At 41.2% G+C, this 72,089-nt stretch overlaps 1 protein-coding gene and 1 pseudogene across 1 annotated transcript; one reads left to right on the forward strand and one right to left on the reverse strand.

Moving 5' to 3' along the window:
• The first annotated feature begins 29,342 nt into the window (after nucleotides 1-29,342).
• On the forward strand, nucleotides 29,343-31,900 carry LOC147425193 (pentatricopeptide repeat-containing protein At1g11290, chloroplastic-like). The gene has a single exon (XM_086500148.1). It carries the CDS (start codon nucleotides 29,607-29,609, stop codon nucleotides 31,452-31,454), a length of 1,848 nt encoding a protein of 615 aa, XP_086356274.1. The 5' UTR covers nucleotides 29,343-29,606; the 3' UTR covers nucleotides 31,455-31,900.
• Nucleotides 31,901-32,076: 176 nt separating this feature from the next.
• LOC147425194 (uncharacterized) lies at nucleotides 32,077-33,458 on the reverse strand (annotated as a pseudogene).
• Nucleotides 33,459-72,089: the final 38,631 nt, after the last annotated feature.

Below are 72,089 nucleotides of genomic sequence, written 5' to 3' on the forward strand. Positions count from 1 at the left end.
GGACCAAAGTTACATGTGATGTAGTATGTGTATGGCTGATGAGTGACTCTCGATGCTCCAAAATTGTAGTGATGAGAGTCGCAATGGAGAGCCCACACTTTGGCTGGGAGAGGAAAGTGTGTAGGTCTAAGTTATGGCTGAAAATGTGAGAGAAGCAAGTTCGGATGTGATCAAAAGCTGAGCACTCTAGTAGTGTGTGGTACTCAGACTCTCGAACTTGCAGTGAGCATAATGTGCACAATCGATTTGACTCTTCTCCATTGCCCCAACGCCCTATCTCGCATCGAAGGAAATGGGAGCTAAGCCGAATTGCTGCGATAGTGCGTATCGCGGACAAGGGAATAGGCTCAAGCATGTAAGTGTGAGTACGGTTTCCTCTCTCAGCGAAGAACATGGTTTTGTAGTTGGGGGCAATATAGGTGGTGTAATGTATGAAGTGTGACCCACCGGATTTCTCCCAAGCCGTAATACATTGGCGTTGTAGAAAAGCTTCATTCACTTGAGAGTCAATTGAAGCATCATGTAGCAAGTGTAATGCATCCCATCTCCCAAACCACTTCTTTATGTCTTGCATCCATCCCGTGCTCAAGATCTTGCTTTTATGCGTCTTTTGAACTTTTTTGCTTGCTTCCCATGCAATTGTAGGAAGTCGATGTGAGGGGTTTTGACGCATCTTTATCATGTACTCCACAACCCTTTCCATGCCCATAACCTCAATTGGAAGAGATCCCGACTCAAGAAGTAAGAGCATATATGGTGTTTGTGTCTTAACTTGGAGAAAGTTTGTAAGAAAACGCTTTTGGACATTCTCAAACTCTTTCCAAGTAGACTTTGAGATGCTCCCGCCCCACACTTCAACTCCATAAAGAAGAACCGGTGTCACCAATGCATCAAAAAGATACTTCTTGAGAACCCAACACTTGATGTTTCCTGCATTACACATGTTCTCAAATGCATAATATGCTCTCTTTCCCGCTTCCAAACGACGCATAGCACATTCATGCCACTTGTGATTGGATGGAACCTCAAGGCCAAGGTACTTAAAGCTCTCAACAACTTCAAGTGTCTCGCTGTTGTACACAATGCATGGCTTCTCCTTATGGTTGGTTTTCACAAGCATAACCTTTGTTTTGGATTCATTTACAATCAGCCCACTATGCAAGCAAAAGTTCTCAAGGACAACCATAAGCTTTTGTGCATCTTCTAAAGTGTGTGCTAGAAGCACTACATCATCCACATACAACAAAAGCATGATTACCGCATTGCAAATAGTGACCTCTTCAATGCCTTCTTCTTGCATAAAGTCAAGTACCATTTGTTCCAATTGATCGATGCATAGACCAAAGAGAGTTGGTGACAATGGACATCCTTGTTTAACCCCAATAGTGCTTACAAAAATTTCTGAAATTTCTCTTCCCATGCGCAATTGACAAATCACCTTATCATAGATTCGAGAAACCGCAAGCATAAACTCACTTGGCACTTGGAGTTCTTCCATCCTTCTCCACAAATTGTTACGTGGAATCATATCAAAGGCTTTCTTAAAGTCCACAAAACAACAATACAATCGCTTGCCTTTCAACCGACTTTCCTCCATGAGAACACGAAGAGTGACAAGATGATCAATGGTGCTATGGCATCGACGAAAACCCGCTTGTCCCTTTGCACGCTTGTCATTCTCTTCAGCCCAATCACTCAATTTCATTTCCATTATGCACCCAAACAACTTTGCCATAAGAGACCCAATCATTATAGTCCGGTAGTTGCTTACATTCTTTACATCCCCTCCTTTATGCAAAGGCTTAACCCAATTAGTACTCCAATCATAAGGCATACCATGTTGAAGTGCAAGGTTGAACATATCACACATCCACTCATGGGTAAAATTTCCCGTCCATTTGATCATCTCCGGCTTGATACCTTGAAGATCTCCCGCTTTGCGAGTGGCCAACTTTTCAAGCCCACCGCATACATCCTCAATAGTAAAAAAAGACGGCATACATGGGAGTGAACCATAAAATGGCATTTTTTCAGTATTTTCTTGCTCATATAATTGCCTACAATGTGTGTACATATCCACTAGACTCAAGTTACCAAAATTCTCAATCCGCTTGCCTCTCAAGTTTCTCCAAAATCTTCCACATGCATGTGCCTTTTCTTGGACTTGAAATTCTTGTTGCTTTACTTCCCATCTTCTTCTCTTCTTTTGAATCAATGCCTTGTATGTATGCAAATGACTTTGATAGTTGTCTTTGTCCATAGTTGCATCAAGCTTTATCAAGGACTTTCGAGCATCTTGACATTCTTTATCAAACCACCTTTTGCGTGATCTATCTTTGTTGATACCATGGAGATGCTTTATGGCAAAGCATTCTTCCGCACAAGAACAAATAGCTTTTTTGAAAGCTTCCCATTTAGTTTCCAATGGTGCATCACATTGAAGCTTTGTCATCCATAATTTTTGCTCAACCATTTCAATGTACATTGGTGCCCGTTTGAAATCCATACATAGTGATAACTTCTCTTTCCTTTGGCTGAGATTATCATGCTTAGTTGCTTCTCCACATGAAAGGTCAATACATAAGGTGCGATGGTCGGATTCCGGGGTCCATTGACCAAACATAAAACTCTTTATGCGATACATGATGGCTTCAGAGAGTAGCATATAGTCAATCACACTATCCCCATTATGTCTTCTACATGTAAATCCATTGGTTCCACTCCACAAAGATACACCATTGGCAATGAGCATACCCGTGCTATTACACATGTGTAAAAGTAACTTTCCATAGTGATCCGGCTCTTTCTCATCCATTGAAGTACGATCATACAAGTGAACTTCCTCCAACTCCCTTGAAATGTATGGCATATCAAATTGTTAAGTATCATGTTGCAATGTTTTTGTGCGAGCATTCATATCCCCAAATACAATAACATCACCTTCACCTTTGAAATAAGCAATGTCCTCTTCCAAATCAGAAAATGGTTGATCTCTATCCATGCAAGCATAAAAGGGAGAATCATGATGAGGAATGTAGCAACCGGCTATAAAAATGGGTACTCTTTTTGGTGTCATAATTTTCAGCCATACATAACGTTTGTACTTGTCATCTTTCACAATTGATACAAAATCTTCCAATCCTTTCTTAACCATACATACTAACCCTCCTTGTCCTCTTCGTTGCTTGAGATTCTTTGACCACATCAATGAATGTACATTGTAATCCTCCAAGCCGTCAATCCTTTGTGTATCATGCTCCCAAGTTTCAACAAGAAGTACAACATCGGCTTTGCTTGTTAGTTCATCAATGCCAACCCCCGCATTCCATGGGTATCCATTACAATTCCAAAAGCATATTTTCAATTGTAACTCGGTCTCATAGGTCACGCATCTCTATTTGCTTGAGAGACTTGCCTCCTCCTTGGGCACATTTTCTTCATGAGAGATCTCCTTGTTTTTATTATTCTTTTCCTCATATGCCTTGCGACGCATATTTTGTTGCTTAATAGTGCGATCTTCACATACAAAACATTTTGTATCCCTCAAATAGATCCAACTATTATCAAGGATAATCTTTCGCTTGGTCTCATCCGGCATGGTGCATACAATTGGCCGTTCTCCCGAGCGAGGAGCTCCTTGCTTCCCCACTCTATGTGCTCCATAGACCATAACTCCGGACATGCCAAAGTGGGTTTTGAAGAAATCTTCAATAACAATGGCAAGAGAAGGAGGTGTCTCTGACTTCTCTTCGCGAATTCCACGAATAACAATGTTCTTGGAACGTCGCTCCCGTTCTTTCAACTCCTCCACATCCACATTCTCAACATTCTTTGTTTGAACCATAGCTTGCATGAGTGAGGAATTAGAAACCACATTGCTACCACATACATCAGCCCAAGACTTGTTTGTGCATACATTTTTCATGTCGCATACATCCCGGCTCATAGTGTCAAATTTCTCCTCTTTCAATACATGGTCATGCTCTACTTTGCTCATCCGCTCCTTCAAAGCATTCAAGTCCACAAGAGAGCGTTTACATTCCTTGACTTCCTCTTCAAGTTGCATCAAACGTGTTGTTTGCATCTCAAGTGTCCTCTTGAGATTTTCATTCTCAACCACAAGTACCCTTAGTGTGCCATTCTCCATTGCAAGTGCTCGTAAGTCTTCGCCTTGTTTGTTTACGGTCTCTTGCAATGATACCAAGTACGCCATGATCATGGTTTCCGATGTCGTTGGTTGGGGGGTTGTGTTGCTATCTCCACACTTAGGAGATTTTGGATCACTTTCCACAATGCTTGTGGATCTTGTTTAAGAAGAAGAACCCTTGCGAGTGCCGGAAGACATTGTATGTAAAATAGGAGATGAGAATCAATTTTGTTGAACCTGTTCACTTCGGAAATGCTGCTACAGAAACGCCTTCCATAACTCTGAAAATTTCTGTCTTTACATCAATGCGTAGAGGACTTCGTGCTCTTCGATTGAGGCTATAGATCACCCAAATCGGAGTTCGGATGAAGAAGTTATGATCAAAAGAGTGGACTGCTGTCTACTAGAGAGAGAGAGAGAGAGAGAGAGAGAGAGAGAGAGAGAGAGAGAGAGAGAGAAATTAATGTAGAGGGATATAGAGAGAGGAGAGAGACAATTGGGAAAGAAGAGATTGTCTATAAATATAGGCTTGGGTGTCAGCTGAAATATACCTGGATAGCTTGTGAGCTCTAAAAGATACTCCCAGCGATGGCTTCAGTCTCGTCAGGCAAGGTGAGTTTGTTCTTGGATACTATTAGAAGTGAACCTTTCTTACTTGATTGCCCTACAAGATTTTCCATGGTCAATCCTAGAGATTATAGGGGTCATAGTAACTACGAGATGTTTGCCATCATTTCTACTCTGGATGGCGACATTCAAACTTAGGTGAAAGATGGTGTGAAATTAGGTGATCATTTTCAATTTGTATTGGATTCAACCTTGTCCACAAAGTTTATGTTGGTCACAAATATGGGTAGATATCACAGAGCTGACAGAAAAACTTGATCGTCGAGCAAAACAAGGCCGAGCACCAGGCGCCCAACTGCTATTGCTGAAGTGATTGAGGATGGGATCGGAGATACACCACTCTATCAGCAACCGACAATGGAGGGAGATAATATTACAGTAGGCAGAAACCAAAAACAAGCTAGGATAGTAAGTTGTGAGGAAGAGAATGCTTCACATCGACAAGAGTATCACTCAAAACATCCCATGAACTTGTAGAGGTCTCCAAGAAACTACCAGAGTGGCCGGTTAGGTAGTCAAAGAGCACGAGGGTGGGCTAGTGGTTGAGGAGACAGACACTCATAAGACAATGTGGAAATTATCCGTATATCAAAGGGAAGAATGGTTCAATGTTAAAGGTGGTTAGGATCTAGAATCGGTAAATGCAAAAAAAATAAAGAACACCGGTGCAGGTGCTATTGCACCATCCTTTTGGGGTATTCGGACACAGGAAAGAGGTGGTAATAGTGCTCACAGTAATAGTGCTCACAGTAACGGTTCATAGGCACAATTCATGTGGTTTTGCAATGATAGTGTGGATCACATGTGGCAGATGTGTAGCACAAGCACTCAATGCCCTGCAAGAGTCCCAAGTATATGGCTAGTGGAAAAGAGAACAAACATAACTGCTACAGAGCTGCTAGAATATGAGACAAGAGGCTTCACAATAAAGAAGGTTGCAGTTAAGGAACCCAATAATGCGCATTATCCGCTAGGAGTATCAATACAAGCCTCCAAGAGAGTTGAGTTAGTAGTAACCATGGAAGCGCGGATTGTGCATCATAGTGTCGTGGAGGCAGGCATGCATGAAAGTTTCATGGTAGAGACATCTTCTTTACAAGTTTGGGGCGAGAGGTATGGAAATCAAGTTGCAAGTAGCCTGATGTGTATGTGTGGAGACTTTTGAGAACAAGTAGCACAAAGCAAATCATATATGGGTTGTAAGCAAATTTACTTCATCTTGTTTCGCTACTTCGGCTTGGATTTAAACCACAATATATTCATTCATCAAAGCAAGCTAACAAATGAGGATCTACTATAACTGCTAATTTAATATTGTAATTCTTTTTGAGGGAATTCATGATTTAAGAGGGTAGCTTGTGTCTTACTATTCTTCTGCTATGTGTGAAGCACATTTTTTGGTTAGTACATGCTAGATGATGATTTAATATTGTAAATTTTTTTGGAGAATTTTGTGATTTAAAAGGTGTTGTGTATCTTCTAGTCATATCCCTACACTCGAAGCATAATTTTCTTTTATGTACATGCTAGATTGAATTGCGAATACATCTAAAATGTTTTGGTTAGTACATGCTAGATGCTGATTTGATATGGTAATTCTTCTTAGAGAACTTTGTGATTTAATAGGGTGGCATGTATCTTCTTGTCCTGCCCCTATGTTCGAAGCATAATTTTTTCCAATTTACATGTGAGATTGAGGATTCAATTGGATTGTAAGATAGCAAAGAAATATCCCTCTTAAAAGCTCTCTCCAACGAGGGTGTGGAAAGCTTTTTCCTTGCAAACACTACTCCAACGAAAGGATTATAAAATCTCCCTCCAAAAGCTCTCAATTGCATCTCCTACTTTTGGTGTTTGTACAACTTCCATCTTGATCTTATGGTCATTGCCTTCCTTAAAGAAGCACAATACAAGACTGTACTTTGTTGCATCTATGACTCTATACCTTCTCTGATTTGGTTTTCCTATGATAGTGGCTATGCTTGGATTTTCTACAGAATTGGCTCCTCTACCCTCTATAGTAGAATCTGTCTTCATCATCCATATATATTATCAACCAATCACTATGCTTAGTGGATGAATCTGTAATTCTTTAGTATTCTTGTGTATCAATCTACCCTGCAAATGATCCTTGGGTCTTCAATATAGTACTCCAATTGGATCCTCAAAGAAATTAGGATGCCCAAGCATTGGTTTAACCCTGGATGGCAAAATTTTTCCATTCAGACTCCTGACTTTACTTCTCTAAGGGCTTTTGTGGCCCTCAATATCAAAGAAGTAAATTTGATCATCACTATGGCCCTCAAATCACAACAACTTCTCAAATGTTTGCATCATATTTGATCTTGCTTTAGATCACTCACTAATTGCCTTGGCCTTGCTAATATCCCTAAACCCACACATTTTGAGTCAATGGATATAGTGGTTGGTTTGGCTCCATATGAGCACTCATTAAAGACATAAGCCAAACTTTGAGGTGTGACTTGGTACGATTGATGTGTTTGTTGGTTTTCTCTCAGACCTGTTGTTAAAGGTGATGTAGCTGCGCTAACTAGTCCTTGCTTTTTGGTCCTATTGATTCATCTAGCCTGAATTATGAAGCTCGATTATTTGTCCAAGTAATGCCCTTTTTCCCCTTGTCTGGTCTTTGGATGGCTAGCTTTTGGTGGCCTCCCCCCTTTTGCTTTGGTGGTCCTTAGAATCTTAAGACACTTATCTTGGACACACTAAAAGTTTTAGATTGGGAATCCTATTCCAAAATGGCTTTATACCAAAAAAAAAAAAAAAAACTAGTTATACCCGACTCAATTTTTATAGTTATGGTGAGCTGCACTTGAAACAATATTTACAAAAGTTATAGAATCAAGGAGCAATAGTGTTAGGAAATATGACGTAGCTAAATAGATATTTGAGTAGATTACTTAATGGAGAGAGATAGATTTCACACACAAGAGATTATAGAGTAGAGAGAGAGAGAGAGTACACACGATATATGTGGTTCACCCAATGTGGGCTACGTCCACGGGAAAGCATCCACTCAATGGCTTTAGTACTTCAAAACAAGAAGTAGTTTACAAAGGGATTATACCCTTAATGGAGCTCCCGCCTTGCTTCACTCTCACCACCTCACACTCACCTTGTTTCATCAACTTCACACTATGAAATGTGTGTAGAAATGGCCTCCTTTTATAGGCCAAAAGGGTTGCCCTCTCTCATGAAGGAGTACGAGCGGAAGTGCGATGCGAGAGAGAGTGCGAGAAGAAGAGCACGACGATATGGTGAACTCGCTCTACTGTAATGTGTAGAGCATAGTGAGTTCTTATTAGGTTTTTACAAAAGAATATGTGTACATACCTGGCGGCCCGCCCACTTACCTGGGCGACCACATTGGGCTTTATACCCCAACAACCTCCCACTTAAAGTCCAATGTGGTACTTTAAGCGTGAGAGAAGCTACTATACAAGCTAATATACAAGAGATGTAGAGAAGTGATGTACTACCCTACACCTAACTGCTTGCGAAAATGTACAAAGCTCTCTGAGGGAAGTCCTTTTGTAAGTAGATCAGCAGGATTTTCTGTGGTGTGAACTTTGACAAGCTGAAGTTGCTTATCCTCGAGCATTTCCCTGATGAAATGATACTTCACATCCACATGCTTTGTCTTTGAGTGATAAACTGGATTGCGAGCCAATTGTATAGCACTTTGACTATCACAATATAACACAGGCATCTCTTCTTTGATTCCCAAATCTGTTACTAGTTGATTAAGCCAAATTGATTCTTTGCATGCCTCTGATGCTGCAACATATTCAGCCTCTGTAGTAGACTGAGTAACACAATCTTGTAATCTAGAACGCCATGATACTGCTCCACCAGCCAATGTAAAGACATACCCTGACGTAGACCTTCGTTTGTCTAAGTCACCGGCATAATCTGAGTCTGTAAAACCCTTTACACTTAGCTCCTGACTCCCATAGCATATACGCATACTCTTTGTAGCTTTCAGGTATCTCAATATTCCTTTCACTGCCTCCCAATGTTTCTTGCCTGGGTTTGACATGTATCGACTTACTACTCCCACTGCAAATGCAATGTCTGGGCGAGTAGCAATCATTGCATACATCAAACTACCCACTGCAGACGCATATGGAATCTTATCCATTTCAGCCTGTTCTTCCTCAGACACGGGACAATCTTGTTTGCTAAGTTTCACATATGGTGGCAATGGAACACTCAATGCCTTTCCCTTCTCCATATTGAAACGTTGCAAAACCTTGTCAATATACTCTGTTTGAGATAACCAAATCAACTTCTTTGATCTGTCTCTCTCAATGCACATACCAAGTATATGACTTGCCTCACCCATGTCTTTCATGTCAAACGATTTTGCCATCTTTGACTTCAAAGCTGAAATTTCTTCCAAGTGCTTGCCAGCAATCTACATGTCATCCACATACAAAATAAGGATCAGCCAACTGCCATCCTTAGCCTTCTTTGTATATAGACAGTGATCAAACTCACTACGTTTGTAGCCTTGAGAAAGCATAAACTTGTGGAATTTATGGTACCATGCCCTCGGTGATTGTTTTAAGCCATAAAGACTCTTTAACAACTGGCATACCCAATCTTCCTTGCCTTTCTCAACAAACCCTTCTGGCTGCTGCATGTAAATTTCCACATCTAAATCACCATGCAAGAACGCTGTCTTGACATCCATTTGGTGCAACACCAAATCTAATATGGCAACCAATGCAAGAAAGCATCTCAATGTAGTCATCTTGACCACCAGAGAGAAGAGTTCATCAAAGTCAATGCCTTGTTCTTGCTTAAAGCCCTTGGCAACAAGCCTTGCTTTGTACTTTGGCTGACTATCATGAGCGGTGATCTTATACCTGTAAACCCATTTACAAGGTAGAGCCTTTTTTCCCTGTGGTAATTTAACTAGCTTCCATGTCTTGTTTTTATGCAGAGCTATCATCTCTGACTGCATGGCCAATTGCCAATTCCTGGAGTCCTTCATTTGCACTGCTTCCTTGTAACATGAAGGCTCATTGCAATCAGTCAACATGACATAGTTCATAGATGGAACAAACCTATCAGGAGGTCGCGTGACACGTCCAGATCTACGCACAATAGGTGGCTCAGGCTCAGCCACAACCTGTGGTTCCACTCTATCCTATCCTAGCTCCTCTTGAGCCCTGACATTTTGTCTTGCACGTGTAGGTCCATCTTCTTGGAAGACAACTCTTCTAATCTCCTCAACCTTCTCTGGTTTAGAATGATATTTGGATTCATTAAAGTGAACATCATTGCTGTGGACAACCTTTCTGGATTCGGGATCCCAAAGTCTGTACCCCATCTCACTAGAATTACCATAGCCTAGAAAGATGCACTTTCTACTCTTTGGCTCAAGTTTGTTCCTAAATTCCTTTGGAACGTGAGTATATGCCTCACAGCCAAAGACTCTGAGATGCTTGTACGAGGGCATTTTGCCTGACCATACCATCTCTGGCACTGAATCTTTCTGCAAAACCTTGCTAGGAGATCTATTTACAAGATGAACAGCTGTTGATACAGCTTCAACCCAAAACCCATTTGGCAGTTGTGCATTAGACAACATACTTCTGACCTTCTCTTGTATGGTCCTATTCATCCTCTCAGCAACACCATTTTGAGGAGGATTGTAAGGAGCAGTAAGTTCACATTTTATACCTTTTGACTCACAAAAGTCCTGAAAGGCCTTTGAAACATACTCTCCACCATTGTCAGTGCGTAAGCATTTAAGCTTCTTGCCACTCTGATTCTCCACAAGTGTCACAAACGTTTTGAAAACACTAAACGCTTCATCCTTGTGCTTGAGAAAGTAAACCCATACTTTCCTCGAGTAATCATCTATAAATGTCATAAAGTAAGAAGCTCCCCCTAGAGATAGGTTAGGCATAGGTCCACACAAATCACTATGAACAAGTGCCAACTGTGTATCTCTTCTACTGCTTCTATGCTTATGTGGCTGCTGTGTTTGCTTACCATACAGACAATGTTCACAGAATTCAAAATCATTAAATGAAAAGCCACGTAAATAACCAGAACGAGACAAGATTTCCATTCCCTTCTTGGACATATGTCCTAACTGGCTATGCCACAAAGAAACGTTCGGCTGCTCGGTTACATTGATTACATTTTTAGAGACATTTGATACATAAATCATGTAAAGTCCTCCAGACTTTACTCCATGTGCTACTGTCATAGAACCCTTGGATATCTACCACATGTTCTGTCCAAAAGTGGTGACGTAGCCAGCATCATCAAGTAAACCTGTGCTGATCAAGCTCTTTGTAATTGCGGGAACATGTCTCACATTCTTCAGCGTGAAAGAAGAGCCATTCTGAAACTTCAATTGAACATCTCCAACACCTAAGATCTCACATGTCTGCCCATTGCCTAGCCGAACATGATCTTTAGTGGTCACATAAGAAGTAAACCACTCCTTGTTTGGAGACACATGAAGTGATGCCCCTGAGTCTATAATCCAATCACTCAGTGCATTTCCATCAGATGCTGTAAAAAGAGCTGAGTCCATTGTATTCTTCAAGAAGTAGATGTCTCCTGACACTAGACTGTCATCCTCTGCAACAGTGTTTGTCACATTTATTTCTTGAATCTTCACTGAGGACTTGTTCTTCTCACCATGGTCTTCATCTTTCTCTTTGCCTTTTTCTGCTTTCCATTCTCTGCAGTCTCTTTTCATGTGACCCTTCTTGCCACAATGGTAGCATTCTATGTCACTCTTGCCTTTAGCACTGCGGGACTTGCTACGAGACTGATTCCTCTTTCCACCTTTGTACTTTTCTTTGGTCCTTCCCCTGACAACTAAGGCTATTCCTTTGCCTTTGTCCATTGTCTTTCTATTGGTTTCTTCAGTAAGTAGACTTCGTTCTACACCTGCTATGTTCAAACCATCTAGAGGTGCAGAATTACTCAAAGCTGTGCGAAAAGTGTCCCAACTTTCCGGCAATGTGATCAACAGGAACATAGCTCTAACAGGTTCATCAAACTTGACACCTTGAGCTGACAACTGACTGTAGATTGTGTTGAATTCATTCAGATGATTGGACATAGGTGTCCCTTCTTTCATCTTCAAGTCAACAAGCTTCTTAAGCCAGTATACCTGTGAAGTTGCACTCTGCTTCTCATAAAGATCACTCAGCTTTAATCATGCTTGATAAGCCGACATCTCGTCTGCTACATTGAAGTAAACGCTTTCTGCCAAAGTCAGCATAATGGTAGAAAGTGCCAATTCATCCATTTCTCTCCATTCATCTTCGTCCATATCTTCTGGTTTTATCCCCTTGAGCTTTATAAGTTTTATCTGCTTCTTTTGTACCAACACGTGCCAAATCTGCTTCTTCCACAATGGGAAATTGGTTCCATCTAGCTTCTTGATATTGTAAAGAGCAGTATCCTGTGATCCAGCCATAGCTACGCTTCACAGTGGTTTACTTTCGTGGGAAAAATTCGGCAGAGTTTCCCCTGTAAACTGACCTCTGAACCAATATCAACCTGTCAAATGTTCCAAGAAAGCTTCAGATTCTGCATAAATTTCGACAGAGTCTCCTTTGTAAAATGGCTCTGGTGAACTCAAAAAACAGACCAAAAAACAACTAAAAAAACACTGTCTCTCTGACACTGTAAGCTGCGGGTAAACCTGTCATGCACCTGTACTGTCTCTCACTGTCCTGTCACTGTCCTATAAGCATAGACAGTGACAATGCCTCAACGGCAGTAAAGCAAAGATGCAATCCCAATTGTCTAACTCACAGTCAATACATCCTAGCTGCCTATCTAAGGGTGCTTGAGGGATCGCTCCAAGACCTGTATCACCGAAAGGATCTCAACATTCGAGAATCCCCCAGCTCAATAAAACCTCACTCGACCCTCAACAAAGGCTTCAGTAAATCTGGCAGTACATAGACTTCCCACAAAGTCATACATCCACAAATTTCCCACTATATGCTGTAACCGCTGCGACGGTTGTTTGCTGCGTGACTCACAGCCAGCAAACCCTCAACAGACATACATCATCTCTGACAATACATCCCATGTGGAAGTACCTGCAATGTCAGGATGAAATCTGGAATATCAAGCAGCAAACACAAGCTACCTGATGAACTAGTGGATGTTGCCTACAGTCTGTGTGTAGATGCGCCCGTGTCGTATGTGACACGCCTCCAAGAACTGTGAGTCGTCCTTCGATGTGTAGACAGCCACAAATCAACACTCTAGGAGTGTCGATATCCTCAGCACCTGCAGTCGTATTCCAAAAACCCCAAATTTGCAGAGTCGGATCTGCACCCGCCGAGACCACGTAGTCGAAAATGGCATGCGCAGACCTTTGTCGAAGCCGAACGGTGGCCGAGATGACCTCAGAATGAAATTCTGACAACACCAAGCCTTTCGGACTCTCCCACGAGATTTGGAGCCGTGTCCTTGCCTGTCGAATTTCACTCCAATCTGAGCTGGTGACTCTAGCCTCCTGCAGTGCTGCCCGGAGCCTCGATCTAAGCTCTAATACCAGTTGAAGGAGTACGAGCGGAAGTGCGACGCGAGAGAGAGTGCGAGAAGAAGAGCACGACGATATGGTGAACTCGCTCTACTGTAATGTGTAGAGCATAGTGAGTTCTTATTAGGTTTTTACAAAAGAATATGTGTACATACCTGGCGGCCCGCCCACTTACCTGGGTGACCACATTGGGCTTTATACCCCAACATCTCATGACAGGCAGCCATGTGTAGCCGCCCTTGTGTAGATAAGTCCAAATCGGACCCTTCAATCTGCCCATGTGTGGCCGCCCTTGAGAAGACAAGTCTGCTTTTGAATCCGGCCACCAGCCATTGAATTCGGCCACTGGCCACCGGCCATTGACTTTCGACCACCAGCCATTGACTACTGGCCACCGGCCAACCGACCGGTTGTTTTCCGACCACTTTTCGGCCGCCGTCCGGCCATAATATTCTGGCGAGGGAAAAAAAAAGTCTCGGGGGCTTCCGCCCTCGAGGCCCCTAAAGTTGCCCCTGATTTTTGGCCGTGAAAATTTTGGTTTCTGGCGAGTGATTTTCCTTCACGCACGATGGCTTCCCCTCATACTGGGGGCCTTACAAATGTGCGCTTTTACCACAGAAAATTACAAGGGTAAATCAGGCTCCATACTTAACAAATAGCTTGTTTTTCTTGTAACTTAGTCTCTAGTGGGTATTTTTGGCCCAAACTTGAAATACAAGATGTACAAAACTATGTCTGGGAGCTTATCGAGTCAGATGCACTCACTATGAAGACATGAAAAAAAGCACAATTGTTTACTTTTCTAGCTGTAAAGAATTTGACTACACAGAATAGTTCACAATGTTGAGTTTATATGGCCTTTGGCAAGTCTGAAGCTATTTTGGATTACTTTAGGCAGGTCAAATGCAAGTTTTCTTCTAGTTCAATCATTTTTGTTTCAATTTCTATGTCTAGTCTTGTTTTTGTGATCCAAATTCTATGAAAGTTGGTAGGCACACTCTCTACCATCTATATGTACACAAAATGCTCAATTTTGATAGAAAAAACCCAAATTAGGTCAAAAGTAAAAAAATTGTGAGTTTTTGCTTCTACCAAATTTTGGCCAGTTTTGCACCACAGATTCCCCTTAGCTTGCTAAACCCACATGAAGTCGAAAACATTTCAGTTGGATTTTTTTGGTCAAATTCCCAATAGAGTATAGTTTTATGTAGATTTAGTCTTAATCTATGGTCATGCACACAAAATTGATCTCAAAATGACTCCAAATTTTGCAAGGATACTCCAGATAGCATGGATACACACAACATGTCCAAGTCCTTGTGAAAAATTTGATTTTTTAATTTTTGTTCTGAAGTAAAAAATCGTGAATTTTAACTTTCTCTCAGAATTTTTCCAAATTTGTGTCACTTGTTGTCCTCTGCTTTATGACCCAGTGATAACTTTGTTTCTCAATTTAGTGTCTATTTGGGTCAATTCCTAAGTGTTTTTGTTCTGGGCATTTTTTCTAGATCCAGTTTGTGGTTTTAGTTCTAGTTTTGTGATCCAAATGCATTCAATCTTCTTGAGTGCATCATAGACACCATAGACAACCAAGTCGCACGGTTAGAAGGTATGATCATGAACAAGTGTAGAAAATCATGGGTTTTACAATTGTTGCAAAATTGTAATTTTCAAATATTAGGTTTGGTAGAGTATTCCTACAATTATTTAACACCTCTACCTTGCACGAAAACACGTGCAAAACTTTTGCTAGGTTCTTAGAGCTATAAGCACCAACAAAACCCGGAAATGCACTTAATGGATAATTTGCATGGATTTAGGGACGTACCCTACTTACCCTATCCAATGAAAGTTGAAAAATGTACAAAATGTGGAAAATAACAAAAATAGCAACAATCAATCTTTGACTCAATGAATACATCCAACACTTACCCCAAAGCCCCAAGCATACCACACTGGTCCAAATCCAATCAAACCACACTTATGAGTTTTTCCACAAATATTCCAACACTCCCCAAAAGACCTCAACGAGATTAAGAACCTTAGACATGATTGTCAACCCGAAGGATGTATCTGATCTATTGACTAGTGCATTGAGTCTACGAGAGGGTGTCAAGCCCTCATAAACCTAGTCACAACATGCTACAAACATATGGTGATCTCAAGTGATGCCCAAATCTAAAAAAATTAATCTACGTGTGTAAGTCAAACATAAGAATTTAACCTAGCTAAAGTAACCCAATTGCAACCAAACTTGCTAAGGAGATAGAAAAGACCATCTAGAACCTATTTAGGGTCTTCAATCCATCAATATAATCTCAAAGAAATTAAATATTATTAACAATTGACCTAATTTAATAGGTTAATTTTGACAATGGTTACACTCTATAGCTTAGTAATATTGAGTTTAGTCCGTAGATACTCTCAGAAGTGAAAATGGATACTTAAATCACAAGTTATAACTAAAAAAAACCGTGCAAAGGACCATACCCAAAACATGGAAATATTGTGAGATGTAAAGAATGAGGTTGCAAGAGAGCTACACAAGACAAGCACAAAGCACACAAAGATGGAAAGCTTCTTCTTCTTCTTCACAGAAAAAAGAGTACAAAATGACTAAGTGCTAAAGCTGAAAAGTAGCACATATGTACATGCGGTCACTAAGTGTGAACTCGCTAGAAGCGTACTAGGTTGGCACTATAAGTGTAGTCCAGTTGTAGAATCACTGGCAGAGATCCTCCGTATCGGTCACCTAACGTGCCAGTAAGTAAATGCCATAAGCGGCCAAGACCCGTAGTGGATGCCAGCTCAAGGTGTAGAGCTCGACATCTCAACACTCCCCCTCGAGCTCTGCATGTCGCAGAGTCCAAGCATAGTCCGAAAACGTCGAAACTTCTCAGCTCCGAGGGCCTTGGTAAAGATATCCGCTATCTGCTCCTCTGTGCTGAGGTAGACCAAGTCGATGTCGCCCGCCAAAACTCGCTCTCGAACGTAGTGGTAATGGACCTCTATGTGTTTGGTCCTGGCATGGAACACTGGGTTCCTAGCCAACTGCATGCTGCTGAGGTTGTCACAATGGATGAAAATCTGTTGGTCCACCTGCACTCCCAAGTCCTCAAGTAATGTGCGTAGCCAAACTACCTCGCACGCTGCAACTACTGCACCTCTGTACTCAGCCTCTGTGCTCGATAAAGCAACCGTAGGTTGCTTTTTGCTGCTCCAAGTAACAGCAGCACTCCCAAAAGAGAACATGAAGCCACTTGTAGATCTCTTATCAACAATGCTACCTGCCCAATCTGCATCTGTATACCCATACAATGCTAATGGTGCATCTGCTGCATAGAACAATGCATAGTCAAGAGTACCTTGCACATACCTAAGTGTGCGTCGTACTCCATCCAAATGTGGCTTCCTCGGAAGCTGCATGAACTGACTCTCCAAGCCTACTGTGTAGCTCAAGTCTGGCCTCGTGATAGTCAAGTAGATTAGACTACCCACAATCTTCCTGTACATGTTGACATCCTCAACAACATCACCCTTCTCTGCACTCAGCTTTGCATTCACATCCAAGGGAATAGAAATTGGCTTACAATCAGCCATACCATACTTTGACAACATGTCCAAAGCATACTGTCTCTGTGATAGCCATACACCCTCTGGAGTCCTGATCACCTCAATGCCAAGAAAGTAGCGCAACTTGCCTAAATCTTTCATTTCAAACTCCTGTTTGAGAAGACCCTTCACATGGTCAATCTCCATAGCATTGTCACCAACAATAATAAGGTCATCTACATATATGGTAATGACCACAATCCCCACATCACTCTCACGTACATAGAGTGAATGATCAGCATGAGCTCTCCTAAAACCAATACTGACAAGATACTTGGCAATCCTGTCATACCATGCTCTAGAGCCCTGCTTCAAACCATACAAATCTTTGAGAAGTCTGCATACATAATCTGGGTAACCTGGATCGACATAACCAGGTGGCTGATCCATATACACTTCCACTTGCAACTCACCATTCAAGAAGGCATTCTTTACATCCATTTGATGCATAATCCATCCTCTAGATGCAACCACTGCTATGACAGGTCTCACAGTCGTCATCTTTGCCACTGGAGCAAAGGTCTCCTCATAGTCTATGCCATACGTCTGTGCATAACCCTTTGCGACCAGCCTTGCCTTGTGATGCTCAATGTTACCATCAGCCTTATGCTTGGTTTTATACACCCATTTACAGCCAATAGCTTTCTTGCCACTTGGCAATGGCACCAACTCCCATGTGTCGTTTGCTTCCAATGCAGCCATCTCTTCATTCATTGCATCATCCCAATGCACATTTCCAACTGCATCCTCAAAACATGTGGGCTCCACATCCTGTATCACCTTAGCCATGTAGGCTTGGTGATGCGCTAGATACCCATCATAAGTCAATTTCTGAACTGGATTTCTGACTCTGTTAGATCTGCGCGGTCCTGGGTCACTCCTTTGCCCTCTAGCGTCTTCTTGTACTTTCCTTACACCAGGTGTCCTGACAGCCGGAATTCCAAATTCCTCATCAAGACTTTGTTTAGAACCATCTGAATCCATGTCTACATGTGAAAAACCTGATGATGCATCAGCCATAAAGGGAGGTTCATCAACCTTTTCCTTTCCTTTTCGTGATACATTCCCTGTACCTGTTGGTGGAGTAACCTGCGTACGTAGTCTACCATTCCATGGTTTCTCAACAGAGCCACAAGAAGAGGACTCTTGTGGTCCACTCAAAACCTGTGACTGTGGCCTCACATTTTGTACAACCACATCATCTTTTACATCAGCCCCAATAGTGCCATGTGCATTACTGTACCAGCTGCTCATCTCATCAAAGACTACATCTCTGCTCACTCGTAATTCTCATGTAGTAGGATTGTAGCACCTGTACCCCTTTTGTTCAAGGGAATATCCCACAAGAATACATTTCTCTGCTTTAGGATCCAATTTCCTACGCAACTCATCTGGTACATGCACGTAAGCTATGCAGCCAAACACTTTCAAGTGTGCCAAATCAGGCTTTGTACCTGTAAACTTTTCCTTAGGTGTTACATCATGCACCGCAGCTGTAGGTGTCCTGTTCATAATGTACATAGCTTTATTTACGACTTCAGCCCAGAAATGATGAGGCATGTTCTTCTCATTCATCAATGCACATGCAATCTCTGCAATGTGCCTGTTTTTCCTTTCTGTGACGCCATTCTGTTGTGGAGTATATCTGCATGTAAACTGCCTGCGTATACCATGCATTCACAGAAAATCTGAAAAATCATTGGAGAAGTACTCTCCCCCTCCATCTGACCTCAATGTCTTGATTTGCATATTTGTCTCCTTCTCAATCATGACTTTGAAGTCCTGAAAGTGACCAAACACTTCACTTTTGTTACGCATGAAGTAGACCCATACTTTCATCGATGAAAGAGACATAATACCTGCAACCATGTATACTTGCAGTATCGGTTGGACCCCAAACATCTGTGTGCACCACCTCAAGTGACTTTTTACATACATTGTGCTCATGTGGAAATGAGCCCTTTGACTATTTTTCAAACTGGCATGCTACACACACTTTATGCATACCATCCACCTTGAATTTGGGCAAACCTTTTACAATCTGTTTTGATTGCATGCTGCGCAATCTCTACTCATTGACATGGCCAATGCGTTTGTGCCAAATGTCAACATCAGCCACAACACCTGTGCCCTGTGCAAATAATGCAGCTTTTACCTCAGGCATGTCTACATTCAGCGTAAACATTCTGCCCACACATTTTCCCTCTGTGATCATCTTACAGCCATTCTGGAAATCTTCTACATAACAGCCATTTGGATTGAAGCGAACCTGCAAACCCTGCTCAACCATTTGTCCAATAGAAACAAGATTCTTTGTAATGTTTGGGACATGAAGTACATCTGCTAAGTACTTTGATTTCCCACTCTTCGTATTTAGAGGTATGTCCCCTACATGAGCAATGGGGTGAGCTATGTCATCTTCTGTCTGCACATAGCCTGACACATCTGGTTTGCGCATATCTCTAAACCACTCTCCACGAGACGTCATGTGATTAGAGGCACCTGAATCCACATACCAAACATCATCTTGGGTGGAATTCTCTGCAGTCATTGTATTCATTACATGCTGCATAACAAACATGCGCTCGTTTTTGTAGTCATCTGCATCTCTGCTAGTAGATGCATAGTTGCCCTGTTCTCTCTTTCCACTTGCTTTTCCCTTTGGACAATCACGTGACATGTGACCTCTTTCACCACAAGTCCAACATTCTCTGCTATCTGGAGTATGTTGCTGCCTGCTTGATCCTGCACCACGACCTCTTTGCCTCCCCCTGCCTTGAGACTGGTTTCCCCTGCCACCTGTATTGTTTTGATTTGATTGACCTTCCAGAAATTGGCCCCTGCAACCCCTTGGGCCTCGACCACGACCTCTACCTCTACCTCTGTTGGAGTTAGAATAGAAGGCCTGTTCAGAATTATTTCTGCCATGAGAAGAAGATGTGTCAAGGTTCTTCTCCTCAAGAATAAGCATAGAAATCAAATCTTGGAACACGGGGATGTCGTCTCTTGTATTCATGGAAGACCTAAAATGTACATACTCATCTCCTAGACCATCCAAGCATGCACGGACAATGTCATCGTCTTCCACTGAGACTTTAATAGATCCAAGAGCCTCAATGATACTCTTGATCTTCAAATCATAATCATTGATAGAGAGGTTGTTCCTCTTAACCTGATTTAGCTCCGACTTTAGTTGAAGCTTCCTGGCCTTGGTGTTCACCTCGAACACTCTGCCTAAGTTTTTCCATGCAATGGCGGGGGTTTCAGAATCCTGTAGATAGCCCATCATGCCATCTGTGATGCTCATAGAAAGCCAATACATCACTTTGCTCTGGCCTTGTTGCCAGTCCCTCAAAGCTTTCCTTTGTTCTGCTGTAGCATTTGCCTCGAGAATCTCTGGTTCCTTTTCATTGTCTCCTTCTACATAGTTCCAATAACCTTTTCCGTTTAGGAAATTTGTTATTCTGAACTTCCATGCAGGGTAGTTATTTTTCTCAAGCTTCTCAGTAACAATCTGACTGAAACCGTCAGACATCTTGAAGCACTAAGACAAAATAGCAGCAATCTGCAAAAACCGGCAAATCTGTTGAACCTGCTATCGTGGTACCTGTAACGCTTTCTACACTCAAAGAGTGTCCACAATCAAGCGTACATACAACCACTGTACTTGTACAGTAAATCTCTGTATATTGCATCTGGTCGTGGATTGCGAACGAAGGTATTGTGATGCTCTTGCTCTCTTAGCCTCTCTTGCCTGCACCAGGCTCTGATACCATGTAAAGAATGAGGATGCAAGAGAGCTACACAAGACAAGCACAAAGCACACAGAGATGGAAAGCTTCTTCTTCTTCTTCACAGAAAAGAGAGTACAAAATGACTAAGTGCTAAAGCTGAAAAGTAGCACATATGTACATGCGGTCACTAAGTGTGAACTCGCTAGAAGCATACTAGGCTGGCACTATAAGTGTAGTCCAGCTGTAGAATCACTGGCAGAGATCCTCCGTGTCGGTCACCTAACGCGTCAGTGAGTAAATGCCATAAGCGGCCAAGACCCGTAGTGGATGCCAGCTCAAGGTGTAGAGCTCGACATCTCAACATGAGAGACTTACATTGTGGCATAGAGCTTTCACCTAGAAGTGTGAGACAGTTCTCAGAATAAAAAAACATGCATCATGCGAAGGGAGGTACAAGTAGACAAAGCATGTAGGTGTATATAAATACATAGCACACTGAGCGCTCAATTCATTATTCCGCATCTTTTACAAAAAATTTCCTTTACACTTGTGCTAATGGTCAAAACCAGGTTCATTGACCAAATGGATCTCAAAATAAGCAAACTAAGTGCCATGGGTAAATGAGTTAGGAATGGAGGTCATTGGCCCCAATATAATCAATGAGACCTATCATATACATCTATAAAAATATGAATATAATCATGGACATAGAAAGATTTGGAATCCTACTTTTAGAGCAGGTGATTCTGCATTCAGCGGCATGTGGTAGCTCAATAGCTAACAATGGTAAACCATATGACACTTAATAATTTGAGAAATGAAGTGGGTTGCCATGTGATGCGGGTTGGAATAAATTAAAATAAATTTGTTTGTTAACCTTGTCAACTATTGTCCATATTCCCATATTCCCATGAATTGATTTTGGAAGCCCAAAGATAAAATCCATGGCTGTAATTTCCCATGGAGAATCAAGAATAGGTAGTGGTTGCAACAAATAGGTTGCTTCCCTCTATTGTAACCTTTTAGCATGCGAGACATTGGGACACATAGTCTTGAATGTTGTTTTTCATTATGGGCCAATTTTGAACCCACAACCCATAGGTTGAGAGGCCAAAGCCTTACAATTAGACCAACTTTTTGGGGACAACATAATACATATTTGATTGTAGCCATCTATCAAAGACTACGGCAAGTCGAGGCTACCTACTCTTGGTAGGGAGACCAAGTTGGGGGTACATACTTTCTTTTCTTCTTGATGAAGTACACACATGCCTTCCTTGTATGGTCATCAATGAAGGTAACATAAAACCTGCATCCACTCATAGACATAGTCTTTGCATGACCCCATAGATCATACTACACTATCTCCAATGCAGTTTTTCTAACATGCTTGTCATGAGGAAATAATGCCTTTATCTCCTTTCCATTTTGACAAGGCTCACAAACCTTGTGCATTTTGATCACCTTAAACAATGGAAAACATGTAACAAGCTCTTGACTTTGCGTAGTTTTCAACCTTTGCACATTCACATGCCGAATATGCTTGTGCCAAATGTCAATATCTGTAAAAACACTTGATCCTTTTGCAAACATTGTAGCCTTCTTCTCAAGAACATCCACATTAAAGTGACCATTCTACCCACCTTTTTACCTTGTGCAGTGAGTTTTCCATTATTCTTGTATGTTTCTACATAGAGGCCATCAAAAGAGAACCAGACTTGCAAACCCTGCTCAACCATTTTCCCAATAGAAACCACGTTCTTTGTATCTCCGCATAGGCCAACTAACAACGCGTATGGAGAGCCCTTAGATTAAAGAACATCAACCCCATAGGTTCATTTGCTATTTTGACAAGCTACTGCGTAGAGTTCGAGAGGTTGCCGTGTAATTTTTATAGCCCCCCCCCCCCCCCCCCCACACACACACACACACACACAACTCACAATCACTTTTTCATTAGAAGGAGTATCTTGTATCTACCATGTAATTCTCTCTTCTACCCAACATGTACTAGCGGGTGTCCCCTCCCCCTCACGTTGGACTATGGATTTATGGGTCAAATCTAGGCCCTCCACCTGTTGAAACCCCCTCCAAGTTGGTCCAATGGGGGTGCCCAATGCCCTCTAAGGCTGTCCATCTGGCATGAGCTCGAGCCCAAGATTTCCTTTTTTGCTCGGCGAATAGCTGCCCACTAACTCAACAAGATTTCCTTTTCACTCAACAAATAGCTCTCATCAAATAGCTGCCCACTAGCTCAGCAGGGACTCCCCAACTGTGACACCCTCAACACTATTTGATAGGGGATCTTAAATGAAGTGCAGGCGGTGGGATCAACGATGTTAAAGTGAAGCGCGCTTCTTGCGAAGGTCAGTGGACCATCTAATTTGTCTGTATTTACTTTTCCCCTTGTCCAAGTTTACTTTATCACGAAGTGGAATGGCTTTGGGGGGTTGGAGTCTTTGGCGGGGGCAAAGCGGGACATTGTGCTGATTTTTTTTTCAACAGCTTGTTACCTTGATTATCTAAGAGCTATTTTGGAAACCTTGAAAGGAGAGGCAAACCACTTGGGTAGTTTTCATTGGCTGGTTCAAAATTTAACTTTGAAAGGAGAGGCAAACCACTTGGCTAGTTTTCATTGGTTGGTTCAAAAGTTAATTTTTAATGAAAATAAAGTGGGTGTATAAAAGGCAACACGGGTAAAAAAAGATTGACTGTTGCATGTGTATCTCGTAAAGAAAAAAGCTTTGCCATGTGCCTATGGTAGGCAGTGAAGAAACCAATGGACCTGTGCCTTGTTGCCAACAAGCAAATGCAGGAGAAATTAGCTCACGACACTACCTCTGGCACATCGCTCATTGTTTTGGGTGGCAAGGCCTCCTGTACATCATGGTGTTCATCGCCTTCACACACGACCATCTTCCCGTCTGACCGCTACTCTTCACCACCACCATCTTCCCATCCGATCGTTGGGAAGATATAGTAGCCTCCACTCTTCACCACCTGCAACGGCTTCATGGACTTCTCTGTCCACGACAACCCAACGTATGGTGAAGCAGATGCAGAAGAGATAATTCTCCCCACACGTAGCACCCTCTGATCTGCCCCCCTTGCTTCTCTCCCCCTATTCACAGCATCTCCTGCAAGTGAACCTCGACTTCTTCCTCCTCCCACGTCTTCATTACGCCTCTCTCCCACATCTCTACTCATGTGCCAACATATTTTCACATAAGCAATGGCTTTCCAGATTCCCACGACCACTCCACAACTTACAACAAGTGTACTACCAAGCATGCAAGCTGTTGCAATGGCGCCAATGCCCCAGTTAAGCATGTCGACTCTGTAGACAAAATGTGGCATCTACAACATGTCAACAACATCATCAATGGAGCAGCACAAGGGTTTTTGATCACCTTCGATCGTCTAGCATCAAAAGCCATGGATGATCATCACCGCCTTCAATATGTAGCAGATGGTTGTTCAGAAAATGGAGGTGGTTATTATTCTGATCACCATATAATGGCACAGCCTATGCTAAGTTGTGCATTGATTTAGAGATACGCACAAAAGGAGTAGTTTTCAGCGGATGTAAAGTGAGGCTCTCTCTCCAAATGCAATCACCTACGTATGCATCTTGAAGGCATGTGGCTCTACCCAAGATGCTGATGTGGGCACAAAAAAATCACAATTGTATTGTTAGTCAGACACTATTGATAAAAGATGTCGTACTTCGTTTTGCTTTGGTCGATACGTATGCCAAGCATTAATGATTGGGGATACACACAACAAGAGCAAGGCTAGGCTGTTTTTAGCAGATGCAAAGTGAGGGCCTCTGTCCAGATGAAATCACCTATATGTGCAACTTGGAGGCATGTGGTTGATCTATGCAGGATGCCGATATGATCTTTAAAATCCACTCTAACATCGTTAGTCTGGGGTTGTTGCAAATAAATGTCGTGCTTCTCAACACCTTGGTCGATATGTTTGCCAAATGTTGTGTACTTCAGAGAGCACAGACAGTGCTCGAGGACATTCTTGTCTGGAGTGTCATTTGCTGGAGTGCATTGATTGAGGGATATGCACAACAGGAGTAGGAGCAGGAGCAAAAATCTCTAGGCTGATTTTGGCGGATGCAAAGTGATGGCCTCTCTCCTGATTCAGTCACATATTGTGCATCTTGAAGGCACGTGGATCTACGCAAAGTGCTGATTTGCGCATAATAATTCACACTGATAATGTTAGTCAGAGACTGTTGGAAACTATGTCATGCTTGGCAATGCTTTGGTTGACATGTTTGCTAAATGTGGTGCACTTTAAAAATTCACTTTTGATATTGTTAGTCCAAGGGTTGTTGCAAAAAATGTAGTGCCTGGCAATGCCTTCGTCGGTATGTATGCCAATGTGGTGTACTTCAGAAAGCACAAAAAGTGTTTGAGGAGCTTCCTGACCAGAATGTTGTCTCTTGGTGTGCATTGATTGCGGGATATGAGCAACAAGAGCAGGGCAAAAATCTTTAGGCTATTTTTAGTCGATGCAAATCGAGGACCTCTCTCCCGATGCAATCACATACACGTGCATCTTGAAAGCATGTGGCTCTACACAAGATGTTGATATGGGCATAAAAATTCACGTTGAAATTGTTAGTCAAGGGTTCTAGAAAAAGATATCGTGCTTGGCAATGTGTTTGCTAAATGTGGTGCAATTTCAAGAGCACCATAACTTCTCAATATGCTTCTTGTCTGGAGTGTGGACTCTTGGAATGCACTGATTGCAAGATTTTCCCCACAGGGGCAAGGTCAAAAAGCTCTTGTCACAATAATCAATATCTAATTCTTCTAAATGATTTTCTCATGTTAAATTGATCATTTAATATGGGGAAGTGCCAAGGGAGAAAAAGCTAGAATATTGGTTAAGCTAGCAGACCGGCCACAGTAGGGATCCAAAGGAGGGAAAATAGGGATCTAAAGGGGGGCCATCTGCAAAAGAGCTATGTGCAACAATGGGCTCAAAAGACGCTAAGGTTTAGCCCATTAAGACTTCCAAAATGCTAAGGTTCCAAAATTCAAAGGTTGTGTCCAAAGGTCAAACATTAGGGGAATTGGATGCTTTGAGTGTGTCCCAAAAAGTCTTTGTCAAGCCCTACATAGGAGGGGGCAAGCCCAAGGAGTAGGGGATGAGAGAGAAACACCCACACACACTCACAAGCTTCATTTGTACACAAGGGGAAAGAGGGACACATGTCAGCTCCCTAGGCCAGATGCCCACAAGGTGTACTCAAATCCTATTGGATGGCCATAGATGTGGACCAATGAGAATTAGGCTAGAGTAAATTTAGTTTAATTGATTTAAAAAACACTTAATAAAAGAACCAATAGGAATTAAGCTCTCTAGAAGACTATTGGGCAGTCTCCCAAGGGGACCAATGAGCATTCAGCAGCCCAATGGCTTGCCTGATTCCTATTGGCCATGAGGCAAAGGGGTCCAATGAGAGTTTAGTTGCATTTATTAATTACCTAAAGCTCTCACAAAAGGGGAAAGGGGGACACATGTCAGAAGGCTATCACTTATGCTGCTTAATTTCCATTGGCTAGGTCTAGGGAGGTCCAATAGGGTTGTAGCATGAGTAATTAGCAAGGGAGGTCGACCAAGAGAGAGAGGGGGCTGATTTTTGCAAGGCATTATCACACACACACTCACACAATCTCATGTGTGAAGCAAAGAAGACTCTCTCTCCTTCTCAAGCTTTAATGGAAAGCTTACCACCTATTCCAAGCTTGTGAGAAGGGAGGCCTACAACAACAACTCTTGGCTTTGTGATGCAAATCCAACCAAGAGCCAAGCTTCAAAGTATGCTCACCTCCTCTACCATGCTAATTACTAAGCTAAGCTATGCTAATACGAGTGATTATGTGAGGAGATGTACATCTTTCTCGTAAGAATACTCCTTCTTCCTCTCAATCTACTCTCATACCCCGCTAGCTCTCACCATCTTCGAAGGTGTGTGAGGTCTTGGGTCTAAGACCGTGAGGGAATTGATGTTGTGAGTTGATAAGTGTTTTGCTTAGTGCATGAAGTTTCTATCTTCATTCCACTAGCTAGTATTGAAGGAACACAAAGGATTGTATTGTAGAATGTCTCTCTTGATGGGAGAAACCATAATACAAAGCCTTTTGGAGGGGGGACCGGCTCCATGCAAATCTGGTCCTCAACTATTGTCAATTGCTTAATTTCTCTCTCTTTTGAAGTATTGTTCATGCTATCTAACTAGGTGTTATGCTTTTTGTTGCTCTCTCCACCCAAGCACTCTTGTTATTATCATTAGGAAGCTGTTCATAGTAATTTTCACTATGTTCATGCTATTTTCCGCTACACACAAGTTACTAGACCATTAAATGTTACAGCTCTAGTCCATTTTTGACAGATGCAAAGCAATGGCCTCTCTCTTGATTGCAGGATTTTCTCCCCAAGGACAATGCGAGAAAGCTCTATGTTGTTTTCGGTATATGTGAAGCGAGGGCTCTTGCTGAAAGATATCATGCTTAGGGTCTCTTGGAGAAAGATTTCGTGCTTGACCGTGCTTTGATCGATATGTATGCAGGATGGGGTGCCCGAACGACTGCGAGTTTGTGTATGTGTATGTGTATGTGTGTGAGCTTACAGACAAACAATCCGGCAGATTCAACCTACCTTAAGACCACGAACATAAAAAGTAGTGCAGGTAATGGTAAGCATGATAGAAAAAGAGAATGTGACAATTGACATGTTGGTAGAAGTCGTGAAAGGGATGATGGGTGATTTAACAATGCAAGGAAGGTAAAGGAGCCAATCCATCCAAGATTGTGCTTTGATGTAGAAAACCATTATCAAAGGTAAACTTATATTCCGTGTTTTGATTTTCTTATGTCATCACAAAAGTTCTTAGATTATATCATGTATACATTAAACCAATGAATTTACATCAGTTTTATTGAAAAGATTTTAGATGAAGGTGACAAGGATTTGTTATGCCCAACAAAGGGACACATAGACAATACGCCACAACATGGCAACGTGGAATGATACGTCTTCATAAAACATCGGTAATGAGTTATTCCTTGTACAACTGTAGTATTTTTACAATAAAAAAGTCCCTCCAGTGGTACTGGAGGAGAAGCATAAGTCCCCTTTCAACTCTATAGAGGATAAAAGTGGCGGGGGAAGGGCATGTTTCCTACGGTTTTACTATAAATGTGGAGAACGGTGCCAACTCCACACCATACATATGTATGTTTTTTTCGTTTTTTTATGGGCACAAGCATCGCGAATGCACAAATGCATCTATCTCCGTCTTTATTAGAATGTGCAAATTTTCACATCCATACATTTTTTAATGCAAAATCTCATTTGTGATGCGAGGCTGTAGAACTTTTGATGAAAGCTTCGGGGAGAGATGCTATGCATCTATCTCCGTCTTTATTAGAATGTGCAAATTTTCACATCCATACATTTTTTAATGCAAAATCTCATTTGTGATGTGAGGCCGTAGAACTTTTGATGAAAGCTTCGAGGAGAGATGCTATGGAGCTATCAGCAAAAGCTATGCCATGAGGTAAAATCACATCATCATGACTTTTTTAACTCTTACCATCTGAGCAATGCATCAATCAAGGCAGACTAGTTCTCCTAGAGATTTGCACCAAAAAAAATTGCAGCGGTCAATCCAAGTGCCTTGGGTCATTAGGCCCTTGTCAGATGAGGGCGGACGCGGTGCCTCCCTTGTCACTAATTGACACCCTCATTTTTTTAGAGGGGATCTACAACTGAAAATCGGCGTTGCTTTTCGACGAAGATCACAGTCGTTCATTTCGAATGTGAACTTGATGTAAACTAAATGTAAACTCAAACAAATGTGAACTCGTTGTGAACTTGCATGTAAACTAGATGTAAGCTCGAAGTAAACTTTGTGTGAACTAAGATCTTGACGAGCAACTAGGACTACAGAATATAATCCTATCATCCTCCATGCCTGTCAAAATGTGCGCAATAGTGTAGTGGTAAAGCAATGGCATTGGGTGAGGGAGGTTGCGAGGTCGAAGCGCACCACACATCCTTGTTTTTTCCTCCATATGAATCGAAAGGCCCACAATGAACAATCATCTGGGACCGTAGATCCCCTCTTGAAAATGAGGGTGTCAAATAGGACTTGGTGCCCCTCGTCACTAAGTGACACCTCCATTTGGAGGTGGGATCAATGGCTCCCGATCACCGGTTGATCTTGACCGTTGGATTGCCTACGGAATGCAAAAGATTCCCACTTTCTCAAATCCGGGACTTGAACCCACTACCCTCTCCCCCACGGGATTGACTCTAACCACTAGGCTAACGCGCGCTCGTTGAAAGGTGTGTGTGGGATAAGTTTATAGATCATCGCGTCGCGGACAAGTTTACACGTAGTTCACACCTAGTTCACACCGAGTTCGCACTGAGTTCACACCAAATTTGGTGTGGTGTGCAGGCCCTCCCTAGTTCACACCGTGTTCACACCGAGTTCACACCAAATTTGGTGTGGTGCACATATCTCCGAGTTCACGCATAGTTCAACCTAATTTAAATGTCGATCGGACGGCCCGGATTGCACCCGCCTCGCGACGCCTACTATGGGCCATTGATCCCACCTCCCTCCGGAGGTGTCATTTAGTGAAGACGATCGGTGCCTCTACTCTGACGCGGAAAATGGTGAGCAGCGTTTAAGGAGCGGACGACCATGGCTGTGGATGGCAGCCACGTCGTGTCCAAGCTCTTCTCGCCCGAGTTCATTGGCTGCACGATTATGCGCAGTCTCAGCGAAACACTTTTTTCTTTGCTTGTCCTCCACTTCAATGTGACTGCGATGACGGACGCCAGCTGATTCACAAGTAGTGACAAGTCCTCCTCAGCTATCTTTGCAGAGATGGCCATGGCAAGCTATTTGACGACGGGACAGGACTCGGACTTGTCGTGGAAGGAATTCTTTAAGGACGCCTCGAAGTCCACACATGCCGACTTTAAGCACAGATTCTCCATCGGGCCTCTGTCGATGCATAGCCGCCACAATCCATCTAGGGTTTCACAGGAGGAGCTCGTCAGGCGTGAATTGGCCCTTTTGCCTTCCCTCATATGGGCATGCTGTAAGACCAAGGACCTGTCGACAGGAACCCGGCTGCATTATGAGCTTCAGAACAGGGGATTAGCTGAGAAGAACTACTCAGACGCTTTGATTACTATGTATGCGAAGTGCGGTGAGCTTCGGAAAGCACAGACACTACTTGACATGCACAGCAGCAGCAGTGTTATCCCATGGACTGCATTGATAGCAGGCTATGCCCAGCAACGGAAGGGCCAAAATGCTTTAGATTGTTTCGAACGAATGCAGCGCCAGGGAATTCATCCTAATACAGTGACATATGTGTGTGTCCTCAAGGCATGTGCAGTGATCGGAGCCATACACAAAGGCAAACAAATTCATACAGAAATTTCAGGGCAAGGGTTGCTTGAGCATAGTATTGTTCTGGGTACTGCTCTTGTGGACATGTATGCCAAGTGTGGCGCTCTTTCCCAGGCTCAAAGCGTCCTTGAGAAACTCCCTTCTCGCGACGTGGTATCCTGGAGTGCTTTGATATCAGGTTATTCTCAAAATGGGCAAGGCCAAAAGTCTCTAGAATGTTTCGAACAAATGCTACACGAGGGAATTCCTCCTAATGCTGTAACCTATGTGGGTGTCCTAAAAGCTTGTGCTGTGATTGGAGCCGTAGACAAGGGCCGGCAAATTCATGAAGCAATTGCAAGGCAAGGGTTGTTGGAGAAAAATGCTGTGCTGGGTAATGCTCTTGTGGACATGTATGCCAAGTGTGGTGCTCTTTCTCAGGCTCATAGTGTTTTAGTGACACTCCCTTTCCGTGACGTGGTCTCTTGGACCTCTTTAATTGCAGGATATGCTGAAAGAGAGCAAGGCCAACAGGCTCTAGAACGTTTTCAACAAATGCAACGTGAGGGCATCCTTCCAGATGCGGTGACCTATTTGTCCGTTCTGAAAGCGTGTGCAGCGATCGGAGCCATTGACAAGGGAAAGCAAATACATGATGAAATTTTCAGGCAAGGGTTACTAGAGCACCATATTCTACTGGGTAGTGCTCTTGTGGACATGTATGCCAAGTGTGGTGCTCTATCTCAAGCAAGAAGTGTCTTAGAGAAACTCCCTTCTCGCAACGTGGTCTCCTGGAGTGCTTTGATCACAGGATATGCTCAAAAGGGGCAAGGCAAACGGGCTTTAGAATGTTTTGAAAAAATGCAACAGGAGGGCATCCATCCAGATGCAGTGACCTTTCTGTGCATTTTGAATTTGTGTAGTCATTTAGGTCTGGTTGAAAAGGGTCAAGAGTTGTTTGATAGTATGGAAGCCAGGTATGGTTTGAAGCCTGATGTTGAATGTTTTACGGCCATGGTTAACCTTCTTGGATGTGCGGGGCACCTAGCAAAGGCAGTTGAAGTTATCCAAGGAATGCCTTTTCCTGCCAACACTGCCATTTGGCATTGCCTCCTAGGTGCTTGTCAGAAATGGGTAGATGTGGATGTGGGTACTTGGGCGTTTGAACAGGCAGTAGAGCTAGATGAATGCGATGGGACGGTTTACATTTCGATGATAAACATATTTGTAGCAGCCGGCATGCAAGAAAAGGTCAAAGACATTGAAGCTATGAGACAAAAGAACAAAGCCTGGAAGCCAACAGCAGGCTGTAGTTCAGTCCACCGATCCAAATAATGCAGTATATGAGGTTTGTGTTGGTAATGCAGAGACTATAGAGGCTAGAGGATGCCTTTGCATACTTTCTAAGTCTAATTTTGGGGTGCATGTGACATGTCTTGTGCTTCTAGGGAGGTTTTAACGTAGTAGGAACAATCGAGGTGTTTGGTGATCTATCTCACATAAATTCTGGGTTCCTTCATAAGTTGCAAGCAAACTGACGTGTTGCTTTGTGTGGTTAAGGCTTCAGATTACGGCAGCACAGGAGTACAGATGGGTAACCTTTTTCCATCAGGCATTTCAATTTGCCCTGTATACAAAATGTGCACCAAAAAGGAGGGGTGACTGCATCCTCTCAATTCAAGTTTGGGTACACTATCTCTTTTAAACCATTACATTTGTGCCTATGACATTGTTCTCAATCCCTACAACATATTGGTTCCAGTAGTAGGACCCGTTCTTTGACAAAAGTCTTGTACCATAATGAGACACTGAAGTGACCTCTTTGGTTCCTTGAAGACACTATGCATGCCATATTATTCTATTGTGAAGTCTTGCATTTGTCGTACAAATGCTCAAAAAACAGGTTGCACCTCCACAATCATCAATCCAACTTGATGCCAGAGTACACCAATGTGTCTCATGTCAAAGGCATATTCAAAAGAAAGCATATCTTTGTATCAGAGGAAGTATGCAGCAATTGCAGGCGCAATGGTCTTGAGTTGAACTTTACATCCAAACTCTATTTATAGCATGAATAATAAATGCAACAAGGCCATCATTCAACAACCGTGTCCAGGTGTGCAATAACCTTTTTCACAACTAGAAAAGTAAACCACATGCATCTATGGAAATGATGCTACTGTCAGGAGCTTCATACAGATCCTTCAAAACTGTCGAAGAGTTCCAACAACCAGCCCCCCAGACGGGCTATCAAGCGTTTGAGCCGCATCTTCAGCATGATGAAAGAAAGCAAAAAGTTCCTATCACTAGAGCTTCTTGATGGTGACATGGTCACTCTTGATCTTGAAAAGGAGGAGCATCAGTCACTTGGACTCCTCTTGATGGATCCTTGGATGCCTCATAAAAACCTCCCAAAAACAATGCCAGTTCCTTGAGCTAGCTATCAGCAATGGTTGATTTTGAAACTTCATTGACTGTGGTGGCCAAAGATAGTAACAATGCATCCTCTGGAAGTAAAGCTGAGCTTGTCTTCATTTCAACCTGAAGCTCTCTATGGTGAGCTTCTATAGATCCAATGGTGCCCTTTTTCTTTGATGTAATAGATTGTAAATTCCAATGCTTGACTTACTCAAGGGTCAATAGTAGAATAGCAGGTGGCCTATGAAAAGTATTGGGCACTAGAAGCTCATTCAACTTGGATGCAAATTCATCACTAATTATTGGCAGGGGAGCAGAACCAAGGAGCACTTAATGTAGCAGCTGACACATCAAAAATTCAGAACGCGTCACCCCTATAGACTTTTTGAAGGTGCTATGCATAGATAAGAGCCTGGTGTACCCTCGAGAAATGAAACACTGTCCAGTACAAATCCCTTGGTGGAGGTGGTGATCGAAATTAGCCAGAGAGCTGAAAACAGTGCCAGTAAATGCATATTGCTAGTTCTATGCAAGCATGGAAATTTGCCTCTCTCTCTCTCTCTCTCTCTCTCTCTCTCTCTCTCTCTCTCTGAGAGAGAGAGAGAGAGAGAGAGAGAGAGACATATTGAGATGGAGAGAAGAGAGAAGAGGATGGGGTGAGTTTTTCTTGCTAAAAGTGGTAACTAAAAGATGTTGTCCCACATGCCTCTTATCATGAGTAGGCATCATTAGTGCATCATTACCAAGATGTAGACTTTGGAAATTAAAACATCTCTTTCCATTAAAATACACAAGATGTCATTAGTGCCATCTACCTCATCTTCATATGTAATCACTTCAAAGAGTCTTCATGTCTTTCTTTGTGCTCTAGGACTAAACCAAGAACACTTGCATTCAAAAGATCAGTTCAAATATAGCAATCTTGCAAAAAAGCATACCCTCTTGATCTAAAATCTCTGGCAAAGTATTATCTACTACTCATATGTTAGGGGCATGAATGAATTTGAAAGAAGGAAGGAAAAGAAGAGAGAGAGAGGGGGGGGGGGCTACATTTTTTGTGAGAATCCCCTCAGAGGTTTAGGGTTCGTGAGTGATTTTGCAAGAAAAATGATTGTAAATTGCTAGAGTAATTTTGCAAGAAAAATGATTGTAAATTGCTAGCAAGCATTACCAAGAGCTTTGGAAACAACCTACATTGCGACCTTTTTTTGGAGATGGAAAAGAGAGAGATAAATTCAGACAAAAACACCATATACAAACAAAGAAGGAGAAGAAAAATATTGAGCATGGTGGTGTTCTCTTTGTATAATAAGTTTAGAAGAAGTGACTATGAAAAGTTAATGGAGACCTTAAGAAATCACATTGGATATCCTAGGGGAAAATTTGAGTGGGAGAAAATTTCCCTTGGTGAAGCCCTTTGTTTTCAGTGTACTACTACAAGAATACAATCTAAAGTAAAGAAAGAGCATTTTACTTGGTATGGTAAATTTGGTGAGATGGCATACCATCTTTGAGATCCAAACACTATAATTGTTTTATGAAGTAATGATGCTCGCCTTTATGAAGAGAAGATGCATAAGAAGATTCCCGCCCCCCCGCCCCCCAAACAAACCAAAAACCCAAAAAAAAAAAAATCACCACCATCCAAAACAAAAAAAAAACCAATGTGCCAAGTTCTTGACGGCATTAGCCAAGCACGACCACACTTGGTTGATTTATGTTATGGGATATGGTTGAGAGGAGGAATCGCACCTTTCGAGCAAAGATTCTCGAGTAAACACAAAGCTGGGTGCATCGTGGGAAGGTTGCTTTTTTCCACCTCACGTCGATTGGGATTGAGTCACACCCTTTGCAATAGAGCCATTTGTGCTGATATAAAAAACATGGCTCTCATTCAAAGTTGCAATTGCTTCCTTGACTAGTTTAGCAACCATTATTCTACCCATTTGAATTCTTTTCTCAAAGTCCTTTGTGAGTTTACTCCACTTTACTATCTTACCATCTCGATAATGAGGATGAAAGCCACTTGGAACTCTACTATTTGTCACACCCCCGAGCACATGTGGATTGTTGCCTTGTCTACTCAAAACAAATCCATTAGATTGTAGTGTTGCCACCTTATTTGTAGTCAAATATCTACCAATGGCCACAGGCCACACGTCCGGCACTGGGCCTGGGGGTCCTGGTATCATGTCATCAGCCTCCCATGTGTGTATGTTGGATGTATTGCAAAACCAGATAAAGCCTCCCACAACACCAATCGACTTATCGCCAACCGAGGGATATTTGCAACGTCCCCAAAAACATGGTGCAAGAACACGAGTTTGCATATGTACTTAGATGAACCATTAATCAAGCAAGCACATCTTCCACTTCTTGCTTCTGCCAAGGGCTATTGCTAGATGTTTCTACAATATTTCCCATGCAACAACCGTCATGCATTCATTGCTTGCTTCGTAGAGCTTTTGTGTCGCCCTGTATGTTTATGTATAAAGCTTGGTTGTAGAACTGCTCCCCTTTAAGCAACTTGCTTAGCTACAGGTCGTGTTTGTGCTTCAATGGATAAAGATGTTCTTACTTTTCTTACTATTGATCATCGTTTATCTGTGAAGATGTGGTTTGCATTGTGTAATATTTTGTGTCTAACCTTGCAAAGGGCTGATATTGACAGTATATTCTCTTTTTGTGGTTTGCATTGTGTAATCTTTTGTGTTTAACCTTTATAGAGGACTGATATTGACAATATGTTCTCTTTTTTATGAAAGTGTTTTGTCAATGTATGCAAAGGAGATGGCTAGAAACGTGGTTGCTGACACAAGATAAAATTATGGCATTCAAGAGGAGCATCACATGCACAATGTTTTCATCAACGATGAGTGTGATTCCTCATAGTTATGGACTCTATGTTGTCAAGTCAAGAATCTTTGTTTGTTGAGTGCTTTGTCTTCAATATGCTTATTTTTACAGAACTTATCACATATGTAGCTTTTCTAACAAGGCTTTGGACATTTTGTAGAAGGGATGTTTCTATTAAGAAAAAAGTATTTATTTGTGTTTTGGTTAGCTAAGAGTAGCTTGTTACAAAGTTTAATATTGATGCATGCATTAGCCTCCATCTTCATTCATTCGCTCGAATTTTAGTTTGCTCGAAAAAACTTGCTCGCCACATGGTAGGACTCGGTTGAGAGGGCTTAACTCTCCTCTCAAGGTGGTCATTGGAAAGTCTTGGAGGTCATGACAAGTTGTTCGCCCCTAGTTAGGTGGACCAACCTCAAACTAGGACGAATTTCAAGCGAGCTAGTACGGAAGTGCAAGAGAGTAGTGGAGACACTAGAGTGGGGAGAGCCGCAACCCGATATTTCCGTAACTCCATCAATCACTGGTTCCCTTGGCTCTCTAAAGCCAATGTCATACCTTTGGACCCACTTTGGAGGGGCATAGCCAGAAAGATGAACAACAAAGGTCTTAGACACATGGCCCATTTTTGGGACAGTAATGCCAAGAGATGGAAGGATTTTGATCAATTGGGTTCCCAATTCGACTTGAGTGGGACAGAAAGCCTGCTGGTTATCAGAGTACTGGTAAGGTTGGACATTGGTAGTTTGCCGATATGTGAATCCGAGTATGAGTGGAAGGCCTTGCGATGGCCCAAGAGCATGAAATTTGGGAAGCCGAATACTAAGGATGTTTATATTTCTGTAATGGCCTTGACTGATTGATTCTCTTCCCTCAAGAAACAATGGAGAATGCAATGGCCGGAGGCAAGATAGGAGACAATAATGAGTAATATTTGGGCCCCACATTGGCTTATGTCAATGAAGTGCCTTGTATCGAAGGTATTGTGGGGGGAAATCCATGCCATAGTGATCGATGCAGATAGATGCAACAACTAAAAGTAGCTTGTGAGGACCTGCCTCACTTGTTCAAGGATTATCCGGCCATCAATGGCCTCTGAGGGAAGGTGTGCAAGTGGGTCCAAAGGATAGGGAGAATAGGTTTCCATAAGAATGATCTATTCCTTGGAGGGAAGAGGTCAAAAATCCAAGCGTTATTGGTATGAGTCTAGGAACCATAGGGTGTTTGAGAATGTTCTTGATATGGCGAGCTTCACAGAGATAGTTCTCGAAAGCAAGGAACTGATTGTCTCCATGGGTAATAGAAAGATCTCAGACAAATAGAAAGGGGCCACCAATGCCATTCTGACGGGATATGACTAACTGGATGAGCGATAGTTGTTCTTCTCTTTGAGAAGCTCTGCTATCGTCTATTGTAATCTATTATCCCTCAATGCTTGTCATGAGATTGAGGTACCTTTGTACATTATTTTGATGATAACAAAACATACACTCACAATTTGTGAGACCGGAAGAAAAAAAAGAATTTTTTTTCTTGGTTGTAGTAAATTGCACATATCCCATGCGAGGCAATATAAACGTCCTTATGAGTGCACAAGGTCGCCTAATCGCCTTTGAACCCATGACTCAAGCCACAGAGTTCAAAGACTCAACCAACCAAGCTAGCTCCTTTGGACTGTGTTTCTTCAACTTAGATTAATAGAGTGGTTACTCAAAAAGCTGTAATTGTGCACAAAAAAGTGCCAAGTGCTTTGACTATCTACCAACTAGGACAAGTAGTGCAAGTTGAATTATCTCATAGATAATACCCCAAATAATACATTGCATGTGTATTTTGATGCTTATTTGGTTTCCTCGCATACATTTAGAGTGAATTGGCTTCAGTACACTCCCTCAAACATGCTTATAATGTGAAAAAGTCCCAATTTCTTGCTTGAAAATTTGGCGAGCCTCAAAAACCTCTTTTTGCATTCAATGAACCTTGAAAGTTGGAAATCTAGTAAGAAGGTGTAGGGAATGGTCGTGCACTAACCATTCTCATTAATCATGGGTGATCGGAGGAGGCCGAGAACCTTGATTATGCGAATGATCTATGCACGACCATTCCCAGTGGAAAGATAGTCCCCCCCTAGAGTGATGGGCCTATATACAATGCACGGGGGGAAAAACCTCCTCAACAGGGAAAAAATGCCCTGGCGGTCCTAGTGTGCTCACACATGTAACATTTAATGGCCTAATAACTTGTGTGTAGCGGAAATGCGCATGAACATAGTGGGCATTTCATTAGAATAGATTCCTAATGAGAATTACAAGAGTGCTTGGGTGGAGAGAGCAACAAAAAGCATAACACCTAGTTAGATAGCATCGACAATACTTTCAAAAGAGAGAGAAATTAAGCTAATGACAATAGTTGAGGACCGGATTTGCATGGAGCCGGTCCCCCCTCCAAAAGGCTTTGTATTATGGTTTCTCCCATCAAGAGAGACATTGTACAATACAATTCTTTGTGTTCCTTCAAGACTAGCTAGTGCAATGAAGATGAAAGCTTCATGCACTAAGCAAAACACTTAGCAAACACAACTTGAATTATCCCCGTTCTCAGACCCAAGACCTCACACACCTTCGAAGATGGTGAGAGCTAGCAGGGTATGAGAGTAGATTGAGAGGAAGAAGGAGTATCTTACGAGAAATATGTACATCTCCTCACATAATCACTCATATTAGCATAGCTTAGCTTAGTAATTATCTTGGTAGAGGAGATGAGCATGCATTGAAGCTTGGCTCTTGGTTGGATTTGCATCTACATGCCAAGAGTGTGTTGATGTAGGCTTTTATCTCACAAGCTTGGAGTAGGTGATGAGCTCTCCATTAAAGCTTGGGAAGAGATAGTCTTCTCTTTCTTCACACATGAGATTGTGTGAGTGTGTGTGTGATAATGCCTTGCAAAAATCAGCCCCCTCTATCTCTCTTGGGAGAGCCCTCTTGCTATTTGCTCTTGTTGAGCCCTCATTGGCTCTCCCCAAGTCAAGCCAATGACTATTAAGCAGCATAAGTGATAGCCTTCTGACATGTGTCCCCCTTTCCCCTTTTGTGAGAGCTTTAGGTAATTTAATAATTAAACTAAACTCTCATTGGACCCCTTTGCCTCCTGGCCAATAGGAATCACGCAAGCCATTGGGCTCCTGAATGCTCATTGGACCCCTTGTGAGACTGCCCAATAGTCTTCTAGGAGACTTAATTCTCATTGGTTTCTTTTATTAAATGTTTTTAAATTAATTAAACTAGATTTACTCTAGCTTAATTCTCATTGGTCCACTTCAAGGGTCATCCAATAGAAACTGGGCACACCTTGTGGGCATCTGGCCTAGGGAGCTGACATGTGTCCCTCATTCCCTTTGTGTAAAGGGAGCCTGTGTGTGTGTGTGGCTTTCTCTCTCATCCCCTAGAAGAAGGGCTCGCCCCCTCCCATGTAGGGATATGTGTTGACTTTGGAGAGCACACAAAGCATCCAATTCCCCCTAATCTTTAACCCTTTGGACACAACCTTTGAATTTTGGAACCTTAGCATTTTGGAAGTCTTAATGGGCTGAACCTTAGGGTCTTTTTAGCCCATTGTTGCACATGGCTCTTTTGCAGATGGCCCCCCCTTTGGATCCCTATTTTCCCTCCTTTGGATCCCTACTGTGGCCGGTCTGCTAGCTTAACCAATATTCTAACCTTTTCTCCCCTGGCACTTTCCCACATTAAATGATCAGTTTAATATGAGAAAATCCTTTAGGAGAATTAGATATTGATTATTATGACATTACCTCTCTCTTGAAATCATAGTCGTCCTCGACTATGGTGTAGAGAAGATAAAGCATATTCATGAGTCCTTTTCTTAGCGGGTAGAGGATCCATATGTTACCCTACGACATCATTCCACAATGGATGACTAGTCCATTTGGCGCTTGAGAGCCTTAGGCTGCTGCAAGCATGTCTGCACATTAGTCCTATCAGTCTTCCATAATAGAGTGACAAGCTCTACTTGGTGTTTGGGAGACGTCGTCTCCGCAAACTTGATCTAAGCATGCATACTACTTCATTTTTGTGCACAATAAAGAAAAAGAAAGTCTTATAAGACAAAAACTTTGTTCATTTTTAACATTTTGTACATTTGCTTACTCATTGGGAAGCATTGTAAGCATTGACAAGGTTTAGGTTATCCTTTAATTGTATGCCTTGCATCCATCTAGCATCTTCAAAAGGATAATTCTTAAACTTAATAAGATATCGTCGGATAGTCTTACCGCCTCTTAGCACCTTGTCTTCATGTCGGAGAATGGACTCGGGCTGCAGCACCTCCTCTTGGTCCTCGATCTCTGGCGGGTCTTCAATAGTTGGTTCTTGAGGTGGCTCTCATTTGTAAGGCTTTAATAGGCTCACATGGAAAGCATTGTGTATGAGCCAATGATTGGGCAACTTGAGTTGATAGGCCATCTCATTGATTGGCCTAAGAATCTGAAAGGGACCATAGTATCTTTTTGCTAGTTTAGCATAGTACTTTTGGTGGCCCGTAGGATTCTTGCCCGTCGTGTGCCTTAATTGAGCCTTGGGAAACTTTAACAAGACCCAATCGTTTTTTTTAAAGGCTTGGGCTCTTCTGTGCTTGTCAGCAGCAGCCTTTTGCCTTTGCTGTGAGATAGAGATAGCATCCTTAATCTTTTGAAAAGATTCTTGTAGGTCTCGGCTATACTCATCTGCAGCGAAGATCTTCCCATGTACCTTAAGTAGCAAGGGACTTTTTGATCTTCCCTCAATTACCTCGAAAGGTGCTTTTCCCGTGGAAGTATGTACAGTGTTATTGTAAGCATACTCCACTAAGGGTAAGTACTTCTCCCATTGGGATCTTTGATCTACTTCTGTTACATAGGCTTTTAGTAGATCGAGAATGGTTAGGTTAGCTATTTCACTTTGGCCATCCGTTTGTGGATGATAGGCCGAAGAGAAGTTTAGCCTTGTCCCTAAATTCTCAAAGAGACCCTTCCAGAAATTACTGGTCATTCTAGGATCTCTATCCGACAGTATGGATATTGGCAAGCCATGGTACTTGAAAATTTATGAAATGAAGAGGGTTGCCATTTGATGGGCTTTGATAGTCTTTTTGACAGGTATAAAATGAGCTTGTTTACTGAACCTGTCTACTATCGTCCATATTCCCGTATTCCTATGGATAGACTTAGGCAATCCAAAGATAAAATCCATGGATATGCTCTCCCATGGTGAATTAGGGATTGGCAAGGGTTGAAGAAATCCAAGTTGCTTCCCTCTATCAAATTTTGTCTTCTGGCATACCACACATTTAGAAACATACTCGTGTATGTTCACTTTCATGGTAGGCCAATAGAAATATGTTTCAATTCCCTTTAAGGTAGACTGAATCCCTCTATGCCCCGCATAAGGTGGAGCATGAGATTCATACATTACTTTCTCACGTAGTGAGTTAGTAACGCATAGTCTATTGCCATAGAGAAGATAACCATCTTGTAAGGTAAATGGTTCTTCTTTCCTCTCTAATGCAAGGGCTGAAATCACATCTCTAAAATTGGGATCAATAGCGTACTCATCTATCATTGAAGATAGATCATTGTGAGTTGCTATGGAAACCGCATTCACTCTCGGTAATCTTGAGAGTGCATCAGCTACTTGATTATGCTTGCCAGCAATGTGAGCAATATGAAAATGAAATTGCGAAAGGAAATTTGCCCACCTCATTTGTTTGTCGGAGAGCTTGGTCCGCGTCATGAAGTACTTAAGACTTTGGTGATCCGTTCGCAGAATGAAAGGAGTCCCCAATAAATAGTGCTTCCATGAGTCTAAGGCATGTAGAACTGCAGGGAGTTCCTTTTCATATATGCCTAGAGCTTGCTCAACAGGGTCGAGCCTTCGACTCTCATAGCCTATGGGATGCTCTTCTTGGAGTAAAACAGCTCCAAGGCAATCACCACAAGCATCACATTGGACCTCAAATGGTTTTGAGAGATCCGATAGTGTAAGCACAGGTTGAGAGATAAGCTTTTCTTTAAGCTTTTCGAAAGCATTGTTCTCTTTAGCAGACCATGTATACCTAACGCTTTTCTTTGTTAGGTCATGTAATGGTCCCGCAATTTGTGAGAGCTTTTCTATAAAGCGTCTATAGTATGCACACATACCTATAAAGCTTCTTAGTTCATGAAGATTCCTTGGTTTAGGCCATCCTTTTATTACCTCTAATTTTGATGGATCCATTTGGATGCCATCTTGAGGGATAATGTGACCTAAATATTGAATCTCTTGCAAGAAAAATTCACTTTTCTTTCGATTAACATAAAGTTTATTCTCTCTCAAAACTTGAAATATTACATGGAGGTGTTGCTTGTGTTCGTCTAATGAATTAGAGTAGATGATAATATCATCAAAGAAAACTCCAGTGAAGGTTCGATGAGGCCTGAACAGATTCTCCATCAAGCGGTTGAATGTGGCTAGTGCATTGGTCAAGCCAAAAGGCATGACAATGTATTCGTAAAGACCAAATGTGGTGCGAAATGCGGTCTTTACAACGTCTTGATCAACTATCCTTATTTGATGATAGCCACTTTTTAGGTCAATCCTACTGAAGTAGGTCGATCCTTGTAGCTTATCAAATAGGTCTTCCACCCGTGGAACGGGAAACCTATTCTTGATAGTGATCCTATTTAGTGCTCTATAGTCGACACACATACGATATGTGCCGTCTTTCTTATCTCCTCTTGTTGAGCTTGAGAAACTCTATAAGGAGGTTTGTTAGGCGGTGAACTTCCTGGAAGAAGTTCAATTGCATGGTCATCATTACCTCGTTTAGGAGGTAGCTCACAAGGGATGTCGTCAATAAAAACATCTTGAAACCCCTTGAGAAAATTGGATAACTCTAATTCCTTTTGGTTGCTTTTATTTTCTTTTGCTAAAGCATTAGGTTCGTTTTGAGAATCTTTAACAAAAATCATGTACACGGAAATAGAGCTCTTTATTGACTTGTTGAAAGCTGGTGTATGTACAATGGGGATAGTGTTACCCATTTCCTTAGCATCTATATACATGTATTTTTCCCTGAACTTAAAGGAGATTCTCCTTTCAGGAAATTTAACATCGGCAGCAAGGCGGTCAAAACCATGGTGCCCCTAGGATTACATCCTCATGCTTGAGAGGAGAGATAAAGAAGTCCTCTTTGTCCACATAGCCTTGGACATGAAGCCTCAATTTCCCGATTAAGGGAGTGACTGAAGCTTCTTGCCCCTTGAAGGCACTGTCTGCGGGTAGGACATCGCCCATCTCATAGGCTTGTATGCCTAGCTTGGTGGCCAACTCTATAGATATAAAATTGTGAGTAGAACCAGGGTCAAAGAGAATAAAAGCATCATGTTCTCTTACCTTTCCCCAAGCATGGCATAGAGGAGATCCTTTGTGATGATTTTGGTGAGTCTCCTCCTCTTGGATTTCAACCAAGGAAGCTCTAGGAGGGTCTTGGCGGTTGTTCTTTTGGGGACAAGCGCGGTACGCATGCCCTTGTTTGACGCACTTGAAACACCAGTTATCCTTGCGATAACGCTCAAGCTCTTCAGGAGAGAGTTTGTTCTTACCTTTGTAAACTCCCTTCTCTTTAGCTTTGTTGGAGTTGCCCTTAGGAGACTTTTGGACATTGTCCTTCCCCTTAGGCTCATTGGAACCCTTGTTTTCCGGGGGCTTATTATTTCTTTTAGCCCCCGTTTGGAAATTGATTCGTGAGGCCACCATAGTATGGTGTATTACCGTCGATATGGTACGTGGCCTTTGGGAGTTGACATACTCCGCCATTTCTTCGGTTAAGCCCGCACACCTAGTTAGATAGCATCGACAATACTTTCAAAAGAGAGAGAAATTAAGCTAATAACAATAGTTGAGGACCGGATTTGCATGGAGCCGGTCCCCCCTCCAAAAGGCTTTGTATTATGGTTTCTCCCATCAAGAGAGACATTGTACAATACAATTCTTTGTGTTCCTTCAAGAATAGCTAGTGCAATGAAGATGAAAGCTTCATGCACTAAGAAAAACACTTAGCAAACACAACTTGAATTATCCCCGTTCTCAGACCCAAGACCTTACACACCTTCGAAGATGGTGAGAGCTAGCAGGGTATGAGAGTAGATTGAGAGGAAGGAGTATCTTATGAGAAAGATGTACATCTCCTCACATAATCACTCATATTAGCATAGCTTAGCTTAGTAATTAGCTTGGTAGAGGAGATGAGCATGCATTGAAGCTTGGCTCTTGGTTGGATTTGCATCCACATGCCAAGAGTGTGTTGATGTAGGCTTCTATCTCACAAGCTTGGAGTAGGTGATGAGCTCTCCATTAAAGCTTGGGAAGAGATAGTCTTCTCTTTCTTCACACATGAGATTGTGTGAGTGTGTGTGTGATAATGCCTTGCAAAAATCAGCCCCCTCTCTCTCTTGGGAGAGCCCTCTTGCTATTTGCTCTTGTTGAGCCCTCATTGGCTCTCCCCAAGTCAAGCCAATGACTATTAAGCAGCATAAGTGATAGCCTTCTGACATGTGTCCCCCTTTCCCCTTTTGTGAGAGCTTTAGGTAATTTAATAATTAAACTAAACTCTCATTGGACCCCTTTGCCTCCTGGCCAATAGGAATCACGCAAGCCATTGGGCTCCTGAATGCTCATTGGACCCCTTGTGAGACTGCCCAATAGTCTTCTAGGAGACTTAATTCTCATTGGTTTCTTTTATTAAATGTTTTTAAATTAATTAAACTAGATTTACTCTAACTTAATTCTCATTGGTCCACTTCAAGGGTCATCCAATAGAAACTGGGCACACCTTGTGGGCATCTGGCCTAGGGAGCTGACATGTGTCCCTCATTCCCTTTGTGTAAAGGGAGCCTGTGTGTGTGTGTGGCTTTCTCTCTCATCCCCTAGAAGAAGGGCTCGCCCCCTCCCATGTAGGGATATGTGTTGACTTTGGAGAGCACACAAAGCATCCAATTCCCCATAAGCTTTAACTCTTTGGACACAACCTTTGAATTTTGGAACCTTAGCATTTTGGAAGTCTTAATGGGCTGAACCTTAGGGTCATTTTAGCCCATTGTTGCACATGGCTCTTTTGTAGATGGCCCCCCCTTTGGATCCCTATTTTCCCTCCTTTGGATCCCTATTGGGGCCGGTCTGCTAGCTTAACCAATATTCTAGCCTTTTCTCCCCTGGCACTTCCCCACATTAAATATTCAGTTTAATATGAGAAAATCATTTAGGAGAATTAGATATTGATTATTATGACAACACACATCACTACCACATGTATATGGTATTAAATCCCCCTTGGAGTGATGCAGTGAACGAGAGCTGGCACATGAGTAAAGGGAAGTGCCATGCCCTAAGGACATGATGATTCCACAAAGGGGAGTAAGTCCAAAGCTTTGCGGAAAGCTTCAAGCTTCTCACGAGACAATGCCTTTGTGAAAAGATCTGCAAGGTTGTCCTGTGTTAGCACATAAGCCAAGTTGATCTCTCCTGCTGAGAGCCTCTCCCTGACATAGTGGTAATGCACCACAATGTGCTTTGTGCGAGCATGAAAAACTGGGTTCCTCGCAACTGCCAATGCGCTCTGGCTGTCAGTGTAGATAGTGTTGGTAGTGTCCTGTCCAACACCCAAATCATCCATAAGGTGTCTGAGCCATACACACTCAACCGTAGCTGTGAAGACTACCCTGTACTCAGCCTCACAACTCGAAGTGTCCACAGTAGGTTGCTTCTTGCTCAACCATGATATACATGAACTGCCAAGCATGAAACAAAAACTACTTGTGGACACTCGCGTGTCAAAACAACCAGTCCAATTTGAGTCCGAAAAAGCATGTAAGTCTGGCGGCAATGATCCCCCCTTGGGATAAAACAAGCCAAGATGTAAAGTACCACTAAGGTAACGGAAAATCCTCTTGACAGCCTGCCAATGCTTAGACCCTGGGCTATGCATAAATCTACTGACTTGTGAGACTGCAAACTGAATATCTGGCCTCATGTTGCATACAGAAATGAGGTAGCCAACAACAGTTTGGTAAAGAGTGACATCAGCAGGATCGCCAGCATCATGTAGACTCAACTCCAAACCTGTTTCCATGGGAGTGGCAATAGGTTTGCAATCCTCAAGTCCAAACTTACATAGCAATGTCTCTATGTAACTTTTCTAACACAAGGCAATACCACCATCACACTACTTAAACTCATACAAAGCCTTCTTACATCTGCACACTTTGTCCTCTTGTCCTTTTATGACAAAACCGCGAGGGTGCGTTACATAAACTTCCTCAAATATGTCACCATTCAAGAAAGTAGTAACGATGTCTGATTGATGTACATCCCAACCAAAATGAGCTGCCAATGTACATAGAAAACGCACAGTAGTCATACGACAGTGGGAGCAAAAGTATCTTCATAATCTATGCCTTTTTGTTGTGCATAACCCTTTGCAACAAGTCGATCCTTATGGCGATCAATCTCACCATCCAGCTTGCGTTTCAACTTGTAAACCCACTTCGTACCATGGCCTTTTTGCCAGGAGGCAAATCGCATAAAGTCCATGTGTCATTTTCTATAAGTGCATCATATTCTGATCGCATGGCAGCCATCCAATTTTCTGAATTCTATGCTTCATCAAAAGACAGAGGCTCCTCAACATCATGTAAGCTAGACACAACCAAAGCATAACATTCTGATGCATAAGATGCATGGTGAGAGCCTGAACGAGTACGACTAGATAAAGGTGCATCCAATTTACTGTCACGCAAAGTGTGCACCAGCCATTTTGGCATACCTCTAGCCTACTCATTTTCAGCCCTTTCCTCATCAAGTACATCATGTTCATCTGCATCAGTAATAGGCTGATCTATAACATTTTCAAAAACCCCCATAGGCTGTACATTTTGCCTCATAGGAAATTAGATTCGTATTTCCACCACTGAGAAGAGGCAACAAAGTGTCATAAATGTCATGTGAGCTTACATTACTATCTCTAGTACATGACAGCAAGGGCTGAACAGAATCTTCCACAAACACTACATCCCGTGAAACCAGAATACGCTTTGTTTGAGGATGATACAACCTGTAACCTTTGCTTTCAGCACTATAACCAACAAAAATACATTTGACAGCCTTATCATCCAATTTTCTTCACTGTGTTTGTGGCACCAAAGCATATGCCAAACAGCCAAAAACACGTATGTGCTCAATAGAAGGCTTTCTATCATGCCATGCTTCATATGGAGTAATAGGCTGCAAAGCTTTCGTAGGACACCTGTTAAGTACATAAGTGGCACACATGATGGCCTCAAGCCAAAAAGAATGTGGCAAAGCTTGAATTTTGACCATACATCGTGCCATTCCGTCAGTGACCTATTTTTCCTCTCAGCAACACCATTTTGCTGAGGTGTATAAGGCACTGTACATTGGTGTTTTATTCCATGACTAGCCAGAAATGCATTGAATTTATGAGACATATACTCCCCCCCTCGATCGGAACGGAGGGTGCCCATAGTACATTTCGAGACATTTTCAACCATAGCCAAAAATTGTTTGAAGCACATAAAAACTTCAGACTTCGCTTTAAGTGGAAATACCCATGCATGCCTGGAGTAATCATCAATGAAAGTTACGAAGTACAGGTAATTGCCCAAGGAAGGAGTTTCCATTGGCCCACAAATATCACTATGCACAAGCTGCAATCTGCATGTGGCCCGAACTAAACCATTCTTTGGAAACTTAGAACGTTACATCTTACCCAAAATACAGCCTTCACAAACATGTTTGACAGGTGCTTCAAGAGGCGGCAAAGAAGCAACCATATCAGATTTCTGCAAACGCAGCAAACTGGCAAAATTCAGATGACCAAAACATGCATGCCAAAGTTTTGCATCTGAAATATCCCTTGAATCTGCAATAGTATGTAAAGTCCCCAACCCACCAATACCAAGATCGGGATGGGATCCTTGACAGGTCTCTAGGTCTTATAAAAGTCAGAGTCTCTAAATAAGAAAAATCCAAGGAATAGACCTTTACCATTGGCAATGGCTTGGGTCTATAGCCTTAGAAGCAGACCTAGTCATGTCTCGTAGCGGAAACAGGACAACCTATTCAAACGGCCTACAAAAAAAATTCTTATTCCGGCCCTATAACTTCATCATTCAGATTATGGTTTCCTTAGCCAACGCTTTTTCCCCCCTAACATATGTGAGGGCACAGCCGTTGGTGGATTCCTCTTCCAAGTGAAGAAGTTTCTAAGACGTTTTAGTGCGCGGGAATGGATAGTTACCTGACTAATCAGGTCCACCCGTCCATGATTGACAACCTTAGTCAATCTCCACTTACCACCCCGCACTCACACATGATTCTTTTGTTATTTAATTACTACCACGTTCATATCACAATTAAAATAATGATTCCTTTTATCCTTCATAGCAAAATTTTATTAAAACAGCCCTTGAAAACAGTATTAAAAACATTCTTTTAGCAAACAGACATCTTTAAACTTAAGACAGGGCACTGTCAATCAAAACATTATCCATAATAACCATGACCAGTACTCTTCTTGTCTCAAGACCACCTAAGGGTGAAAAACGGCACCCATTCCTTATTCAAATCCGGAGTGGATAAACCCCCACCCAAGGTTCCGGGTGCCCATACACCAAACCAGTTGCCCATCCAACCAGGCCGCTCTCCTAGGATTAAAAAAACGGTATCCTAACTTATGTAGAAACATCAAGACATGACACAGAGTAGAAACTCATCGTTCATGGGGGTAACCGACTTATCCGTGGCTAGAAAGCCAATCATTATCATCAATTTATACTAAGGAGTCGGAGGTGTCTTGAGACAAGCTGTCTTAAGGATGATCAATCATATCTTTCCTATTTCAACCAGTTTTAACCCAAACAATTCTTTCCTACATTATTAACAAATGCACGTTGGAAATTACCTTTCGTTTTCAGCCAGTTTATCCTTTCTAACCTTATGTATGCAATGCTAACTTAAAAATGAACTTAAACTAAAAAAACTTAATTGAATAATGCGAAACCCACCTGGGACTGCTCGTCCATGTGCTGTGGGGCGGGTGCCTATAGACTCTCCTCTGTTAGCCTATGGCTAGGCCCAGCCTCATGGTCGTTTGTGGCTTTGTTTCGCTTGTTGCTAACATCCTCTTCCTCAGTAAGAGAATTTCCCCTGGTTCTCTTGGGAGCCATGTCGGCAGCCTTATAAGAAGACTTAATCCATTAGAAGCTTAATTGAATAGTCTTCTTTTTCCTTGTTTACCCAAAAATAAGGATTTTTGGAATAAATAGGTATCTTTAATAGTCGATTTGATGAGATATTCCTTCTATAATTTATTTATGCAATAAGTAATTTTCCCCACTCTTCAATAATGGTTTTGGACCTCGGGTATTTATTTGGCAATTAGATAAATTCATTTCCTAATTTCCCTTGTCCATTTTATACAAGAATTGGTTATTTTTATTGAAGACACATACCTAAACTATTTATCTAAGGTTGGGATATTTATCATGTATTCCTCAAGGTGTGTTCTTCCTATGATATTGATATCAAAGGTTTTTGGATTAATTTACTATATTTTCCCTTTTATTTTTCCTTAAAAATAATGTAATTTTATTGGGATATTTAGTTAAACTAATTTTTGATGGTAACATAGTTATCATGGGTTACCCAAAGTCTACTTAGCCTTTAATAAATAGTTCAATTTATTTTGAATCTATTTGGTAATTTCCTCTATATAAATTGTCCAAAAAATAGAGTATTTCTACTAAAGTAATTATCTAGATTACTCATTTAAGCTTCTCCTAATTATCACGAATTTTCTAACATGTAATTAACCTTTGATAAATAACTCAATTCAATTTGAATCTATTTGCTAATTTCCCTTATTTAAATTGTCCAAAACACACAGTATTTCTTCTAAAGTAATTAGCTAGATACTCATTTGAGATTTCACTAATTATCACAGGTTTCTTAACATCTAATTAACCTCTGATAAATAACTTAATTCAATTTTAATCTATTTGCTAATTTCCCCTATTCAAATTGTCCAAAAACAGAGTATTTGTGCTAAAGTAATTAGCTAGATCAATTAGCTGAGGTTCCGTTAATTATCATGGGTTTTATAACACCTAATTAACCACTGAAAAATAACTCAAAGCATTTGAAATCACTTTACTAATTTTCCCTATTTAATTAGTCCTAAAATCAGAGTATTTCTACTAAAGTAATTAGCTAGATTAATTATCTGAGCTCCTTCTAATTATCAAGGGTGTTTTCACACCTAATTAACCACTGATAACTAACTCAAAGCATTTGAAATTAGTTTACTAATTTTCCCTATTTAATTAGTCCTAAAAACATAGTATTTCTGCTAAAGTAATTATCTCAATTAATTATCTGAGTTTCTTCTAATTATCACCGGTTTCTTTACACCTAATTAACCACTGATAAATAACTCACAGCATTTGAAATCAATTTACTAATTTCTCGTATTTAATTAGTCTTAAAAACAGAGTATTTCCTCTAAAGTAATTAGCTAAATTAATTTTCTGAGTTTCTCCTAATTATCACGGTTCCTTAACACTAGGTTGGTAATGGGACACTTTTATGTCCTGGGACACTTTTATGTCCTGTGAAGTGACCATTTTCCTTGAATTATGTCAAGAGTTTCAAAATGGATTTTGAGGTGCTATCTATCTAGAAAGTTGTCTCATGCGCTAAAAAAAACTCCACATTTTTTTGGAATATCAATTCCATCTTTAACCTTGTCCTTGCACAACATTTCACAACCTAAACTATGTGAAAAAACGGGTCCTGTTTTTTGCTTTTTTCAACTTTTTGCAACTATACCACTCTAGAATTCATGTTTGTGAGGTCTATAATGCTAGAGAACTATCTTTAGTAGTCCTCAACATGTCCTGATGCTTCTAGGGAGAAATAAATGTTAAAGTTGTAAGTTATGACCAAAGTACAAAAATTGTCAAATCCTGTTTTTGAGCCAATTTTAGCTCTTCTATGATTTTTTTGGTGGCTTTCATGATATCCAAATGCAGTTTTGATTTTCTATGTCGCATATTGTAACATAAAGCTAATATTTCTTGAGTTTTGGGGCACCTAATACCCTATTTTGCATAGTAGACAACGATGGTTGATTTTTTCAATTATAGAAGAAAACGAAACATTCTAGTATATCAAGTATAGCTTTTTCAATATTGTTAGTTTCTTGTGACAACTACATGCATTTTGTAGGTAGTAACCATATCTAGTCATAAGGATCAATTTTGGGTAGATATTGAATAGTTTCTATGGGATTCTACAACTCATAATGTTGAACCCAGTTTTTTCATGTTTGTTGTATTTAGCACTTCATCTTTGTCCCCAGGATTCCCCTTGGTAAGAGATATAATATTCTTTTGACATGCTCCATGGCTCCTTATGAACCTAAAGGACAATAGGGAACTAAGAAAACATGCATATATTATTTGTATTTAGCGTGGCTATAGAAACTTTGATGATAGGTTTGCAGAATGGTAAAAATTCAACCTTTTTTATACCTATTTCTTTTGGAAAAACAAAAAATAGTGAGTGAGAAGCAATCATATGTTCTGATCACCAACCCATTGAAGTTAACTAGGGAATTTATCTCAAGTCCTACAAAAATCCCTAATCTTATTTTTATGCAACAAAACGTAAGAAATGAGTGTTTTGATGAAAATGTATTGGTCCATCAACTTTGGAGGCTTGGTGTGACCAAAAGATGAGAAATTTTACAAGTTTCTTATTTTTTACATGTGTAGTAGTCCTTGAACTATAACCTCATGAAAGGATTTTACAAAATGAGTGGATCTACAATGGTTTTGGAGGTTTTTTTCAAAACCCTGAAAGGACACTTTTATGTCCTGTTAGGTTACCAACCTAGTGTTAACACCTATTTAACCACTAATAAATAACTCAGAGCATTTGAAATCAATTTACTAATTTCCCCTGTTTAGTTAGTTTTAAAAACAGATTATTTCTGCTAAAGTAATTAGCTAAATTAATTATCTGAGTTTATTTTAATTATTACCGGTTTCTTAACACCTAATTAACTACTGATAAATAACTCAGATTATTTGAAATCGGTTTACTAATTTCCCCTGTTTAATTAGTCCTAAAAACAGAGTATTTCTGCTAAAGTAATTAGCTAGATTAATTATCTGAGCTTCTCCTAATTATCATGAGCTTCTTAACACCTAATCAACCACTGGTAAATAACTCAAAACATTTGGGATCAATTTGATTATTTTCCCCTTTAATTTTCTCAAAAAAATAGTGTAATTCTGCCTAATTAATTAGGAAAATTACTCAAAAAATTATAGGATAATTTTCTTAGCTTAATGACTATGTGATGCATCTGTGACAATTACCTCAACTTAATCTAAATCTTAAATCATATATTTCCCATTAATTCATGGTTAATTTGGCTAATTTCAGCCCTAATATGATAGGATAATTAATTAGCTTAACATTACCAAGCTTAATTACAAAAATCAAAAGAGAATAATTAAGTAAGAGAGGGTTTATGAGTATACATAGGCCTAGTCTTTGATTTATTAACAAAATAGATTAATCTAGCCTTGCTAATTAAGAAGGATGAGGCTAATTACAGTTTATATTAATTGACTAGAGCTTAATCTCTAGTGATTTTTGCGTAGCGTTCTCTCTAGATGAGAGAGAGAGTGTCAAGGCTCCGAGTCTGTCGAATTTGTGAAGCAAGGGGTCCTATTTATAGTTTTCTGGCACTCACAAGCTCTCACAAGCTGTAAAAGGAAGTTGCTTGCAATTCAAGTAGTCCCCATCAAGTCAAAAAACGCCCCCTACTGCTAAATGAGTCCCTGGCAGGTCAGTGATGACCCTCCCATTACCTACCAGCTTTTAAAATGTCAATTCTGCTATATTTTGACCTATTTTTGCTTAATTGGTAAAATATCTTGTAAATATATGGGAGGCCTTTAATAAAGTCTATGCTTAAATGATTACTTCAACCCTTCAATTTTTCTTAATAATTTAATTTACATTGAATCTTCCGGAAGGACTAGCGGGGTCAGTTTTTGTCCGAATTTAAATCTGAAAATTTCTAGCCCGGGGTTTGTTGTGCTTAAGATTCCAAAAATACCAATATTTGCCATGGTCGGGCAATTCTACATTGCTTTTTCAATAATAATATCAGTTTGACTAAGCTTTATACAATCTTTAAGGTTTCAGAAACTCGAAACCTTACACAGCATTTGCAAAATTTTGTCCACACTTGTCATACAAAGTGAGCTTATACAGCCCACGGCACAAAAGGCCAGATGCAACAATTTCATCACCAAAACTGAGATCATGAACTGTACATCTGTCATCCACAAATTTGACTACAAGTCCAAGTCTAGCAAGTGCGTATACAGACAAGAGATTCTTCTTGATCCCACGTACATAAAGTGCATCAACAAGTGTGAAAGAACTGCCATTTGCAGCAGTAAACACAATCTTTCCAACTCCTTGAACCGGATAAGAGACATTGTTGGCACAAGTGACTAAATTCCCATGAGGGACAGACTCGAGAGAGGTGAACAATTCATGATGTAAGGTAATGTGCTTTGTAGCACCACTGTCGAAATACCGCACATGTGAATCTGTAGCAACTGACAAGCATGCATCATGGACAGCAGGATTGTAAGTGCACTCTGCGCTAAAAGCCCATTCTCCATCAACATCAGCATTACAGTCTCCTTTCACAGAAGACTCAACAATGGCTGCATTTGTAGTGGAACCAGCATTTGCAGTGGAATCACCCTCTTTCTTCTTAGCCTTTGGCCTTCAACTTAGGACACGACTTGATCAAGTGATCATTAGCTTTACAATAATGGCAACGCATCTTCTTTTTGCCCTTATCACCAAAATTTCCAGACAAATTGCTGCCAACAAAATCATTAGGAACAGAATTTTTGCCACTCGCAGCAGAACCATAAGAAGTGGTTGCATTACTGTTACCACCCTTTCTTTGAGAAGCAATAATAGCATGTTCAACTACACACTGCCTAGTCCTGTTTTTTCTAGAAAGTGACTCTTGCAACAGCAATGTGCATAATGTATCAAACTTGACAACTTCAGGATTTCCTTGGGTCATCAGTCTCCAAGTACTAGCAAAAGTCTGGTAGGAATCTGGTAAGGCATCAAGAACAATCTACACAAGGAAACTGTCTCAAATGACTTCATCTGCAGAAATAAGTTGCTCATTGATATCCTTGACACTAGCAAGGAAAGTGTCCATATCATCTTCCTCATGCATAATCTTCGACTTCAGCTCTTTACGCAGCAAAGCAATTTTAGCCTCATTGCGGCTTGCATAAAGACCTGCTAGAATACTCCAAGCCTGTTTTGCAGATTTTGCTAAACGGATGTGAGGAACAATGGTGCACTTCACAGACAACGCAATCAATGCATGAGCTTGCGCATCCTTAACATCCCAACGAGCTTGTTCTGTCGTAGGCAAAACAACTCTAACGGCTGCAATCCTTGAAGCAAGACCTGCAACATCCTCAACATCGCCTACATCCTCAGAATCGGGACGTACATCAATGCCCTCCACAATATTGCAGACACCCTTTGACACAAGAACATGTTGCATCATATAAGCCCACATAGAGTAATTGTCCCCATCCAACCTGTCCTCAGCAGCAAACATCTTGAACACATCTGTGTTGTTGTTGTCAGCCATGGTAAATGTTGCACCTGATGTGAAAACTACCCGAAAATAGAAGAAACGGAACGGGAACAACACGTGTATACAGCACAAACCGTAGAAGACTATAAGGCACCTGTTATGCAGAAAACGGCAGTGACAAAATTTTTTCACAAAATGACGAAATTGCCTGTGCAGACCTCCCTGTAGTGGAAACGGAGGTCGAAATGAGCCCGAATAAAAAATCTGAGCAGAGCAAGCTCTACGAGAGTCCCTGAAGTATTTGTCGACCTGCGAACGCTCGCCAAACCTCACTGTAATCGAAAAAAGTGAGCAGGCATGTGCTGGTGCAGCTGGCGACTGAGCCCGGGAGGACGCAACCTGCTCTGATACCAATTGTTGGAATTAGGGTTGCAGAGAGACACACATAGCTTGGAGAGGACGAAGGAAGCTCAAGGCACACAATAGAGAGTGTATTACTTAGTGTGCAATGGAAAGATAGATAGCCCTAGAGTGATGGACGTATATACAATGCACGGGGGAAAAAACCTCCTAAAGAGGGAAAAAATGTCCCGGCGGTCCTTGTGTGTTCACACACATCACTACCACATGTATATGGTAACAGTTTGAGCTCAACAATGTATGCCTCGAATATATATTTTGATAGTCACAGATAGAGCAGATATTTGTATACTAGATTTGCAGGTGTTTGCAATGACGTATGCAAAGTGTGGAGATTGGTGCATGCATTTGGAGTGCGGTTTGATGCGCTTTGGTTGCTCATGGTTTTGAGCGTGCAGTCACTTTGGTTACTCGTTTTGTAGCCGTTTTGCTGATGAAACTTCGGTGATATTTTCCTAGCAATTTTATGCGCATCGTTGGTGTGATCGAGATTGCGATTGCTTGTAGCACTCAGGATTTGTGTGCAATGTTTTCCCTTTTGGATGGTGCATCGCGAGCGTGTTTCGCTCTGTATTTTTTGTCTTGAGCTACGAGTGCTTGGCCATTGGAGCTTCCAATTTTCACTCCCAGCTACTACAGGTTGAGTCTAATACTCCCACAGGTGTTGCCATTTGTAGTTGAGGATATCTTCTGCAGTGTTTTAGCTTGCATACCGGTTTCAATATAACAGGTGTCTTGAGTGTTTTCTTTATGTATGCTTTTGTGGGATAGTGGCTGAAGTTTACTCGCCATAGTTTGTGATCGAGCTTAGCTCTCACATTGATAGGTTTTGTCAGTTTGGACACAGTTTGGTGTTCTTGTAGTAGCCACTCTCGTAGGAGTGAGGATTTGCGTATGCTTGTGTGGCTACAATACATGCTAGTCATAGGTTTCATAGGTTTTTTGTAGATTTTTGCAAGCAGTTTCTCTTGTGGAACACGATTTGAGCTAGTTTGCTCTCTACTTGCGTATATGGTTATACGCTTTACGCTCGATTGAGCAGTTTGTCCCAGTTTATGCTTGCAGAGTTTGCAGATTGTGGAGTTATGCATATATGAGTATCAATTTTGATGCAATTGATCATTCTTTTGAGCATTGTGTAGCGTTCGAGTTACCTCCCACTTTGTTGCCAGTTTTGCATGGTTTATGGTTGAGATTGTACTTGAGGTTTTGCTCAGTTTACTGGGGAGATTCTGTAAGATTTCTGCCACATTTCTCGGTTCTTAGCCATACATTTATGGTATGCTCATAGTGGTTATAGGTTTCCTTTGATTTTGCTTCATGTTCTCACATTGACGTATATTCCGAGCGTGAGACTACAACATGTAGGTTACAGGTTTTCACTATTTGAGCTACTGGTTGGTTTATGCTTGATTAGCATAGTGGTCGATTGATTTTCCAATTTTGATGAGTATACATTGTAATGATGTGTGACACAATTGAGTCTACAGTGACGGCTCATGAGAGACGGATGTCTCGTTCTTGCTGATACTTGCGTTGTTGGCATTGCGGTCACATAGGGCACATTAGACGCCGTTGTTTCAGATGTATGAGATAGCAGCGAAGATGTATACGTAGTGCATATACAGCTTTGACACAGGTCAGAGAGGCAGTTCCAGTGGCAGTCTATGCCAGTGACGGTGATGTCATGCTTGCTTCGAGTGTACCTCTTGCAGATTTGTCTATGGTTTGCACATTTTCTCGACAGTGGTTACTAGATAGCGATGCTGCTTTTTACGTCACACCATGTCATGAGTGCTTTAGCACATTTTCTAGTGGGAAACTTGGCTGTTTGCACTTGGCCGATGGTCAGCGTTTGACATAGAGGGTGCAGGAGATGTTTGTTTATCTTTGCCCACTGGTGCGTCATACACGCTACGTCATGTGTGCTATGTTCCTTAGCTGAGATAGAGCTTGATCTCACTAAGACAGTTAGCAAATTTTGGTTGTCGTGTACTGCTTAGAGAGCAGTCTTTCCAGATGCATTGCGGTTCACTGATGATTGCCAAAAAAGCCCGCACGGCCTGGTATATCCTATGCATGTGTCTGAGGTTTGAGACGGTGTAGTCTCGATTTTGTTGCTAGCATGCTTTGAGCGAGAGACGAGACATGTCTCTTTCGTGAGTGAGCTCCACCATGCTCACAAGACAGAGCATTTAGCTGTGTAGGACATGCCAGTAGACTCTGTAGAGATAGAGGTAGAGCGAAAATGCTTTAGTGAGACACAAGAGGTGTTGTCAGACTTTGTGCATGTAGAGGTAGAGCAGGTCTAATCCCTAGAGACAGAGACATCGCTGACAGATATGGAGTTCTTTGATATGCTCATGTTAGAGGCTGATGAGTTAGTGCCAGGACACACAGTTTTGCCTATGGGTGAGAGGGATGTAAGTTTCCTAGTGTTGGAGTTGACAGATCCATACACGATGGGTAATCCTGATGATGTAGTGATGGGTAATCCTGATGACACATAGTTTTGCCTATGGGTGAGAGGGATGTAAGTTTCCTAGTGTTGGAGTTGACAGATCCATACGCGATGGGTAATCCTGATGATGTAGTGATTGCAGATAGCGCAAGGGAGGCAAGCACAACCAGGTTTGTGCAGATTTCATCATCATTTGGGTGTCTCATGCTCGACTTGTTAGTGTCAAGGCTCGATCTAGCAACTGCAGTGGGAGCATTTGCAGCAGGGGTAGTCAGTCATACAATGACTGACACTAGCATGATGCTTTGTGGGCTTTGCAGATCATACAGAGTAGTTTGAGGGATTTACATGCAAGCTCTAGTTGTGGTACACGTGATCGCCTACCACCAGAGACGATACCACTACGTGTAGATCGACAGAGTGAGCCAGTGGTGGGCATAGGTTGAGAGAGTCTCTCACCTAGTTTCTTGTACATACTAGTAGTTTAGCTAGTAGGTCTCACTTATCGGTGCATCGCCTTTAAGTGGGAGATTGTTAGGGTAAAGACGCTACGCCTTTTGCCCGGGCCGGATGTCCGATGTATGGCCGCCCACCCACTGTGTATACACGCTTCCTTATTCTTTCTATACATAAGAATAAGGAGCACCTCACTCATATAGAGAGTTACTTCTGGAGGCTGCTCCACCCACATCTTGTGTACTCTCTCTCTCTCTCTCTCTCTCTCTCTCTCTCTCTCTCTCTCTCTCTCTCTCTCTCTCTCTCTCCGCACACACATCTTGTGTACTCTCTCTCTCCGCACACACACCGCATTGGTGCACTCACGATTGTTGGGGTAAGCCCAACTTGTGGTGACAAAGTGGTGTCTAGCTATGAGGCTTGCATAAATTGGCTAGACCAAAGGTCCCTAACACCTTAAGGTTTTGGGGTCTAGATGGCTTAACCAATTTGTGGAACGTCACAATCAAGCGTATAGGCACAGGAACAGTACTGGGATGGGTGACCTCCCGGGAAGTTGTTGCCCCCATGACCATCAACTGGTACAGAGCCATGGTTCAAAGTCCAACCTTGAGTCCATGGAACGGGACATGTTGATGTTGACTTCAACCTCTGAGCTAGCTCCTAGCCACGTTGAAAGCTCTCAACCTATGAGCCTAGAAAAGGTGGAATACGCTGGTACTCAAGGGGACGGGAAAGTCCCAAGTTTGGTGTAAGGGGACGATTGTTGGGATAAGTCCAACTTGTGGTGACAAAGTAGTGTCTAGCTATGAGGCTTGCATAAATTGGCTAGACCGGAGGTCCCTAACACCTTAAGGTTTTGGGGTCTAGAGGGAAAGACCAATTTGTGGAATGTCACAATTAAGCGTGTAGGCACAGGAACAGGATTGGGATGGGTGACCTCCCGAGAATTTGTTGCCCCCATGACCATCACCAACAACGACAGATTGAACGAATCAATACAACCATGCGCCCAACATAATATAAGAAGCATGTAAAACATAACATCACCATTATATTTTTGCAATAGCATTGTTGACCAAAGATACAATCATGTGCCAAAATGTGAACCTAATGGGATGCGTGCATTAAAAAGATTGAGGGTATGATTGACCGTGATTTTATTGCATTACCAAATTGAAAACTTTGTTTGCAGTAGAAGAAAATTTCATTTTTGGCATGCATATGGGTTTTGTTTGAGAGTTGCATTGATATATTCATGCTTGGTCGAGACATGTTATCAATGCTTGGACTCCTCTTGCTTGTTATATTTTAGTGCTTGAATGGAATGAAAAAGCATTAAAATGAAGCTTGTTTGATGGCCAAAAGAGAGCATTTAACTTTTCGGGTTATGTTTGATTATTTTTGCTTGTGTTGAATATGCTTAAGAGCACTAATGATTGAGTTGTTTTTGAAGGCTTGTGGGATGATATGCGCTTTCAATGATCCAAAGGGTCTCGGCATTGCAATGTATTGCAAAATTCAACCATGTAGAGCCATCCCATATCATTTGATTAAAGTTGTAGTCATTAGCTCACCGCTTTGCACTAAAAATGCTATATTTCACTTGAGCTAGTGTTTGGCCAACTTTAAGAATGAGCAGGCTAAAGGTATGTCAAGATCATTGGTGCAAACCTAGTAAATTGGATGCATATTTGTCTAGTTGTACTCGTTCAAATTTTCAGTGTGCCTCTCATGCATTAAACTTTTATGCTTTGGTTGTGTCTAGTATGGATGATGAGGAAGAGCCATTGTCAAATGATGAAGCAAACAATTCATATTTTTTGTTGGTTCCAATGAAATTTGATTATGACACTATTGTGAAGAATGGTATGTGGTCTTTGTGTGAGTTGACTCTTAGCAAAAAGGTAATTGGTACTAAGTGGGCTTCAAGCTAAAACATAAGCCTAATGGCAGTGTTGATTGCTATAACACTACACTTGTGGCAAAAGTGTATGCTCAAGAGAATGGTATCAATTTTGATAAGGCTTTTGCTCCCACTTATCGTATGACTACAATTCATAGCATTTATGCATTGATAGTTCATAATTGTTGGAATGCACATGAGTTGGATATGAAGAATGTTTTTTTGAATGGTGATTTGGATGAGGAAGTGTATGTATTGCAACATTGTGGTTTTATTCAAAAAGGCAAAGAAAAAAGTTATGCAAGCTTAAGAAGGCACTAACCCTATGCTTGGTATAAAAAGATTCATGCTTACTTGACTGCACATGGTTTTTAGAATAGTCCAATTGATAGCACTTTGTAGGTCAAGAATGTTGATGATGTATTTTTAATCATTGTGCTTTATGTTGATGACATGTTGCTCACTTGACTAAATGAGAGTCACATTGTTGTTATTAAGGCCAATTTGAATTCCTCTTTTGAGACGTCATATTTGGAGCTTTTGCATCATAATTTAAGGATACAATTTAAGCAAGTTGATGGAGGTGTTACTTTGTGCTAAATAGGGTATATTGAGATACTATTGTGTAGATTTAGTCTTGAGGATTTCAAGCCTATTGCTACTCCTATGGAGACATTCTTGAAGCTTAGTCTTCATGATGTTGGAGGCTACTTTGATGTCACACTCTATCAACAGGCTGTTGGTTGCCTCATATATGTATGCATTACAAGGCTAGATATTTAGTATACAGTCTCACAGGCAAGCAGGCTAATGCATAGCCCAAGGTCTATGCATTGGAAGGTTGTTGTTTGCCCCATATATGTATGCATTACAAGGCTAGATATTTAGTATCCAGTCTCATAGGCAAGCAGGCTAATGCATAGCCCAAGGTCTATGCATTGGAAGGCTATTAAGAGGACCCTTTGCTATTTGAGTGGCACTATACATCTTGGGTTGTTTTATTTAAAGGGGGGGTCATTGCTGCTAGATTTACATGATTTTTTAGATTTGGATTGTGCTAGTTGCTTTGACAGACGAGTGTCCCCACAAGTGGTTTTTGTTTCATGCTCGATAGCTCATGCATATCTTGGTTGAGCAAGAACAAATTTGGCACGTCTCATTGTGAGGTTGAGTACAAGGTAGATATTACACCTATGATTTAGTGTGTTTGGTTTAAATCTCAACAACTTCAAGTGTCTCATTGTTGTACACAATGCATGGCTTCTCCTTATGGTTGGTTTTCACAAGTAAAACCTTTGTTTTTGGATTCATTCACAATCGGACCACTATGCAAGCAAACGTTCTCAAGGACAACCATAAGCTCTTGTGCATCCTCTAAAGTGTGTCCTAGAAGCACTACATCATCCGCATACAACAAAAGCATGACTATCACATTGCAAATAGTGACCTCTTCGACGCCTTCTTCTTCCATAAAGTCAAGTCCCATTTGTTCCAATTGAGCGATGCATAGACCAAAGAGAGTTGGTGACAAAAAAACCTCCTTGTTTAACCCCAATAAAGCTTGCAAATTTTTTGTGAAATTCCTCTTTCCATGTACAATTGACATTTCACCTTCTCATAGATTCCAAAAACCACAAGCATAAACTCACTTGGCACTTGGAGTTGTTCTATCCTTCTCCATAAATAGTTATGTAGAATCATATCAAAGGCTTTCTTGAAGTCTACAAAGCAACAACACAATCACTTGCCTTTCAACCACAAAGATACACCATTAGCAATGAGCACACCCGTGCTATTGCACATGTGTAAAAGAACTTTCATGTTGATCTGGCTCTTTCTCATCCATTGAAGTACAATCACACAAGTTAACTTCATCCAAGTCCCTTAAAATGTATGGCATATCAAATTTTTGAGTATCATGTTGCAATGTTCTTATACAAGCATTCATATCCCCAAAATAATAACATCACCTTTGCCGTTAAAATAATCAATGTCCTCCTCTAAATCAAAAAGTTGTTGATCTCTATCCATGCAAGCATAAAAGAGGGAATCATGATAAGGAATGTTGCAACAACTGGCTACAAAAATGGGTGCTCTTTTTGGTGTCATAATTTTCAACCATGCATAATGTTTTTGCTTGTCATTTTTCACAATCGATACAAAATTGTCCAATTTTTTCTTAATCATACATGCTACCCCTCCTTGCCCTCTTCGTTGCTTGAGATTATTTGACCACATCAACAAATGTACATTTTAATCTTCCAACCCGTTAATCCTTTGTGAAGCATGCTCCCAAGTTTCAACAAGGTTTCAACAAGAAGTACAATTGGTTTTCCTTGTTAGTTCATCTATGCCAACCCTCGCATTCCATGGGTATCCATTTCAATTCCAAAAGAATACTTTAACCCAACCTCATAGGTCACACGTTCCTATTTGCTCAAGGGACTTGTCTCCTCCTTGGACACATTTTCTTCATGAGAAATCTCCTTGTTTTTCTTATTACTCTCCTCACATATCTTGTGATGCATATTTTGTTGCTTAATAGTGCAATCTTCACATACAAAACATTTTGTATCTCTCAAATAAATCTAACTATAATCAAGGATAATCTTTTGTTTGGTCTCATCCGGCATGGTGCATATAATTGGCCATTCTTGTGAGCAAGAAGCTCCTTGCTTACCCACCGTAGGTGCTCCATGAATCATACTTTTGACATGTCAAAGTGGGTTTTGAAGAAATCTTTAATAAAAATGGCAAGAGAAGGAGGTGTCTCTAACTTCTCTTATGGAATTCCATGAATAACAATGTTCTTGGAAAGTCGCTCCAATTCCTTCAACCACTCTACATCCACATTCTGAACATTCTTTGTTTGGGCCATAGCTTGCATGAGAGAGGCATTAGGAACCACATTGTTACCACATACGTCAGCCCAAGATTTTTTTTTGCATATATTTTTCACGTCGCATACATCCCGGCTCCAAGTGTCAAATTTATCCTCTGTCAATCAATACATGGTCTTACTCCTCTTTGCTCATGTGCTCCTTCAGAGCATTCAAATCTACAAGAGAGCATTTAAATTCCTTGACTTCCTCTTCAAGTTGCATCAAACATGTTGTTTGCATCTCAATTGTCCACTTGAGATTCTCATTCTCAACAAAAAGAACCCTTAGCGTGCCATTCTCCATTACAAGTGTTCGTAAGTCTTCAGCTTGCTTGTTTATGGTATCTTGCAATGATACCAAGTATGCCATTATCATGGTTTTCGATGTCGTTGGTTGAGTGACTGTGTTGCTATCTCCATATTTAGGAGTTTTTGGGTCTTTTTCTACAATGGTTGGGGACCCTTATTGAAGAAAAAGAACACTTGCAAGTGCCGGAAGGAAGAGAGAGAGAGAGAGAGAGAGAGAGAGAGAGAGAGAGAGAAGTAGAGAGGGAGAGGAAGGTATAAAAAAGGGGGAGGAGATAGAGGAAGAGAGAATAAGAGGGGTTGAGAGAGAGAGAGAGAGAGAGAGAGAGAGAGAGAGAGAAGGGGAGTGCAAGAGAGAGAGAGAGAAAGAAGGGAGAGAGAGAGAGAGAGAGAGAGAGAGAGAGAGGGAAGAGGGAGAGTGAGGGAGAAAAAAGCTCGCTCCAAAAACTCTTTTTAGAGTGCGCTTTGGGTGGCACATCCTTATAAGGTTTCAAAAGGCTCACAAGAAAGGCATTATGAATGAGCTAGGTACTCGGTACCCTTAACTTATAAGTTGATTCATTGATAGGCTTTAGACTTTGAAATGGGCCATTATATCTTTTTGCTAACTTAGCATAATATTTATGGTGACCCATTGGACGTCCTTGTGTTCCCTTGCTCGTAGGGTGGCTTAGGCGTGCTTTTGGAAACTTGAGCAATACCCAATTATTTTCTTTGAAGGTCAAATCTCATCTATGCTTATTAGCAACAGCCTTTTGCTTGTGTTGCATGATGTATATAGCTTCTTTGATCTTTTGAAAAGATTATTTAAGATCTCTATTATACTCATCGATAGAAAATATATTTCCAAGTGTCTTGACTATCAATGGGAGCCTGGGTCTTCCTTCAATTACTTCGAAGGCTGCCTTTCCTATAGAAGTATGAACAATGTTATTGTACATATACTCAACTAAGGTTAAATACTTTTCCCATTGATCTTTTTTATCTACTTTTGTAACATAGGCTTTAAGCAGATCAATGATGGTTGAATTTGCTATCTCACTTTGGCTATCCGCTTGTGGGTGATAGTCGAGAAGAAATTCAACTTATACCCAAATTCTTAAAGAGACACTTCCCAAAATTACTGTCCACTCGTTGATCTCTATTGAATCCGATAGATGTTGATAAACCATGGTACTTAAAGACTTGTAGATAAAGAAGTTTGCCATATGGTGTGCTTCAAAAGTCTTCTTGACTGGTATGAAATGCGCTTACTTGCTAAACTTGTCTACTATTGTCCATATTCCCATATTTCCATGTATAGACTTGGGTAATACAAAGATGATATCCATGGATATACTTTCCTATGGGGAATCAAGTATAGGCAATGGCTAAAGCAAGCTAGGCTGCTTCCCTCTATCATACTTTGTCTTTTGACATACAATGAATTTGGCAACATAATCCGGTATGTTTGCCTTCATTGTTGGCCAATAAAAGTACATCTCTACTCCCTTGAGAGTAGCTTGAATTCCTCCGTGTCTCGCATAAGGTGGAACATGAGATTTGTACATAACCTTTTCATGTAAATTATGTGTAACGCATAGCCTATTGCCAAAGATAACCATCTTACACATTGTATGGTTCCTCTTTCTTCCCTAGTGCAATAGCTAATATTTTATCTTGGATTCGTAACATACTCATCTATCATAAAGGATAGATCATTGTGAGTAGCTATTAATACATCATTCACTTTTTTGGCCTTCGTGAAAGTGTATCGGCCAGTTGGTTGTGCTTACCAACTATGTGAGCAATATGAAAATTGAATTGTGAGAGAGTATTTTCCTTGAGTATTTCCCACCTCATTTTCTTATCACTTAACTTAGTTTGCATCGAAAAGTATTTAAGACTTGGATGGTCTATGCGCAAAATAAATGGAGTGCCTAGGCGATAATGCTTCCAAGCATCTAGGGCATATAGAATAGCTAACAGCTCTTTTTCATATATGCCTAAATTATTTCCTTGGTCATCCAATCTCCTACTTTCATATGTTATGGCATGTCCTCCTTGAAGAAAAAAAACTCCAAGGCATTGTCCACAAGCATCACATTGGACTTCAAAAGGCTTTGAAAGGTCTGGTAATATGTGGGTTAAGAGACAAGATTTGCCTTTAAATTTTCAAAATCTTCATTCTCTTTTGTATTCCATACAAAGTTTACATTCTTTTTAGTAAAATTATATAATGGGCCTGCTATGAATGAGAATTTCTCTATGAAATGTCTATAATATGCACACATTCCTATAAAGCTTCTCAATTCATGTAGATTTGTTGATATAGGCCATTCTTTTATTACCTCCAACTTTGCAAGGTTCATTTGGATCCCTACTTGAGAGATAATATGACCTATATATTGAATCTCTTTTAAGAAAAACTCGCTTTTATTTTGAGTAAAGTAAAGCTTATTTGTCTCTCAAAACTTGAAATATTACCTAAAGATGCTGCTTATGTTCTCAATAGACTTTAAGTAAATGATAATATCATCAAAGAACACTCTTGTGAAGCTTTAATGAGGTCTAAAGAGCCTTCTCATCATTCAATTGAAGGTAGTTGGCACATTAGGTAGTCCAAAAGGGAGTACCAAGAATTCATATAGACCAAAGGTTGTTAGAAGGCCGTCTTATGAATGTCTTCAAGCACTATCATTATCTGATGATAACCACTTTTGAGATCTATTCTACTAAAGTAGGTAGACCCTTGTAGATTATCAAATAAATCTTCTACCCTGGAAAAAAGAAATCTATTATTTATGGTTACCTAATTAAGCGCCCGATAGTCCACGCACATTCTATAAGTACCATCTTTCTTTTATACAAGTAGAAACAGTGAACAAAATGGAGATGAACTAGGCCTGACTATCCCTTTTTCCACAAGCTCGTTCACTTGCAACATAATCTCCTCTTGCTGAGCCAGTGAGACTCAATAAGGAGGCTTATTAGGCGGTGAAGTATCAGGTAGAAGTTCTATGGAATGATCATCTTGTCCCTTTTTGGAAAGTATCTCTGTTAGCAGGTTCGCCGCGACGAACGATGGAGCACAGCGAGAACACAGACCAACAAACTGTCAATCCGAGGACGTAGCTGACCCGACTAGGGCATGGAAGCAATCTCTGGGTTGTCAACCCTGAGCTAGACACGAACAACACTCTACAGTCACTAATCCTACCACAACACTACCATAAAGCAAAGAAACAGACAACGCATCCTACGAAACACTACAAGCTCGAAACATACTCAAATCATATCGGAATGACTCGAAATCGGAGGGCAAGACTCACAAGGATATATCCTATATGGCGAAACATCTAAACCCTGAAAACCATAACTGTAAGATCTCTAATCGCTGTCGCGATACACTCAAAACAACAATTTCCAAAGTGTCTGAAACTGATCTACAAAGACATCAACACGAAGAGCTTCTCGCCCTGATTCTAACGACTACTTGATCCTTCAGAACGGATGTCGTTTGAGGTACTTACGACCAAATATAGCTCGTAGCAGGCGGGCTCACGATGTGGTCCTTGGCTTGCATTGCTTGCGTCGACGCGGAGAGCTCCTCGATGCTAACACGCTCCTCCTCTCATATCTGCAATGTGATTAGTGTGCACGACGGTGTGTGTGCGTGAAGCTCACTACTCTGTGCTGCAGAACCCGTGACTATATATTATTTGAGATAACGTAATGTGTCCTTTACAAAGCCTTAGGTTTTAGCTTATATACAAAGCCTTCAAACCTAATGTCCGGCCAAATGACCTGAATTGTCTCTAGGCTTCTACAGAGCTTAATTACAAGAAACTGAGTTGGCTTTACTCATTATACAAGCATTTGCGACTAAAATACAAGTGCCGATTTAAAATATGAGGTTCCCGTAAACATTACAAAAGTGGCCGTAATGGCTCAAAATATTAATAACGGGATATTCGATGACTTCCATGAACTCGTATCTTCATGTTGCAGCATCCATCTTCATCTTCATTACTTCATCACCATCTTCATGTGGAATCTTTACAGAATCTTTGAGGAATCTTAATGGAATCTTTGTGGAAACGTTGTTGAAAGGGCGTCCTTTCAACACTCTCCCCCTCCGAATTCTTGTTGTCCCCGACAAGACCCTATGTCTTTGCTGGCCTTTGCGAGTTCTTGATGTCTTGGTGTTGGTTGAAGTTGTTGTGGCAGTCTCTTCTGGAGTTGGTTGCTTTGCATGATGTTAAAGCTGCCTTGAAGTTGTACCTATAGTGTATCCGAAGCCTGGAACTCTCCCCCTCCGATTGGCTGTAGTATCTTGAATTGCATGAGGTTGTATCGACTTGTTGGTGCAGCAGGTCGTTGTCATTGTAGCTCTAGTATTTGCTTTTCCTGTGGTTGTTATCTGGCAGTCGTACCTGTAAGTTGACTTGAAGCTTTGTCAAACTGTTTTTTGGCCTCTCCCTTTTGACTTGTCAATAGATTTGCATTTAGTAGTGTGAGGATATCGTGGTTTTTCTTGTTTTTGTTGTTATAAAAATAAAAGAGTAAAAGTAAAATGTAGCGTATATACAAAATGAAGGTCTTATATACCTGGATAAGACTAAAGGGAAAAACCCAGTGGGAAAAAATGTCTTTAGTCATAATTAAATGCGAGGCTATATGTACTTAGGTTCTGATGTTATAGAGTTATGCTGAGTTAAAGTACATATGGCCATATGGCTACTAGTATGGACTTGATATACATGGATGAGTGTTAGTAGCTTGAAGTCAGAGTCATTGTTGTTGAGCAAAGGCTTATAGACCTGTTTCCGCTTGGTCATCGTCATTTGTTTGTGTAAGTGCATGGGTGGAATAAAAAAGAGTGCCTAATGCATATGTTCAATGATGGGACATCTATATGCTTGCACAAAGTTATGCATGTTAAACAAGATGCGGTGCGAGAGAAGAGTATTGATGGGTTCTTCATGGAGTTAGTGTAGTGAGCAAAACATATAACATGAGTGCTTCAAAAGCTTTCACTACTCACAGAAGGGTTTTTGCTGTCGAGGTTTCTCCACTCTTCCTCACTGTGTCAAGTGCGTGAGTGTTTTTTTTTTTTTTGCACTACTCTGCCTTCTCCACCTTATATATTATATGGGCTTTTACTCTTATGCTCACCTCTTCCAGCATGAGCGACATGACTTTATGTATGCTCAACTCTCCAGCTTGAGCTTATACCTATTAGCTGGACTCATAGACCAGAGAAAAATATTAACTTGAAGCTTGGGTCTGACACTCTGCTCATTTAGTGGCTTAGCTGCCCGACTCTAGACTCTTATGCCATGTGAGTTTAATGGCGACTTGGACTTACCTGATCGCGGCCTGAAATCCAATTCCATATGCTTTTGATGTTTAGGCCTTTCTCGTTAGTTTCTGTTTGAGATGCCATGTTGTCCAATACATTGGCATATATCTGCTCTTCATTCCTTGGTAGCAAATTGTGGTTGCTTGATGAGACAGGTATTGATGTTGAAGCAATGGTTGATGAAGTCTTCTTCTTCCAAATAGTGTTCTTCAAAACTGTGACCTCCGCATTTACCGTTGCTTTCATTTTGTTGTTAAGAGGCTGTAAAGGAGTTGTGTATCTTTCTTGTTGTTGAGCCTCAATCGCAGATTTTGGAACCCACATTGTTCTTGGGCCTGGTGTGATGTCCTTTACCACTTGCCTTGTTTCTTCTTTGACTTGATGGTACCTTTTCTTTAATTTTCAAATATGGCTGTTACTTTTGTAAAAGCCTTGCTCTTGTAGTAATTGATGAGGAATCCATCTATAGGTTGTAGTACTCTTGGGTGTAGCGGGTGGCTGCTCTTCATTTCTTGATGTTTCTTGCTTTTCCTTGGTGATTCCTTGATAAGCTACTACCTTAGGTAACCAAATTTGAAAGTTACCCTCATAGAATCCTTGTGCTTCGAGTAACTCGACTGGAATGAATCTTTGGACTTGCTTGGAGGTGATCTTCACTTGACTTTGTTGGGTAGTCTGGTAGAATTCTGATTTCATTACCTAGACTTTTCGTATGGTTTGTCCAGTGGAAGACCTTCTCTTTTGCTTTTTGTACTTGTCCTTTCTCTTGGTTGAGTTATGTGATTGACGTTGACGGTTTTGTTGATTCCTGACTGCGTGGTTGTCATGGGATGGATATCGCCAGGCTGTTATCTTGGGCTTGTTGACCCAAACATCTGAATTTCCTTTCTTGTAGCCTTGTGCAATAATTGACTCGCTTGATGTGATCCATCCTGTTACCTGTGCTTGTTGAGGTTGTTCCTATGATTGTATCCAAATTGGATCATTAACTTTAATTTGTGCCTTGGATACTAGCACTTGGTTGACCTGTTTTGACTTCCTTTGGAGACTTTTGGGTGATGGAAACTTCGGTTGATAGACTTTTTGCTTGGGTTTCCATTGTTTTGTTGATGGTTTGGCTTTTGAGGTAGAGGCTTTGTCTTTCACTTGCATTGGCTGGGCTAGAGACTGTGGGCTTACTTTAGCTTTGCCTTTTTCAATAGCCAAGAATCTTTGAATTGTTGTAGGCTTGCTTGTCGTGATGACCATTGTTGAAGATTCAGGCTCGTCTTCAAAGACTTGTGCCCATGGCTTGGACAAAATCAAGTGTGTTCCCATTTGTCGAGAATCTACCACCTAGAATTTTTCCTTGACATTCTGTGAGTGTAGTTGGACAGTAGCTTCTGCAATCTCCATACTTATAACATCCACTTCAGGTGAGAGATTTACCTTTATCTGAATATCATAAAGCTTTGGCTTACCTAGAAGTAACCACGTGCCATATGACATGACATTAGTCGTGGAATTTGTATCAATTTCTGCCATAAAATTCATCTTGACTCCGTCTTGTGCACTTAGCAAAAAGTTGATCTTCTTTGGTACTAGATTGCCTGTGTTCTCTTGAGTGACTTGAGCAATCTTTGGCCTGGCCTCCTTGTCGTCTTCTTCTTCATTGTTCACACTTCTGAGTTCATTTGTGTGTTCTAGCTCCTGCTTGACCACCATTTCCTCTGATATGTCTTTTGGAGAGACAAAATCAACATTTGGTTCCTGTAGAGTCATAGGCTCTTCTTCCTCGACTTGAGCTATTGAAATGTCACCAATAGTGTTTGAACTTCCTGTCACTTGTTGCACCTCTTCTTTGATTGATTCCAAGTCTTCATATTGCTCGTTTGTAGGCGTTTGACCTGAAGCATCTTCTTTGGATCTTAGCCCTTCTTCCTGCAACTTTGCTTCGTTGACTTGCAGCTCCTCCTTTGTACTATGCATTCGAGTTGGACAGTTTGTAATCAAGTGTGTTATCGCACACTGATCGCAAAGAGCACCTATTTCTATATGACTAGTATTCGGGCTAGGTATCTGGTTTTGTGTTATCCCCATAGCTGATAACCCTGTTTCGAACTTATACTCAGATTCGTCATCTGTCTCACCCATAACCCTTAGCATGTAGTAGGGGACTATGTCATACCCATTCTCATCGCAAAATTTTGTTGGTGTGGTCTCATTAACACAGACATCCAAAGTAGCCAATATCTGAGTCCACTCTAGCGGTTCTAACGCCTCTTCCGGAAAAGGTTCTCTTATGTAAGCATCATCTTCTAAGACCCTCTCTAAGGCATTCTCATTTCTCCCAAAGTCACTACACTCCGATGCTCCGCACATCCAGATTTCTTTCTTTTTGCCCATCCACGGATGGTCTGTTGATCTACTTTGTGTTGCAAAATCAAAATCTTCCACGGGCGTTCTAGTTACATCTTGGTAACTATCATTTCTCATATTTACACGCGTTGTGGTTTCAGCATGTCTCAAGTATAGATAATCATAACCCCAATCTTGTACCATCTTGAGTTGCCTCATGAATGGTCTTCCAAGGATGATTTCATAGTTATTTTTCTTGCCAAAGTCAACTATGGCAAAAGTATGCGCATACTCTATACCACAAGAAGACACCACTATTGCTTCTAGCAATCCCATGGGTCTTTCCACATGCCCATCCACTAACTTTAATTTTATTCTGGTTGTTCTAAAGGCGGGCCTACCCCATTTCTCCCATATTCGTTTTGTTGCTATGGCAATTCCTGCTCCGCTGTCAAGTATAGCTTTCGTTTCAATCCCATTGTACTCGACAGGTAAAGTGGCATTACCATCTTTTCCTTCACAGTACTCTCCTACTTTGTTTAGAGGTACCGGTCTTACATTTGATCTAGGCTTCTCGATCTCATCTAGCTCTTTTTCCAGGAACCTTAACGGGCTTTTGATCCCAATTTTTTCCAAGCATTTTCCTATATCCGTCCACATACTTGGCCTGATTTTCAAAAGTTCTGCCAACGTAATTGTGCACTTCACTGGCGTGGATAGCAGGTCAGTCAAATTTTTTGTGTCCAATTCTTTTGTCCCCCCTAGCCTCTATGATGGAACTCTCACAATCTCAGACTTTGCCTCAAAATCTCCCATGTACAGTGGCAAAGTCCTTAACGATGCAGGTCTACTGTCTTCGGAGGCTATCGATCCTACATCACCATAATATGACCTCGCATCAACACTCATTTGTGGTCTATCTAATGTGATTTCAAGAAATGGTGCTGATCCAGCATCCTCTTCTCTTTTTTGGGCATCTCGGACAGCCTTCCATAACTCCTTTGGCCAGTGCTCCTCAACTATAGGAACATAGGGTGGGAAATCCCTCATTGATTCATCTTTTGTATTTTGGACTACCCTCGAGTCTTGCGACCTTGGCATTGGTTATTCCCAATGATCTACCTCTTCTCTAGGCAATTCGTCTACTTTAATGCTCTCATCTTTGTGCACTGGGGTGACTATCCTATCCTTCAATTCTGGTGGAGGTGGTTCTAGCAATGCTTGAGCAGTTTCAATGAGCTGCTTACACATTTCTAGCCTCTACTTCTCTAGTTCAAGATAAGGATGGGTCATCCATCTTTGTTCTAAGGTCTGTCTATTTGCCAATCTAGCCTCATAAGCCTGTAAAATCACATCTAAAGGCTCATTCACTTTGTCCACTAGGACAGATCCTCTTGAACTAGCACTCTTGGGTGCTTCAGCTAGTTTAAGGGTTTCAGTTTCCCTTTACTGTGTCTGTTGCTCTTGAGTTGTTTCCAACTCAGCTGTAACAGCCTTTTCTTCTCCTTTCTCCCTTTCTAGTCTCCCTTTCATTCTAGTCCTTCTTGCTCGTCTAGAGTTTCTACGGCTTTTGGAACTCTTACTAGTCTCTCCATTTGTAGGCTTCTGCTCTTGCACTTTTGTTTGTGCTCTTGTGACAACGTTTACTGGAGCAACTTGCTTACTTTCATCTTCTTGTTGTTTAAGCACATGTTCTTTTGCAATTGTTTCTTGCTCTGTTGTTGTTTTCGTCTCTCCTTTTGTTGCGTCTCGTTCTTTCTCTGATTTGCTGGTAGAAGGAAAGGTAACATGTGGTTGCATTTTACCTTCCTTTC

The sequence above is a fragment of the Adiantum capillus-veneris genome, chromosome 25, assembly GCF_014529385.1.
Source record: "Adiantum capillus-veneris isolate H3 chromosome 25, ASM1452938v2, whole genome shotgun sequence".
NCBI classification, from domain to species: domain Eukaryota; kingdom Viridiplantae; phylum Streptophyta; class Polypodiopsida; order Polypodiales; family Pteridaceae; genus Adiantum; species Adiantum capillus-veneris.

Excerpts from the sequence above, each read along its gene's own strand:
- LOC147425193 (XM_086500148.1), top strand. The coding sequence starts at position 29,607 with ATGGCCATGGCAAGCTATTTGACGACGGGACAGGACTCGGACTTGTCG.